The sequence below is a fragment of the Pelecanus crispus genome, chromosome 2 (genome assembly GCF_030463565.1).
Source record: "Pelecanus crispus isolate bPelCri1 chromosome 2, bPelCri1.pri, whole genome shotgun sequence".
In the NCBI taxonomy this organism is placed as follows: domain Eukaryota; kingdom Metazoa; phylum Chordata; class Aves; order Pelecaniformes; family Pelecanidae; genus Pelecanus; species Pelecanus crispus.
Genome location: NC_134644.1, coordinates 110202835 through 110274923, shown reverse-complemented (window position 1 = coordinate 110274923; position 72089 = coordinate 110202835). Strand labels below are relative to the sequence as shown.

The window sequence follows — 72089 nt, the reverse complement described above, 5'->3', positions numbered from 1 at the left end:
AAGACAACGGAATTAATACTTAGCTTTTCTATCTCATGGTCTGCATGAGCTCTATATTCCTACCCTACCTCCTCCCTTTAAAGAGAGAAAAAAAAGTACTGACTTTTACCCCTCCAACAAGATGATCTCTCCTGTGCTGTGCAGTAATATTAGTTACTGACAGCCACAGAAAATCTTTACAAAGTCTCAGCATGAAGTCTCAGGTATTTGTTATGACAATGACATTTTGAAAAGTATAAAAAGGTAGTCAGAACGTAGGAAGTATCCCATAAATTAAAAGTATTATTTAATTCTGTTCTTAAATCCTCAGTTCTGGCTGCTCTCCAAGAGCAGAAAACAAGCTAGCAGTTTGTGAGGGTGGGAACCAATCTGAATAATCATGGGTGAATGTCACATACAGTCCAAACAAATGCATTTACCACTCAACAAATGACAGAATAAAAATTGATTCTTCCTAGAAAGTGAAAATTTGGTATTTCCAGAAATCACACTGGATTTTTCCCGAGTCATAAATTCATATTTACACCTGATTCCACTGACAAACACTTATACAATCAAAGGAAAATATCAATCCATCTTATTAGGCATGAAAATCATTTGATTTTATGATGGACACAAGGGCAAAGGCACACATTTTGAAACACTGGGTTTTTAAATATTTACCCTGAATAAAGAATAGTAGCAAGCTGTGAATACATAATTAAATCAAAGTAACAGTATGTTGTCCTACTTATCTGGAAATAAATTTCACTCCCATCAAACATCATCACTCTTTTAAAACACTTTCATTACATAGCATTTTCCTTGTACCTTTTTCCTTTGTGATCCCATTGCTTTCCTATTTTAAGTCAAATTGGGTTTTGTGTGACCTTAAAAAACCAAAATAATAAAAGACCAAGAACAAACAGAGAAAATCAAGAACAACATGAAAACATACAAACTGTTTAGTGAGGTACCTGAAGGCTTTGAATTGAAGGATCGACAGAGATGAGCGTCATTTTCTAGCTGCTAACAGGTTTTTAAAACTGTTATTAAGATTAGTCACACAGGATTTAAGAAGGCTGATACTTGGCGAAAAAAAGAGACTGCAAGAGTTAATGTATTTTAAAAAAGATGCTGAACAGAGAAAAACAATAAAATATTCTGATTTTTAAATTCATACACTCAAGTTTGGATTTGTAGCTGCAGAGAGTCATGTACCAATACAAATCAACTTTACCTATTTCACCTAAGTACTTGTGGAAAGGCAGTCAAAACAAGTAAGAAAATCACACACATATCTGGAGATACAGATTACATATAACAGAGTAAGGAAAATTTGATCTTACAGAAACCTGAATTCCTAAAGCATTTTCCCAATTTACTAGAAAAGAAAGTCTTTCCCACACATTCAAAATGGGGGGGGGGGACGACGGGGGGGGGACTAAAGCAAAAATATAGGTTTGTGTCAACAAGTTTTAAAACCACGTAAGATAAGAACACTAATTTGATCTTGGCATGATACAGTCAAAGAAAACAACCTCAATCTGAAGGCAATAAAAAAAGTCAGAGCTAGATTTTCAGCTCATTTGTGCCAACTGAGAATCTCAGTCACATACTTGTGCAACCACTGTGTACAGGTGTTGCTTTACTGCCATGGTGCTGTGTAAGAGTAATAAACATCTCTACTTGGAACTCTTAATTATAGATGACAAACTATAAATCACTAGCTTGTTGCAGCATCAGAAGCCTCAAGATGTGATCCATCATGTCTACATCCCAAGAAATAAATTAATCCCTCTGTTTTGTTTAGCAGAAGGCATAGATTTATTACATTTATTTATGGGCATGATACTATTGCAAGAAAGAATTAGGGCCATGCTTCTCCTGCATATTGCTTTCGTCCATTCTTCTGCCATTGCCTATACCATTTTGCACTGATACCTTTTGATACACATCCTATGCAAGCATAAAACATCAATGTATGGTGCAAGGCAGTGGAGAAGCAAGTACTGTATCTTAATACAGACTGAATCCTATGGGATACTTGCTCACATGAAGAACAGTCCTGTTCATGAACTTCCATGAACTAAAAAAATTTCACAGTATAATCCAGGCACAGATGATTATTAAATCTTCACCAAAAAGCATGAACTACTTCTATATATGTGTGCGGTGTGTGTCTGCATATATGCACAAATGTATTTTGTCCAAATCACTAGCTATTGTAATCTAGGCAGAAGTGGTTCTTTAGATGCTCACTCTTAGATGTTACAAACAAGCCTGAAAAACATTTGGAAATTTAACAGCCTCAAATGAACAGCGCCAATCACTCTTCAGTGACTATAAGACGACAATCAGAATTTGACAGGTGAAAAAAAATTGACAGTTGAAACCAGTTTAAATCCTGGGGTACTGAATAAGGGTTTCCTACAATTATCATATTTCACTGCTCTCTAGGCTCACCCATGTTGTTTTGTCCTGCTGGGGGACTTCAACCACCCCGACATTTGCTGGAAAAGCAACACGGCGAGCTGTAGGCAATCCAGGAGATTCCTGGAATGCACAGACAACTTCCTAAGCCAGGTAATAGACACCGGTACCCGAGGGGACGCGATACTGGACCTGATGGTCACCAATGCAACTGAGCTCATCGGTGATGTCAAGACTGGAGGCAGCTTGGGCTGCAGTGATCACGCATTGGTGGAGTTCACGCTCCTGAGGGACATGGGAAAAGCAAGGAATGCAGTCAGGACCCTAAATTTTAGGAAAGCAAACTTCCAGCTCTTCAAGGAATTAGTCAGAAGGATCCCCTGGGAGACGGTCCTCAGGGACAGGGGAACGGAACAGAGTTGGCAGATCTTTAAGGACACCTTCCATAGAGCACAAGAGCTATCAGTCCCCAAGTGTAAAAAATCAGGCAAGGAAGGGAAGAGACCAGCATGGCTGAGTCGAGACCTGCTGGTCAAACTAAAGAGTAAGAGGGAACTGCACAGGCAGTGGAAGCAGGGACAGGTGTCCTGGGGGGAATACAGGGAAACGGCCCGGTTGTGTAGGGAGGAGTTCAGGAAGGCCAAGACGAGGATGGAGCTGAATTTGGCAAGGGACATAAAGAATAACAAGAAGGTCTTCTAAAGGTATGTCAACCAGAAAAGGAAGGTTAAAGAAAGCGTACCCCCCTTGATGAACAAGAAAGGCAAATTTGTATCAACGGACGAGGAGAAGGCTGAGGTACTCAACAACTTCTTTGCCTCATTCTTCACCGGCAACCTCTCACCTCTCCCGAATCGATGGACCAAAAGATGGGGACCAGGGGGGTAAAGCCCCTCCCACTGTAAGGGAAGATCAGGTCCAAGACCACCTGAAGAACCTCAGCGTACACAAGTCTATGGGACCTGATGAGATGCACCCCAGAGTCCTGAGGGAATTGGCTGATGTAATTGCCAAGCCACTCTCCATGATATTTGAAAAGTCATGGCAGTCAGGTGAAGTCCCTGGGGACTGGAAAAAGGGGAATGTTGTGCCCATTTTTAAAAAGGGAAGAAAGGAGGACCCTGGGAACTACTGACCTGTCAGCCTCACCTCTGTGCCTGGGAAGATCATGGAACTGATCAAGATATGCTCAAGCACATGCAGGACAGTGAGGTGATTCGAGACAGCCAGCATGGATTCACCAAGGGCAAGTCCTGCCTGACCAACCTAGTGGCTTTCTATGAAGGAGTGACTGCATCAGTGGACAAGGGAAAAGCAATGGATGTCATCTATTTGGATTTCTGTAAAGCGTTCGACACAGTCCCCCACAACATCCTTCTCTCTAAATTGGAGAGATATGGGTTTGATGGGTGGACTGTTCGGTGGATAAGGAATTGGTTGGATGGTCGCATCCAGAGGGTCGTGGTCAATGGCTTGATGTCCACATGGAGACCGGTGACAAATGGAGTCCCTCAGGTGTCCGTACTGGGACCAGTGCTGTTTAACATCTTCATCAATGACATAGACAGTGGGATCGAGTGCACCCTCAGCAAGTTTGCAGATGACATCAAGCTGAGTGGTGCGGTTGACACACCAGGAGGACGAGATGTCATCCAAAGGGACCTGGACAAGCTGGAGAGGTGGGCCTCCTGATTTAAGTGAGTTTATAATCACATGCTAATTAAATTATAAGGTGTAAATTAAGCTTTGCTGCAAATATTTCCAATACAAGGCTCAGGTCACTGCTGTCTTAAATCCAAGGCTGACCAAAAAACCTGTGATGGGTTGACCCTGGCTGGATGCCAAGTGCCCACCAAAGCCGCTCTGTCACTCCCCTTCTCGACTGGACAGGGGAGAGAAAATATAACAAAAAGCTCATGGGTCAAGATAAGGACAGGGAGATCACTCAGCAATTATTGTCACGGGCAAAATAGACTCGACTTGGGGAAAATCAGTTTAAGTTATTACCAATCAAAACTGAGTAGGGTAATGAGAAATAAAACCATATCTTAAAAACACCTTCCCCCCATCCCTCCCTTCTTCCTGGGCTCAACTTCACTCCCCATTTTCTCAACCTCCTCCCCCCGAACGGTGCAGGGGGATGGGAATGGGGGTTGCGGTCAGTTCATCACACGTCATCTCTGCTGCTCCTTCCTCCTCAGGGGAGGACTCCTCACACTCTTTCCCTCCTCCAGCGTGGGGTCCCTCCCATGGCAGACAGTCCTCCATGAACTTCTCCAGCATGGGTCCCTCTCATGGGCTGCAGTTCTGCACGAACTGCTCCAGCGTGGGTCCCTTCCATGGGGTGCAGCCCTTCAGGAGCAGACTGCTCCAGCGTGGGTCCCCCATGGGGTCACAAGTCCTGCCAGCAAACCTGCTCCAGCGTGGGCTCCTCTCTCCATGGGTCCACAGGTCCTGCCAGGAGCCTGCTCCAGCATGGGCTTCCCATGGGGTCACAGCCTCCTTTGGGCACATCCACCTGCTCCGGCATGGATCCTCCCTGGGCTGCAGGTGGATATCTGCTCCTCCGTGGACCTCCATGGGCTGCAGAGGCACAGCCTGCCTCACCATGGTCTTCACCAGGGGCTGCAGGGGAATCTCTGCTCTGGGGCCTGGAGCACCTCCTGCCCTCCTTCTTCACTGACCTTGGTGTCTGCAGAGTCGTTCCTCTCACATATTCTCACCCCTCTCTCTGGCTGCAATTGCTGTTGCGCGGCAACCTTTCCTCCTTCTTAAATATGTTATCCCAGAGGCGCTGCCACCATCGCTGATGGGCTCGGCCTTGGCAAGCGGTGGGTCCATCTTGGAGCCAGCTGGCATTGGCTCTACTGGACATGGGGGAAGCTTCTAGCAGCTTCTCACAGAAGCCACCCCTGTAGCCCCCCTGTTACCAAAACCTTGCCACACAAACCCAATACAAAACAAAACCAGTTACAACAGTAGTAGCACTTACCTTCCTTCCTCATCTCTCAGTGAACCAGAAGCTACTAGGTAGCTCAAAGGACAACTATTCACAGTGCTGGTCTAGCTACATCCAGTTGCAAGACTTGCATTACCAGTTACAGCCTGCCCCATCCTATGTGAGGGCAGCAGCAGACCCACTCCATTCATCACACACACACTCTGCCCGTTTCAAGCTTAGTGTTACAGAAGACACAAACACCTTTTTGTTGATCCCTGCAGTAAGACAAAGACAACTTGGATGGATACAAGGCCTAATGCAATCTGCTAAAGTCATCAACATCTTATCCACTGCATTAAACTCTGTGTAAACAGCTAACGTACTAAAAGCTGTTTTAAGTTTCCTCAAATTCTCTGCACAATTGATCCATAATCATCTGAGTGGTCACTGAAGCTTAGTATCCTACTTTTCTCCATTGATTGCAAATTGCCTGTTCAGTTCCCTAACCTGTGTTTCAGCCAACATTGTGCTCAGTGGAAAAGGCTTTTTGCAGTGTCTGGCTATTCTAGAAACAGTAATGCAATCACACATGGTATGCTGGTTCTGTGTTTCATTCCTTTGAGAGGTATCTTTGTTGTTTTCTTTCAACCCTTGGGGGATATATAAATGGAGAATTTAAATTGAGCCCATGTCACAGATTCCCAAACATCTGTATGAGGTAGCAGGAGAGCTCAAAAACATGTTTGAAACAAGATTGTTGAACTCACTTCAATTAAATCCCCATGTACAAGTGCTAACATCACAAAAATCATCATCAAACTTGGAAATAATTGGCAAATCAGTTGGCAAACTTGCTAAAGAAGCCATGAATGGGAAGGTCAAAGAGAGAACTTCCTTCTCCTCCAAACAGTGGCAAGGCCAAAGACAGAAGTGGGTCACTGTGGAGAAATGCCACCACCACCAATGTCTGTGCTTCGTTAATTAGTTTCTAAGACTAATTAGTTAATTCAGTTTCTAGGACTGCCAAGTACTTTTTCTTTAGAAGGCAAGAAAAATAGTAGGTGCAAATTAGCAAGTCAAGTTCTGATAAAGAGCATATCCAGGTAGAAAAAAAATAGAAGTCTTTTTAATTCACATTTAATTGCAATTAATTTGGAAGGAAAAAGCATGGTTGTGTGATCCTGTTAGTGGTGATCTGAGAAAGAAGTAATTGAGGTAAATATCAGATCTGTCCAAACTAAAACACTCGTTTGAAACATTTAAACCAACTGTGTTCTAAAGAGAAAAAAATAGTTCCAAAAAATATTACTGTAAACAATAGCAACAGTTCCAAGAAATATTTTAATACCCTTTCCATTGCCATTTCTTCCCCCAAATCAGTAAGCAAGGTGGCAGCTGTGTAGCCTTTGGGGTAGGGTTTTTATTTGTTTTAAACAACAAAGATCTAGTAACCAATAATTCCTCTCAAATAAGAGGTTTCAGGACCCAGGGGTGTGTGCTATTTTCTTTGTAGATGGGCCTAAACAAAGACTGGCCAGAATTAACTATGACGAATGTTGTTCTTTGAACTATTTGAATTCAAACTACTTTAAGTAAAATTTGCGTGTTAATTTAAACAAATAAACACAGCACACTAGCATGCCACTGATAATGAGAAAATCAACAAAGCCTAGTCTAAAAAATTAATTGATTCAGAGTTTTCTTTGGTCAGTTAGAAAGTGCATTGCTGCCTTTTATCTTCCCTGCCAATTGGCAGTGATCTGCAGGACAATGAATCCAAGTGAAAGAGGTCTCATTTATTTCTTGACTAGCAAATGCACGGTTGCCTTGAACTCACCCAAAACAGTTTTCAAAGGAAACCCCATTAAACTGGAACATATGTTAGTTGTTCTTATATTGCTTGTAGCAGAACAGCGACATAAAATTCTGAGTTTAATTAAGCTTAAAAATACAATGCTGTCTTCAAAACAATGTACCTATATTTCTCATGCTTCCTTCCTCCATCTCTCACAGCTTGTTTTTTAAGGCTCAGAAAATCCTATGATCAAAGAAGACAGGAAACTTGTAAATTATTGCTAACTTGTAAGTGAGGTTATCCACAACTGCTTTCGAAAGATGCTAAGTAATTTAAAAGTTCTCTCATTACTTTAAACTTTTTGCAAGGAAGATTTCCATTTCATTGTTTAACCCTAATGATACATAGGGCCCACGTCTGGCGCTGCACAGATGCCAGATTGCGGCTGTCCCTCTTACCCCACAACACTTCCCTGGTTCCACAGGGAAGATTTAGGCTACTATCCAACCATCCAGCAAAGAGAACACATGTAGCTTCAGAAAATGAGTAGCGCCATTAACTTTAACGGACAGCCTGTGTGCTTAGACATGGGCATGTATATGTTGTAAAATCAGATCACTAGTTTACCACTGTAATTTAAAAGTTTATAGGCAACCTCACAGGGCAAAGAGAAAAAACCAAAAAACAACAAAAACCCTCCACTGCAATAATGAACATATTAATGGCACTTATTACTTAGAAAAAATGGTAGACTTCAGTACCAAAGACATCAATGTACCTGTTCACGTTCCTAAAGTAAAGCATTCTTGTCACTCTTTTTCCTCCAGAAACAGAATTAAGTTCAGTAACTTAACACAGGGTTCATTCTCCTTGAAAATGCCCACATACGGTACACCCAGTATTTCAACCTTGCTCTAATTGCAAATGCACACAATTATCTACTACAATAAAGAATGACAGAACATGAGCAGGATACTCTTACTGTGCTGCACACACAGCATAATTTATTGTTTCACTGTTCATTCAGTGGAAAAATGGTTTTGAGCATGTTTATTGTTATCTCTTTCTTTTCATCCATTCATGTATGCACTGGTATCAGAGGACTTACAAGAGAGGCTTTAAATATCAGAGGAAATCAGTTCAGTGTCTTCTTCCTCTGAGAAGCCTTGAAAGCAGAGGTGATGCGAAGTGCAGCTTGATCAATTACTCCCAGGTTGCACGGCAGCAAGAGACTCAAAGAAATCTGCAACAGAAAGCACAATGCCAGTAGATCCTCCACGGACACTTCTCTGACAATGAGATGCTCTATTCAATGAACAGAAACCAAATTCAGCATTAGAAGTCCTAGAGTGAAAATGGTTAGCAGGTGGGATAATATTCTGTCAAGTAATTATTACAGGCTTGCTCTAGCTTTCTGCTCTCCCCAAAGCTTTCTTTTAGCCACTGTTGAGGAAGAAAAAAAGAAAAAAAGACTTCTCAAAGACAGCCTGCTGAAAAAGACTTAGCCTGTAGCAAACAATTTCCCCCATGATCACCACCCTAATGTCTTTAAATTCACATCTAATTGTTTTCATTTTCTTATTACCAGAAATTATGATTTTTTTCTGGAATAAATGCTGTACAGAAATGCAAATTCTGCCTTTTGCTGATACCTTCTAAGACATTAGACTTGTGCCTTAAATATCATGGCACAAGTGTATTAAAAGAGAGAGGGGTAAATTAGCTCAGAGTTTGCTACTACAATTTAACAGGTATTATAGTAAATTCTGAACAAACAAGTTACACTAGCACAGGGTACATAGGTACTGCATAATACAACACTGTGATGCATGAACAAGACATTAATTATAAGATCAGAAATTCTAGATACTGGATAAGGGATTGTTGCCTTAAACTATTTAAAAAATACAGAACTTACACTAGACTCTTTAGTTCAAGTTTACGCAAGCTGATGGAAAAAACCAAACTGACCAGGAAAGGAGAAAAATCAAGAAGCAGCAATGCAATTTATGCAGGTCTGACAGAAACCAGCAGAAAATAAGTATTTACAGGCTCTAAGTATTACAGGCTCTAAAATAAGTATTTATGGGCTCTACAATAAGTATTTACAGGCTCTAAGATCAGGTCAGACTCAGACTAAAATTCAGCCCAAAGCAAGGTGTTGCAGCCAAGTTCTGCACTTCCAAAGTCAGGTTTTATTGGTGAAAGCAGCTGACTGAGCCTCACCTACAGCTTTACAAATGGCATTTCTGCAATCCTCCTCCACCTCTGAAGGAAGTCCTACCATACTGCCAAACAAACTTCAGAGCTATCTGTCTGTCTGCTTCCATATGCCTTTCACTCACATGGTTCTCTTACACTTGAGCAGTGCTCAAGGACTCTAAACCCAGCAGAAATGCTGCCATCACAGTGTGTACTTTGCAAGGGCTGCAGGAGGTAATGATTCAGGACACGCAAGTCCATTAATTGATCATTTTACATTTAGCTCTCATAGGCAACCTTAGTTATACACTGAGCCATGTAAGGCAGTTACTTTCTCAGCAAACACTTTCTCAAGCGAATGCTCCTGTACTTTCAAAACAGCCTTGCCTTTTTGTAATAATCTTTTAAAAGAAAAAAAACATATCCTGCAGAAAATTCCTTCTTCTTTCAAAAACTACTTCCATCTGTGAGGATTTGACAGGAATTGTAACTTCGCTGGTACAGCTACAGCACACAAACCATCCCATATACATTCCTTCCACTCATGTTTTAAAATCGCTATTACCAGCTCCTCTGTATGTGACTTCCAATTTACTGCCTGCTCTCCTATTTTCTAATATTAAGCAGATTCACAAGACAAATATTTTGTGCTATGAAAAAACTTCATCTTGCTTCTAAGACTAAGTCCAGCCTTCTCTTCACAGTTCAGTAAGGGCATGCTGCAGCAGACCAGGATTTGTCTAAGTTCTTTTAACTTACAAAAAGTGTTATACTACATTCCTACAAGAAAAGCCTTAGTGGATCAATACAGAACAAAGTTTTCATCAAAAAACCCACATCCTGTAGGCTATTATTTTGGCTTTCATTTTTTAAATCCAGCTTTGATAATTTTGAAAATATCTCCCCAAGAAATTCCATGACTGACCTCTCATGAGAGCTTGTGACAAATTTGCATTTTGATACTTTGGAATTAACAAAGGATATGATCAGTACATTTCCATCACCTCTACATCTCCAGCATCCTGGCAAGCCCAAGTTAATCGTCACTCAGAATGCATTTCCTTTTAATTCACTTTACTCTGAAAAAAGCAAGCCAGGCCAACAGAAACTTGACTGGTCAAGTTCACAGAAGAAAAACATACACACGTTTAAGCAACCAGCATATTGCTGGGCATGTAGAATATTTCTAAGTTTTAGAAGTTTCAAATAAACTCTTGTAACACAGGCTTTCACCTGATGCAGAAAATAACAGAATAAAGACATTTCACAGAATTACTGTACCAATCAAATTTTTCAAACAGATCTGGAAAGTTTTGCCATTTCCTAATGCTTAAAAATGTGGATCTTCCCAGTCACCAGGGGAAAAAAAAAAAATAATAAAATTTTGCCATGCTCTCATTAAAAAGTATGAGAGATACAAGCGAAGTAATAAATATTTAAAAGGCAACTGCAGTATATTGTTTTGAACAAAACCTTATATAAACCAGAAAGTCTGTAAGAAAACCTAGGTCTGATTTTTCCCGTTTAAAAATCAAAGTTCTTTCCATTTTTCTATTAGTAAAGCTTAGTATTTTCTTGAGGGAGTATGGTGTTTGTTTCCCAGCCCCACTTTGTTAATTAACCTTACCTAGTAAGGCCAAAGAAAGCAACTGTAGCTTCTATAATATCAGCTGTGACTGGACCATGTTGTTTACAGAACCTAATTCAGTAGGAAAGTTGCAAGTACCATGGCATTGTACAGCCTGGTTTCAGTACAGTTGTTTTTTTAAACCCCACGTAAGCGTTATTTGTGAGATTACATATCAGCTCTTCTGTAAACTACAAAATATCTTCCACATGAGATCAAATTTGTTGTATTAGCAACCAAGAATGAAAGCAAACACATGAACAAGCAGCTCTCCACACAGGATAAAGTTTGAAATGTGCTATAACCACAGATTAGAAGTAGTAATGAACAGCAAATTAGGAAGGGCGGCAATCTTCTTTCTTATTCCAGTGTTTTAATGAGGCAAGGAGGTGAGGGAAGGAGGGGATATTGGGAAAGAGGAATGGTTTTAACATTCAAAGTTTTAATTGAGTCTGTAGTTGAGAAATACCAGAAGTAGGCATAGTCCAGAAGCGGGCTTATACCTAAAAAGTTTACCTGAAATTTCAGGAGGTATTTTTGTGTTGCCTCTGTGAGTCACTGAGTCAAGACCATGAATTAATCAGATCAAAAAAACCAAATTTTCTATTTGTTCATAAGAATGGGAAATTTTCTTATCTTTTGCTAGGCAAGCAGGGAAATACAAGCACTAAGTCCCTTGTTTCACTCATAGTGTACCACCCACCCCTTTGCTACCCAACAACATAAACGACACATGAGAATTAATAATTGTAGTGTATAGTCTTCAAACTCTCAATCCTTGTCAAACTGCTTCTGTACCAGAAGAAAAAAAAATATGTTTGAATAGTTTGATTGAAATCATGTTCCAAATTCTAAAGAGTCTTCCAAGCAAGACTGAGACAAAAAAAACTCACATCCGCAGTTCTTCAGAACAGCATTAGTGGACGCATGAATCAGCATGACCCACCAAAGAAGAACCAGCATAGCTTTTGTCAAGGGAAGTCACACTTCCCAGATTTCTACATTTGAGGAAAGAATCAGGAAGCAGGTGGACAAAGAAGATCCAGTTGATACAGTCTACTCAGATTGCTGAAGGCCCTTCAGAAGAATTTGTAAAGAAAATAAACAGTCATGGGAAGAACTTCACATGGTTTAAAAAGTTAATAATAAATAATCATTAAAAGACAGAAAAGTAGCCAGTTGTCTGCCCGCTCTAATACCTCAGTTCAGGGAAAATACCTGCAGTTCCATATATTCACAAGCAATCTAAGAAAAAAAGAAAAGGCACAAGAAGTGGTACAGTAAAGTTTGCTAGCAATATTATCTTAAATCAGGAGAGTAAAGGGAAGTGCCAATAGGAAGTAGTTCCAAAAGAAACTCATGTTATTATGTGAACAAGAAGTAAAACAGCTGATATGAACTAATACAATGACACAATTATTTATGTTGGAAGAAATCTCTGGAGATCATCCAAGCCAACTCCATGCTCACAGCAAGGTCAACTATATCAGGATGGTCAGGGACTTGCCCAGTTCAGTTTGGAGTATCCTGAAGAACTGCAATTTCACAACTACTCTGGGCAACCTGTTCCACTGTTTGACAATCCTCATTGTGGGGAGGAAAAAAAAAAAAAAAAAAAAGTCTTACATTGAATTGAGAATTCCTGTGTTTCAGTTTGTGGCTGTTGTTTCCACTCACAAGCACTGCACCTCAAGAAATGGTTCTGGTTCCATCTTCTCTCCATCTTCCTATTAGATAGGTGAAGACAGCAAAAAAGGTATCCCCTCTGAGCCTTCTCTTTTTCCAGATGAACTAGTCCAGTTCTCTTAGCACCCTTCCTTGTAACATCATGTGCTCCAGCCTCCGACCATATTCATGGTCTTTGCTGGGCTTGCTTTAATATGTCAATGTCTGCTTCATATCAGGGAACTCATACCTGGAACACAGTACTGCAGATGCAGTCTCACAAGTGCTAAATAGAGGGGGTTAATCACACATTGTGTGATTCAGCTGTGGAGCTTCTTGCCCCAAGCCATTACGAAAACTAAAAATTTGCAGTCAAAAACAGAGTAGACAAACTCATGAAGGAGGGGACAAAGCATATCCAGGTTGGACTACTAAATACCAACACATACACATTTGTCTCAAGATATCCATAAGACAAATCACTGGAACTTGGAAGACTGCTTGGCAAAAAGTATCCTCGTGTATTTGCCTTAGACATAAAAATCTTATGTAAGCATCTGCTATAAAGAGTCTTAGGCAGAGAAAAGGACAGATGAAATTCTGGTCTCATCTACAACACTGTTCCACTTACAAGTAGATGTATTAGAGGTATCTTATGTAAGATATTAAATACAGGTCTTAACCTGACAGTTCACAAGCACAGATAGGCCTTTAAACACACAAAAAAAGGGAAGTAGCTCTAAACCACAAAGGGCTGTGGAAGAGCAAAATACATGATTTCTTAACCTAGAGCGAGCCTAGGACAATCACACACAACTGGGATATGTTCCAGTTTTCCAAATTCTGTGCAGTTATTTACAAACATCTGAATTCTGCATAAGAAAGAGCATGGAAAAATTTGAGGAAGAGAGAACATTGTGGAGGGAGGACACATAAGAGGAAAAAAATTACTCAAAATGTTCAGTGAAAGAAAGGTCTGAAGCCAGAAAAAAGCAGTTCTTTGATGAAGTAATGGGAAAGAGAGACCTTTTCAGTGCTGGAATAGCAACAGAGAAGGAAACCAGGAAAGAAGGATGGGACAACCACCAAACAAGGACAGAAAACTTGACATCAAACTAAAAGGAACAAAAATATGATAAAGCTTTCCTTTAGCTCTCCCATTTCTTAACTGAAATTGCAACAGTACTGATGCAAATCCCTATTTGCATCCAAGAAAGCAACCAAGAAGGATAGGACAAGCTGTTATACCTGAGAGATGAGACTGTGGGAAACACTACTACCAGGAGAGAGATGTACAGAAAGCTGAGGAAAGAAGGAAATCAAGCATGGAGAAGAGCAGCATAGTACAAGAATCATCACAGCACTTTTCTTCATTCTGTAGGTTCATGATAAACACATTGTAATTTTTCACAGACTAGGGCTCCAGTGAACTTTGAGTCCAGCTAAAAGCCTTCAAATACTTCCAGAAGTGGCTGCAAAGAGAAGAATACAACATAGACAAGCAGCTGTTTGAAGCACTCATTCTATGAACGGTGCAGGTCATAGCTGTAACTTGAATGTGAAGGACAAGTTAGTACGCACAACATCAGTACCTTTGTGCAGTATATAAACTCAAGAATTCAGTGATCTAGCACTTCATTTTCCTGACGCACTGAGACACAAAACTTTTTTGCACGCTTCATCAGTATAATCTACATTGCACTAAGTAATGTTGAGGTTTAACAAGGCCAAGTGTTGGGTCCTGCACTTCAGGCACAAGAACCCCATGCAGCACTACAGGCTTGGGGAAGAGTGGCTGGAAAGCTGCCTGGCCGAAAAGGATCTGGGGGTGTTGGTAGACAGCCAGCTGAACATGAGCCAGCAGTGTGCCCAGGCGGCCAAGAAGGCCACCTGCATCCTGGCTTGTATCAGGAATGGTGTGGCCAGCAGGAGCAGGGAGGTGACTGTCCCCCTGTACTCAGCACTGGTGAGGCTGCACCCGGAATACTGTGTCCAGTTTTGGGCCCCTCAGTACAAGACATTGAGGTGCTGGAGAGTGTTCAGAGAAGGGCAACGAAGCTGGTGAAGGGTCTGGAGCACAGGCCTTATGAGGAGCAGCTGAGGGAACCGGGATTGTTTAGCCTGGAGAAGAGGAGGCTGAGGGGAGACCTTATCGCTCTCCACAGCTACCTGAAAGGAGGTTGTAGTGAGGTGGGTGTTGGGCTCTTCTCCCAAGTAACAAGAGATAGGACGAGAGGAAATGGGCTTAAGCTGTGCCAGGGGAGGTTTAGGTTGGAAATTAGGAAAAATTTCTTTACGGAAAGGGTGGTCAAGCATTGGAACAGGCTGCCCAGAGAGGTGGTGGAGTCACCATCCCTGGAAGTGTTCAAAAAACGGGTAGATGTGGCACTTTGAGACATGGTTTAGTCTAGTCTACCCTTGATTGGCTTAGAGTAGACTTGGTAGTGTAGGTTAATGGATGGACTGGATGATCTTAAAGGTCTTTTCCAACCTAAACGATTCTATGAGTCTATATCAGTGCCACCTTACATCTTTGTTGTGGTTTAGCCCCAGCCAGCAACCAAGCACCACGCAGCCGCTCGCTCACTCCCCCTACCCCAATGGCATGGGGGAGAGAATCGGAGGAGTAAGAGAGAGAAACACTCCTGGGTTGAGATAAGAACAGTTTAATAATTGAAATAAAGTAAAATAGAAATGATAATAGTAACAATATAATAATGATAATAATAATATACAAGGCAAGTGATGCACAATGCAATTGCTCACCACCCGCCGACCGATACCCAGACAGTTCCCGAGCAGCAATCGCTGCTCCCCGGCCAACCCCCCCCCAGTTTATATACCGAGCATGACGTCATATGGTATGGAATAGCCCTTTGGGCAGTTTGGATCAACTATTCTGGCTGTGCCCCCTCCCAGATTCTTGTGCACCTGGCAGAGCATGGGAAGCTGAAAAGTCCTTGACTAGCATAAGCAGTACTCAGCAACAACTAAACCATCAGTGTGTTATCAACATTATTCTCATACTAAATCCAAAACACAGCACTATGCCTGCTACTAGGAAGAAAATTAACTCTATCCCAGCCAAAACCAGGACAATCTTTTATATGCAAATTATTCTATTCTGTTAATTAGCATAAACCCAGAATTACTGATGGAAAAAGTCATGTTGCATAAATAATGAACCTGCTCAGAAATTGTAACTTCTAGAATTAGAACTGCAGATTTTGAGACTAAAATTCTGCTTTGCACTGGAAGAATTTGAGTCCTAAACTATCACAATTTTATTTTAATTTGTTCACCTTGTTAAAGAGGTAACTTCAAGCAGACTTTCACTTCTTGCTGATACATAGCAAGAAGTTTCGTTTGTTAAATAGCAAAGCTTCTGTAGGTCTCGGTGGTATAAGTGAGCAGGGTAATATTATCAGAAATTGAAACAACTGTAAAAAAAAAAAACCCAGTCCCTACTAAAAATACTGAAGGAAACGTCATTTGCATATAATAACATAATGCAGGGACACATTTCAATATTGAGAACAAACTTCTAATTCTGCAGGAAGATTCTGCTGAAACAATAACATCTGACAGAAAAGGTCAGACAGTTAATAATAAGAAGAGAGTTAATAATAATAAGAGAGTTAATAAGCCCTCACGATGGAAATAATAAATAATACACAGTTTTATACCTTATTATGCAGTTTTGTAGTGTCATAATCAATCCTCCTACATGAGAAAGTCATAAGCCATCAATCTGGCATCAAAATGACAGATTGTGATTTATTTTGAGAATATTCAGATGTCAGCTACATAAGTGTTCTGGGAACTGTAGTATAAAACATCCCTCAGCTAAAGTATTAATGCTGCGGTGAAAGTAATGGAAGTCATTCTGAAAAGGTAATTGCCATAAAGAGGAAGAGGATTTGCACAACAATCTTTAATCACTGCAGTTACTACTAATATACTTGCATTCTAAAAGGCTTCACACAAAAAACTGGACTGAAACATGTAACTGTATCAATAAGCATTCCCACAAGTTCACTCTCTCTCCTCAACTATTATGACATGAGAATGACAAACAGGAGATACATCTGCTGCCTGCCTCTCTCAGTGTACCACTCCTGTGGTTAGTCTAACCCCACAAGGTATTCATCACTAAGAGAATCTATCTCTATGCAAAGACTTCACCCCCTGCCTCTGCTAAAATACTCATTTTAATTGGAGAGAAATATTGGCAATGCAAATAGAGGGTAACAAATACAAGCAGTAAGAAAAGAATAGTTGCATTGATGTCATCTACATTGTACTAGACATAGACGAGGTCATAGATTTTTTTTTTTTTCCTCTCCAGGTCAGACATCTTAGAATCAATTCATCTTACTGGGGCAGTTTTTAACAGCTGAACTATTTGAAAGCCTTAATTAAGTTGCTGTACTTGATATCTCAAGTAACATAATATCAAGGTCAGCTAGTAGAGAATGAAATTTACCCAAGGACAAGATGTTAGATAAAGCAGAAATTTATCACTCACAAAGAAATACTTGGGCAGCAGAGCATGGAATTTGATGCAAACGAAAAGACTATATGAACTTTAAATGAACTACACTCATTTGCATGGTAAAAACACACCTCTTTGCCAAAATATTCCCGCCTCCACGTGAAGACCCTTACCCACTGGGCCTGTGCAGTGAAATTATGGAACACTTTATCTTTAAATCAAGGCAAAGGGACTAAGAACCAACGATGGTATAATAAGCTAATATAAAGGAGTGATATATAGCAACATAAGTATAAATATGTTAAAATATTACTATAAGGGTGCACTAGCTTTGTGGAATTACCACCTAGCACCCATCTCTGTGCAGAAATGAAATAAAATCAATACCTTGTCTCAGTGTGTGAATTGGATTATTGCACACCAAGTAACGAACTCCCTCTGTGAGACAACAGTTTTGGCGACCCAGATGGGACCCTAATTGCCTTGCCTGGTTTGACTTGCCTCTCTGGCCAAGGAGCAGGGGAGCTGTGAGGATTCCAGCGTGCACTGACCATTTGTTCGGGGGCGCCGATGGTTGTGGATCTACAGCTGGGAGGTGAGCGACATAATGGTGCAACACTGCAGAGATACGATGTAACAAGAGCAGGGGTGATCAGTGAGTAGGAAATTTGTTTCTGCTTCTGGAATTGCTCTGCATAAGTTGGTCCCGTGCGAGGACTGCAGCAGGAGCTTAAGCCTCCACATGTGGAAGCAGAGGAAAGAAAAAGGGTAAAATATTCTTGTCCTAAAGCTGCGAGTGTGAGGTTCTGGTTAAAGGATTTTCTGTCACAGTTTTCTGTAATTTAAATACGGGTTCAGTATCCTCTACTGATACACACCTTTGCTCTACTTTAGGATGCATCCTGAAAATTTGGAAAAATTTGGAGGGGATCCCCTAACTAAAGGAAGAATGCAAAAGTATTGTAAACAGTGGTAGCCAATGTATAAATTAGAGGACGGTGAAAAATGGCCTGAAAATGGAACTTTGAGTTATAATACTATCTTACAATTAATGTTGTTCTGTAGAAGAATGGATAAAGGGGATGAAGTACTATGTGTTGATCTATTTTTTGCTTTTCAAAGTGATTTTGAAACCAGAAGGAAATGTAAACTGGTAGATAATAACCCTAATGGTATATATGTGTTAGCTGAGGAAAAGGACAAGCAGAAAAGGAGGTGCTGTTCTGCCTGTAATACTGGGAAAAGGTGTCTCAAAGGGTCAGAGGAACTGGAAGATGTGCAGGATTTAAAGGACACCTTTTTCTGTATACCGCTTGAGGAAGAAAGCCAGAAGGTGTTTGCCTTTGAGTGGGAAAGCCCAGCTACTGGCAGGAAAGTGCAACTTTGTTGGACTGTGCTTCCTCAAGGCTTTAAGAACAGCCCAACCCTTTTTGGTAATGTACTTGCAAAGGAATTAGAAGATTGGCAAGGTAAGAATTCTTCTACTACTTTACTGCAACATGTGGATGACATCTTATTAGGAGCTGAGACTAGAGAAGAATGAGGGCTACTCTGAGCCTGCTTAACTTCTTGGGACTGGCTGGATACCGGCTATCTCAAAAAAAGCCTGAGTAGTGCGAACCACTGTAACCTACCTAGGTTTTGAAATATCCTGAGGGGAGAGGAAGTTGGGAGCGGAACGGAAAGAGGCTATTTGTCAAACAGCTCCCCCCGATCTAAGAAAGAACTGCAAGGATTTTGGGGGATGGCTGGATGGCGCTGACTCTGGATACCAAATTTTAAGTCTGATTGCCAAGCTGTTATATGAAGCTATCAAGGGACCCAGAGAAATTTTAGAATGGACACCAGAGTGCCAAAAAGGATTTGACTCCATCAAAACTCAATTGATGAGGGTTCCTGCTTTGCGTTTGCCAGATTTAACCAAACCTTTTACCTTATTATGTGCATGAAAGGCAACATGTGGCACTAGGAGTCCTGACCCAGACTTTAGGGGACGGAGAGACCAGTGGCTTACTTCTCCAAACAGCTAGATGAAGTAAGCAAAGGATGGCTTGCATGCCTGAGGGCTGTGGCAGCAGTGGTGTTGCTGATTAAGCAAGCTTGGAAATTAACCTTGGGGCAACTTATCACAGTTTTGGTACCACATGCTGCGATAGCTGTACTTGAACGAAAAGGACATCATTGGATTTCCCCCAGTAGGTTAGCTCAATATCAAGTGGTATTGATCAGATAAGGTGGTGTCACTTTAAAGATGTCTTCGACCTTGAATCCTGCCACCTTAATGCCAATAGAAGAAAAAGGGGAACTGGAGCATGACTGCCTGCAGGTTATGGAACAGGTATACTCCAGTCGACCCAATTTAAGGGATCTGCCTATAATCAAGCCAGAAATTGAACTTATTACAGAGGGAAGTAGTTTTGTGGTGAACAAAGAACAGAAAGCTGGATATGCTGTAGTAACCCTGCAGGAAGAGATTGAAGCACAAGCCCTGCCACCCAATACCGCTGCTCAGAAAGCAGACATTATAGCTCTAACTCAAGCTTTAGAGCTATCTAAAGATAAAAGAGTAAATATTTACACAGACTCCAAATATGCGTTTGGAGTGGTCCATGCACATGGGGCTATTTGGAAAGCATGTGGGTTGCTACCTTCTCAAGGAACCCCTATTAAATATGGCCTGGAAATTTAAAAATTGTTGCAAATTGTTCTGGGACCAAGAGAAGTTGCAATTGTATATTGCAAAGCTCATCAGAAAGGACAAACAGAAATAAATAAAGGAAATCGAAAAGCAGATGAAATAGCCAAAAAAGCTGAGGAAAGAAGAGGGATCAGTTTGCCAAATATTTAGAGTGTACCAAGTCAAAGGAAGGATGGTGGATAACCAAAGATGCGCAAGTATTGATTACTACCCCAATGGTAAGAGAAATATTGAAGAAGACCTATAGTGAATCCCATATGGGAGCAGATGCTCTGGTCGCAAGTATCAAAAGACATGATGTAGGACCAAAGACGCAAACTTTTGCAAACTTTATCGTGAAACAGTGCCCAATATGTTGTAAGAATAATCAAAAAATACAGAAATTACCTCCTCCGGGAGAAGTCAGGAAGGGTCAAACCCCTGGGGAATACTGGCAAATTGATTTTTCTGAACTGCCAAAATGCAATCAGTATAGATATCTGTTGGTGTTATTAGACACCTTTTCAGGATGGCCTGAAGCTTTCCCGTGTCGTACCAATAAGGCTAAAGAAGTAGTAAGGATATTGTTAAAGGAGATAATTCCTAGATTTGGGGTACCTGAAGGAATGCCCTCCGACAATGGGCCACATTTTATAGCTCAAATAGTTCAGGAAGTTGCAAAGTTGTTACAAATGACATGGGAACTACATGCTCCTTGGAGACCACAATCAAGTTGCAATGTCAAACGAATGAATCAGACTCTGAAAAGACAGATTTCAAAACTTTGTCCGGAAACTCAAATGAAATGGATAAATGTGTTACCAATAGCATTGATGAGAATTCAAGTCACTCCTAGACTTAGAGAAGGAGTTAGTCCTTCTGAGATTCTGTATGGGAAACCATACATATCCCATAAACAGTTTAACTAGGGAAGGTCAGCTAGTAGAGGATGAAATTTACCCAAGGACAAGATGTTAGATAAAGCAGAAATTTATCACTCACAAAGAAATACTTGGGCAGCAGAGCATGGAATTTGATGCAAACGAAAAGACTATATGAACTTTAAATGAACTACGCTCATCTGCATAGAAAAAACACACCTCTTTGCCAAAATATTCCTGCCTCCACGTGAAGACCCTTACCCACTGGGCCTGTGCAGTGAAATTATGGAACACTGTATCTTTAAATCAAGGCAAAGGGACTAAGAACCAATGATGGTATAATAAGCTAATATAAAGGAGTGATATATAGCAACATAAGTATAAATATGTTAAAATATTACTATAAGGGTGCACTAGCTTTGTGGAATTACCACCTAGCACCCATCTCTGCACAGAAACGAAATAAAATCAGAATATTGACTCAGTGTGTGAACTGGATTATTGCACACCGGGTAATGAACGCCCTTTGTGAGACAACATACTTATATTGAAGTATTTTTCTATTCTGGCCACCCACATATGGCTTTATATGCTACAGATTTTCAAAATGTCAGGAAGTACCTGCTTGTCGGTGTGTGTTCCTGCCCCTCTCCCTGCCGCGTTAAGCCATAACCACCAGTGGGGGTTGTGATGGCTGCATCCAGCTTATGCTGGACTTGGGGGACGGATGGCAACACAGTAGCCAAGGGCTGTCTGGAGCAGTGACCCAAAGGTCTTGCTGGCACGCAAATATGGCTGTAAGTCAACGGCTATAAGTCACCTTACTCCTTCAAGAGTGAGCAGCCCAAGAGCCCTTTGATTTCTCCAGCACGGCAGCGGGCTACACGCCAGGATCTTCCCTTGAGTAGGGATGCCTCTCAAGGTTATTCCTCGAAGTTCAGAGATTCCTTGCTGCAACAGATCCTTGATAAGTGACTAATAGCATGCTAAACTTTGAAATCTTAGCTAAGTGATATAAAGGATTTATTGCACAAATACAATCCTTTAGACATAAACCGTTGACCAAGCCTGGGACTAGGATTGGATCCAGCTGCACCTAGATTCCTCTCTGAGAAGCAGTTTAGAAAGCAAGGGGGTCCTTTCTGAACCTCATGACTCAACAGGAGGATCTCCCTGACAGTTTTGTCTGACCCTGTCCTCTATGCAGTAAATAATCAAGTGTACTTTGTCATCGAATCTTGGTAAACCAGTCTCATTTACCATTTGTTAACTCACTGTTTTATACTAATATATTTTTTTTTGCTTCTCCCTTAACGAGTGAAGTGTACTCTCACTCAATCCGCAACACAGCTTGACAATGGCTTTCTTTTTTTGGATGTGTGAGGGAGCAATTATTTTAGTTATTTTATTGTAAAGCACCTTGCAAAAACAAAAAGGCAGGGTTGAAAAATGTTAAATGAAACTCTGCAATATAAACTTCTGTCTTGCCATTTCAGAAAATGGTAAATTTTAAAAAGTGGCAACCAACAACAACAACTACTCTTTACAAAACTACCCATTTGAAAGATTTACAGTAACTCAGCGTTCTATGTGAAGTCACCAGAACATCTTGAAGGCGTCAGCATCAGAAGCACTCCAACACAGGAAGAGTGAGCCTACACCAGAGCCTGGGCACTTGATACAGTGATTGGCTCTAAGCACTGCAGTTATCGGAGCACTGACCCAGTCGCTTTCCATAAACATGCATTACTACCTTCTTAGGAGTTTACTTCAGATCAGCTTTTATAAAATCATTTCCAGTCATCTCCAGTTTCACCATTCCTCTCAAAGGGATCCTTTCCTCCCATGGGCCCCAGAACAGAGAAGGATCCCAGGCAAGGGGCAAAATGAGACACTGCCTGTATTCAGTGTGTGAGATAACAGGACATCCACTATTCTCCTAATGGTAAACATTACTAAACAAAGCTACTTACAGAAATAAAGGCTTCAAAAAAGTGGAAATGCTGTATTATTAGTCTAAAATAAGAAGGCAGTTCCTCTTCCCCTCTTGGGTTTTTGCCAGGTGGGGAAAAGCCTACAAAGGACACTGAGGAAGATACACTATGCATTCACATACTGAAGAGACACAAAGACTGCATAAGCGACTCACATTACATTATTACCCCCTTTATAGCAGTCATTTTGATTGACAGATGATTATATTTCAATTGAGTCATCCCCCTATCTCCAATGCTATCTTTTGTTCTCCCAAAACTGCAAATACACCTTTTCCCTGTTGTTCAAAGACAGGCTGCTTTGTGCTGCAGTTTTATCTTTATTCCCATGTGCTACAAAGCCTGACAATGGGGTTCTGAGACACTAATATTAACATTTCATGTAGTGCAGATAATTACAAGTTTGCGTGAGTCTGCATTGTCCGTTTCTATCCATTTATTCAAATACATACCAAAACCAGTACGGTGCACTAAAGAAATCCAACTGAGTCTACAACGAGAATGTTGTTCTACCTTCCCTAAAAGAAACATCTACTGCTGTGAACAATTCCAAGCCTTTAAATGCCATCAGCATGTAAGAAAATGGAAAATTACATGTCGATGTACACCACAGACTCAAGTGCATTTTCCAGCTGCTAAAATAAATTACTCTCCCATGCATGACAGAGAACATTTGAAACAAACCATGTCATACAAATGCCAGATTAAAACCATCTCCATTGAGTGTAGTATACAGCACGCAACAAGTCCCTAACATTAAAACATCAAATGTCCCATTTTTGGGGAAGCATTGCAATCAAAGAATTGCCATAATTCAATAATAATAACAATAATAATGTTTATAAGCTCTTCAGCAACCACAGCATTTTCCACAGCACCATAATGAATTATCCCCAGTTTCCATGTTATTAGAAGTTTGCTGTTACAATGTACATCTTGTTTCTTGTCTCAGAAAAGTACGTATTTCTTGCTACCTGCTAGAATCATCAGCTGTCACTGTCGCATTACATACTACTTAAGGTCAATCTACTTACTGCAAACAACATCTACTTGCCAAATTATTGGGCTTCAACACAAACTGAACTATTCTTGTCCATCAGGTATAAGAAATATGGTACAGTTGTCTCTCATTTAACCTCATCTCATATGTAATAGACTGGGTCTTGGCTACCTTCAGGTGCTGCACATCAGTTCTAGAAGCAGTGTAGCCTGTAGATTTGATCTAGGAAGGAGGACTGTCTAATGACCAAGAACACTTAACAGCTTTTCAGCCTTGGGGCTGCTTTTTAAAAAAAAAAAAAAAAAAATCAAATAATTTAACATTTTGTTATGTGTTGTCCAGAAGAATTCAGAAAAATACCCAAGCTAACACTATGCTTCCAGTTCTGTATCAACACAGTCCTGTATGAACACATTAACCCTGTGTTGCCATAGCTATGCTATTCTTTGAACCTGCACATGGATCTACAAATGTCTTTGAACAGTGGAGTTTCATTATCTATCTCAGAGTCATCTTGTGCATCCTGAAAGCAGTAGTGCATCACACAGTGCTAACACATCTTAAATCAGGTGTCTTTCTCTGCTGCACTGTTACAACACAGAAATGGCGAATAAAGAATACACCTATGAGAAAGATGTAGAACAGAGTTATTCATATTAAACATCTAAATACTACTTTCCCAATATTTTTACATTTTTGCACAAGCAGGAAACTGAACAACTGCATCAGTAAAAGCACTTACCTTGGACTCTGGCATTCCTTAGAATACTGTTCCATCTTGCAAAGACCTTTCTGAGGTATTTTGGTTTCTTTACTGCCAGTTAAATAAATGCAGTCAAGTCAAAGCTTGGCACTTCAGAAGCTTCTAGCCATTACTTCATCATATGTAATAAGAAATGGTGGTAGATTTTTCTAAGATGCTGCCATTTGTACTAGCAGCCTTCTGACTCTCAATAGGTAACAGAAATTCCAGGTCAACATTTAGGTATAAAAGAAACAGTGCCATCACCTCCACACAAAATGACTCTTCAACAGGGGTGGTATAGCATCTCAGTAAGGTGCAACAGGGTTTTAGAAATTAACTGGGAAAAATGCAAAACAGAACAAAAATTTAACAGCCACTTTCACACGGGATCATACATCTGTTTTAACAGCATCGGCAGTAGTGTGATTTATGACTTAGTTATGTTCTTCACACTTAACAAAAGATAAACAGTCCAAAGACTCCTCAAATACACACTGTCACTTCTCCTGTCCATGTGAGAGCTTAGGATTTGTGGGGGAATGCTGCTTGTCTGGTGCATGCTAGCTGGTGACCCATTTCCTGATTTAGCTCCAAATAAATTTTTACCACCCAGGAATGAGCAATTCAGCATAAACCACCAGCTCAGTATAACAGGTCTTAAATAATGTATTTCAGACACTTTTTAATTTTCCTGTGATTTGTAAGTCTTCAAGATTCATACTCTCCTGCCTGCTTTCACCACCATGCAGTCAGACACCTGGGCAGGGAGGGGTGGGGGAACAGTAAGGAATCACATTGCTAAAGGTTGCACTGCCAAAGGCATAATACAAATTATCAGATCTTCCAAATGCTACAAAATAAATAATACTTGGGATTACTCCCTAAAAACTTTGCTTTTTGAAGTTTTTAGGTAAAACAGAACTTTTTCTCAATCTATCCAACTTCACACTGTGCGGAAAACTGAGCAGTTCTAAGGGAGCACTAGACAAAAACATTGTTATGATATCAAAGACAAATATCTAAGTAGTTTGCAGAGCATGGGCAGTGAAGAGTTTTAAAATCTATACAAGCTGTTGATTCTTGGTTCATCGATCAAAGATCTGCTGGCATAAGAAACATTTCAAAGTAATCGCTTGCTTCAGCTGAGGTGAACAATTGTTTTAACCATACAAATTAACGAAGAGGAAGTGAAATACTACCCATTTTTTATGCAAACCTTAGCAGCAAAGTCCAACTCTGACCCCACTTGCACATTTTGCAGTGGAATCATCTTCCACCCAAGGAAAGTGACTTCACATATGCTACAGAAATTAATGCAGCAGGATATAGAAACCCTGGTATTGACACAGGCATAATGAAAAGGAGGACTCTGGAACAGAATTCACCAAGGAGACAGGAACTGTAGATGGTAGCTAGAATGCTACTGAAAATACACTATTCCAGACAAAATGAGCAGAAGCCCAAAGGTCACAATGACTACAAACTAGAACTGTACACTCAGTAACTAGCTCTTCAATGAGTGACTCCAGGGCAGTGATAAACAAGCACATATAATCAAATGAATCCTGACCTACAAACTAAAGATTGCTAATCAGTGTAACCACATGGGGAGAGCAGTCACTAGGAAAGGGTATTTGCGTGACTACCCTTAGATTTACTGCCGCAGTTTTAAGATACATTGGCTGGAAGGAGGGAAAGGGAAAGGACATGAACTTCATTTTTCTCAGCCCAGCAAAATTGGCCCAGCTACTTTTAGAATTCTTTTCAACCATTCATTTCCAATTGTCAACCTTAATTTCTCAGAAAAAAATAGGGGGTTTTGACAGAGACCTTACAAAACTATCTTTCTCACAGTAACCTGATCAGGAACCATTACAAGGAAATGCATTTTACCATTACATTACACGACTGCCAGTGCTTCAACACAAGAACAGTGCTTCCTATGTAGTGCTGGAAAGACAGACAAAGAAATTTTCCAATGAGCTCAGGAATAAACCTCTTTATACGGGTAATAAGGGAAATGTGAATACAAAAAGCAAATCATGTATTGACAGAACTGTAGACTTTTCAAATGTATGCTCACATGTTTAACTATACTTATCACGTAAATCCTGCTGGGAATAAACCCTTTCCCACACAGATATACTTCTATCAATATTCTCACTGAAAAAAATCTGGGACTATGGGAGAAACAGGTGGTGATTTTATTCCCAAAAAGCCAAACCAGATATATGCGTAGGTACTCAAAGTGAGATTTTGTAGTAGATGGTACCCCGGTTAAAATCCAGTTGAAGAAATTCAACATAGCCTTCTTTCATTTTCAAATAAGATATGCTACCTTACAGATATTTCAAGGCAGCAGCACGAGATCAACCACATAACTGAAAAGCAGGTAACACAGATATAAACTGCTTGCATATCAAAACCTGTTTCTCCCCCCAGTTAACTGAAGATTGTAATCAAACTGCAGGTTTATGCTACTGCAAGATGGTATTTCTATATGATGATGATACTAACTTGCTACATCACCTTTAGTATCTCTAGAGGTAGCAAAGCTGAAAGGACATTACTGCTGAGCTACTTGCACATGTCCGGAGGTGACATTCCCAGGGTGAAGTTGCTGACGAACCTTAGTGCCATCCATGCTGCACCATTCTTGATCTACTTAGAACATCTCTGCCTGAAGGAAGCACTCTCCACAGCCTTAAATTCACTTAAAATGCAAACTAGGAAAAGCATCGCCTATAACAGGGGTTTTTTTTAAACCCAATGAATAAGATTAACCAATTTCAGTGCAAATTACAAAATTCCTTTCAGTTTAAACTAACTCATTAAACTCCCTTACATGTTAACATTCTTAAGGCTAAATGATTAGTATGCCATTTCTTCTACTGAATCTGTATGCTGCAACAGAAGTCAAACTAAACATTTTCACAAAAGGACTCTCCCTTTCCCCCACTCCCTATTTTACAGCCCGAAAATTCTACTAGCTGAGCTAAATCTCACATGCCTGTGTGGCCTGTCTCACTGTCTGTCACAAAGTTATGGGAGTGTAATTTGAAAATAAGCATTAGTGAAAGTGGCAGGGAAAAGCGCTGGTTTATGATTTATGTCCTTTACCGACTAGATGGCTAGAAAGTTCACTAAGTCCCTGTTGCCAGATTGCAGCTACCATATATATTAAATTAATGCTTCAATTCACATTTTCCTTACAAATGGCTGAAACCTGTTCTATAAACTGTCCAATTCTGCCAGTAGTAAACAGATGCTACCAGTATGATATATTCTGTATAAACTTCGTGGGTTTACAAGTTTGTATTATACTATAATCTTCTGTCTCTCAGTTGCTTTAATCTACTGGGCAGCTACTGTTATTTTCATCAAGGACATCAGGAATCGCCCCACACCTTTATAAGATACTCAGTTCCATACTTGTGGGAAGAGATCAAACAAGATTCATTGTAGTCACTATGTGGCCAGACCATTTGCTTGACACTGATGAAGCTAAAAAAGGTCCTGGCAGCTCCCAGTAGCAAACCTGCCAAATATTCAGCAGATAAATGAACAAGGGATATCCCCCTGATCTCCTCTATGGATACCACTTGAATTAAGATAAGATAGAGGCAGTATCTGATATAAAAAAAGTGTGGGTGGAAAGAAAAAGGCAGAGAAGCAAAAGCAATAGGAAAAAGAAAAGAAAAAGAAGTAGAGGTTGAAGCCTGAAGTACAGAATTTTTTTCCACCTCCAGCTACAACCTTTGTACATGCCATTACATACAGTGACTTTTTTCTTGCAGTCTCCTGCTGCACTTTACAAGGCAGAGCTGCAAAAATTACCATCTGCTGGCTACATTTGTTGTACTAGCCTTACATTGCATTTACTGAACCCTCAACATGGTCCGTAACACAGGAGACTGGTATCCCCAGTAACACAAATCACAAAAGGGCTAGTCAAAACTCCAGTAAATTACTGCTCAGTAAATTGGCCAGCTCATGGGTAAACTTTGTATTCTGAGATACATCCGGGAAATAAAAGAAGTTCACCTCTCCATGAGGATTACAACAAACCAATGGCTTCCATGGGCCATCCACGTTGACTTTCTGCTCCCACCCAAACTCCATCTCTCTTTTGGGACTCGTCTCACGACAAGCTCTTTGACAAGCTCTTTGTTCTACCTTGGTGCAAGAAAGTTCATGGACTCAAAGGCCTTAGATTTATCTCACCTGCCTCTATGCACCTGTCCTGGTTTCGGCTGGGATAGAGTTAATTTTCTTCCTAGTAGCAGGCATAGTGCTGTGTTTTGGATTTAATAGGAGAAGAATGTTGATAACACGCTGATGTTTTTAGTTGTTGCTGAGTACTGCTTATGCTAGTCAAGGACTTTTCAGCTTCCCATGCTCTGCCAGGTACACAAGAAACTGGGAGGGGGCACAGCCAGGATAGTTGATCCAAACTGACCAAAGGGCTATTCCATACCACATGACGTCATGCTCAGTACAGAAACTGGGGGGGGTTGGCCGGGGAGCAGCAATCGCTGCTCGGGAACTGTCTGGGTATCGGTCAGCGGGGGGTGAGCAATTGCATTGTGCATCACTTGCTTTGTATATTATTATTACTATTATTATTATATTGTTGTTATTATTATTTTACTTTATTTCAAATATGAAACTGTTCTTACCTCAACCCAGGAGTGTTTCTCTCTCTTACTCCTCCGATTCTCTCCCCCATCCCATCGGGGTAGGGGGAGTGAACGAGCGGCTGCGTGGTGCTTAGTTGCTGGCTGGGGCTAAACCACGACAGCACCTTAGTGAGTTACCTGGCGTAGGAATCCTGTTACTACAGTCTTTCACTACCTCCACAGGAAAGAAAGAGGTACATGGGGGAAGCCGAGGAGTGGAAGCATTAATTTTCCTCTAAGACAGCAGAACTCATTGCTGGTCTCCAGTTCAAGTCTTAGCCTGCTACATGGGAAACATTGGTAGTGACCAGCGCCTAAAAGTTACCAGTTGTTGCCTATCCTATATCCCCTTAATAGTAAAGAAGTTCTTTGCTTCCTCATACAAACATTTTTACAAGAAATACATACAGCAGGAGAGGGAAGGAGAGAGCAGGTAAGCATATGCAAGACAGAATCATTCAATGAAAATAGATTACAAGGACAGCCAGACTACCACCTATTTTTATGCCTTGCGAAGCACCCCCCTAATGGTAGAAAAAATGAATGCTTAACTGCAGGTGACCTTGCACAGATGCCAGCTGCTGCCCATGTGAAGAAGAGTGAACTGTCATAGGCCATTCTCTATGAACAAGACTTTGTGTGCAAGTTAGTGTGTGTTATTTTATATATCACACTGAAATGAGAAAAGGAAATGAAAGGAATGAGATTGCTCTACACAGGAGCTGCCTGGAATGCCAAATGCACAACAAGGTTAGTAAAAGGTGGTGGGTGCTTCCATAGGGCTAGGAAAAAAGTCAGCAAAAGGAGTGAACTGAGAAAGTACCCTGTCTGAAATTAGCTGCAATGATGGCTGCAGGGGGGGAGGGCAGGAAGGGAGGAAGAGAGAAGGGAAAAAGGGGCAGGGGGAGACATCCAGTGTCTTTAAAATAGTTTCTGGGTCTTGAAAAACAACTTTCCAAAAACTCAGTGCTTAGAAAAAGATTCAAACTGCTGATTTAAAGGAAGCAGCAAATTATTCACAGCTAGAAAATGTATTATGATCACCTGGAGTTATAAGTAAGTTTTCACACACAGATACACACATACTCTCTACCTAGGTAAGTATGTCTACACTATGAGAACATAAATGTAATGAAAGCTCGGCAAAAACTATTAATGAAGGACAAAAGGGGTAAATCAACTTCCATTATTCTTATCTCTAAACAAGAAGAAATTACTTTTTCAGAGAAGAATCTCAGAGGAACAAGTAGGTACTACAACAGTCAAAACTATGCATTATTTTCAGTTGGATCAAGCAGTCATAGATTTGGGGCAGTCTGCTAACGTCTGAGAATTAGTTTCTATATAAATTCTGGCAAAAAAAGCAAGGATCAAGACTGTTTTTATGTTAATACCCAAGTATTAGTTGGAAACAGATCATTTGCTTAAATCAGATTTTTGCTAGTCAAGACAAAACTATCAGCACAAATCAGAAAACTTCAATCTTCCTCCTCTTACTGAACATAATTCTGGTCAGTTTCACTGCTAGATAATTTATTTCAGCTCTCATAGAGACATGAGATTATAAAGGACATCTACACTGGAAATCCTTACTGCTAAATTAGTAGGAATAAACATAAAGAGCTGAGCTAAAGCACTGACCAAAACGCCGATTTTAATAAATCCTGGAATAAATGTCCCATGTAACACAAATATGGATGTGCAGTCTGACTTGCAGATGGGCCTCTCTTTGGACTTGAAAATTTGCAGACATCTTCCTCTTTGCACTGAAATATTACTGTACATAATTTGCACAAAATTGCAGGTGCAAAATGAGGGACCAAGGCACAGCAGAAGAGTCTCAGAGAGTGCTGTGACAGTAAATTAAAATTCCACATATAAGTGTATTTAGTAACTTAAATGGAAAGCCCCCAGTACATTAGAGATTATACTGTACTTACAAACAGTCATTGCGGGGAGATGCCAGGAAAAAAGCCTCTGTCTCTCGAAAGCAATTAACTTTGCGGCACTGGGTTTTTTCCAGTTTTGTTTGCTGGCTAATGAGAATGAGGCAATGTATAAATGTACCCATCAGTAACGGATAAATTTTTCAATCATGTTTTTGAGAAAGAACCCACTGTTGCAGGCTGGCTTTTAATGGAATAGAGCTGCATAAAACAATGCAAACTTTTTTATATACAGTTCAACAACAGACAGGTTAACTAGCACTTCAATTCTGAAGAGTATCCTAAACCAACCCACATGTAGAGGCCTCCAGCTGCATAAAACTGGAGTTCAATACCTGAGCTTTGATCCTTCAGGAATACTGAGTAAATTGGGAAAGAATCCTTATGCTCCTCCACAAAGTACCACACAGATACAAAACTTAGTGAAAACTGAAGGCCAAAATAACTGCCTTCTGTTCATGCTTTGTACATATCAAAGTCTGTTTATGTAAATTTAGCTGTGGGAAACTAACTACTACTATGTCACTCCCCCTGAGTCCCACACCTTGCTACAGTTGTTACACTATCCTAACCTCAAGCTTCACTTCCAGCAGTCTTAGACTGGTCACATGCCTAATTTCCAATTAGCTGAACCAATCATTTCACATCCAATGAATCTTTATTCTGCAAAGTGTTGCAAATCTTTAATTGGGCTTGGGACTTTGAAAATACGTATATAATTGATTTCTTCAGGATACCATGGAGGGAGAAGTGAAGCAGAAAATGGACTGTTAACACTAGAATATCACCTGCTTAAGACACAACAGGAGGTAGGGTTCAGACATCAATCTGCTGGTCCCAGAGCAAAACATAGGTCATGTTCAGTAACTTAATGGCTTGTCCATGCAAGCACATTTGTGCCATCAGGTTTTTTTAAGAAGGTATATAAGCTGTAAAACTGAAATGCTGAGATTAAAAAAAGGACCAGGATGTCAATTACTTCTACTACTTGCTAAAGACAGTGTATTTCCAATTCAGTCTTCACCGTATGTCCTACAATATGTGAAAGCAGATGCAAAACTTGAAATAAAAATTACTAATTGTATTTTTCATTACTTATTCATTAAATGTCTTTTCAGGACAGCATAACATTAGCATTACAAAGTTCTGTCCTTCCTCATGCACAAATATTCCACTCTCACAAATCTACTCTTCAGTAGAATTAAAACTGAAATTTTAAGATCCTTATATAAATGTGTAAAAATTAGAAGAAACATGCTGGACGTGGTATAATTCCTATGATTTTTTTTTTTTTTTTACTCAAAACCATTCTTTTACTTACCACATCATACAGGTAGCAAACTTGGAATAGAATTATTTAGTTTTAGAGTACCTTACCTCTCTTTTAATGTTTTTGTTAAACGTTTTCACTAGGTACAGACGCCTCTCTTTGCACATTTCTAACAGAAAAAAAATACGGCAAAGTTGTAAATCAAGGTGCTATAAAACAAATGAGATAACAATGAACAAAGAAACACCGATAATCATGAGTAAGAATACTAACTTTATTCATTATTTCCAGATTTTTCTGAACACTGAGAGTTTTCAGTATATTTCTAAATATGTATTTTTTATCTTTACTCATTATTTCCAGATTTATCTGAAAATCAAGACTTCTTTTCAGCATATTTGTAAAAAATTATTTTTTATCTCCGGTATGGAAGAAATATTGATGATACTGAATGATAAGCTAAGCATTTGCCTTAGCTTCTAGGTTTGGTGGTGGTGTTTTTTTGTTTAGTAGTTAAATACTTTCCAGTCCCTGCAGACTGAACTGATTTATGGTATTTCAGTGAACAAACAGGACATTATCTAGCTATTACATATTATTCCCTACATTGCATTTTTGTGGATAAGATTTCATCAAGACAACTTTCTGCATGACTGATTCAGGAGAGAAAAAATTATTAACATGCATTCCAAGCGGTCTGTATGCACAACAAAAGTAATCCTACCTACTAATACACAATTAGTATCTGACTCGTAAGTGCATTTCCCTTCAAAACATTCATCTCCCTTCAAAAGGAGATAAACAACTTAAACCTAGAAAGAAGAACTCCCATTTCAGTTTTCTTTTGTGTGTTTAAAAGCCTTACCGTTTTCAACTTTATTATAAATACTTCTGCTACCGAAGTAGCATTAATACAAAGTAACGTTGCTCCTTTGTCACAGACATTTCAAAAGAGGCACAGCATGAGAAAGACTCCCAAATGGTTTAAAATTTGAAGTAAGAACAGAGTAAGCAATGCTTTGACATTCAGTACAATAAATCGTTCCTCACCACATATAACTCACTAGTTACCCTTGTCGCCACCATTTCCCATTCTGATTTATGGTGGAAGCAAGAGACAGAAAACAATGATGGAATTTATCTTTCCATATTAATGTCCTTCCAACCCACTACACAGACGCAGACATTAAAACCCATCACTTGTTCTCATTTTAATTTCTTAAAACACTATTTTATCCGTGCAGTTTCTAATGCAGTTATATTTGAGCTCAGATTTGGTTATCACAACTTAGTGAGTCACTGCATATCAGCTGAGCTGTAGTAATATGCTAGACAGGCAGAAGAGCAAATCCTTTTACCTAGATCTCCTTTGAATTGGTTGAATTTGTTGAAGATGTTGGAACACCCAGTAAATACAAGGTAGGGTACTATATGGCTGTTGCTGGACGGTAACTCATGAAGATGTACCTAAGATACACAACTTGGTCACTTGTCTAGGTTCTTAATCTGAAACAGTATTAATCCATTTCAGCTCATGTAGCTGAATATAAAAAAAAAACCCAAACCAAACCAGACAGTGCTTGTCTCAAAAAGCAAGCATATGACAATGAGAACAGTTTCAACAAAATCAAGACCACACTTAAATATCTAGTGGATGAATGCAAATCAAAACATGCCTGCTAAACAGGGGAAGAGAGACCACTCAGGGAAAAAAATATCTGTGATGAGGCTATCCACCATACAACTGCTTTCTGCATTCAATCACATGTATCAAAAGTGCATTGGAACAGAAATGCATTATGAAAGCAGAGCTTGTGCCATAATAGCAATTGCAAAAAGATGGGAAAAAAACCCCAAATAACTGAAAGGCCAGTTTGATTACTAGCCTACACTACAAAGACTTAGAAATACATAGCTGCTATTAGTTCCCCACTAAAGGAAGTCAACTGCAGTGAAGAGCAATGACTCCGGAGTGGCAGTGTTAAAATTAAGGACAATTCTTCAGATGATATAAACCAACACGGTTCCAGCTTGTATCAATGGAAGATCACATTAAGTGCCCAAGAATATTAATGAATTGTTCATTTTGTTCACTGAAGACATTTTCCATTTATAAGTACCTCTTTCAAAAAAAAAGAAAAAAAACCAAACCACAGAACATGGAAGCATTTAGGTGCACAGCAGACATCTGGCAAAACAATGACAAATGGCAGAATTAACATTTAGATGTAGTTCTATTAAAAAGACAACTCCTCCACTGTTGGAATAATCTCATAGAAGCCCTTTCATTAAATCACTCTTTCATACTAACTGATTCCTTTTAAATGCAATTTAAACTCATTATGTTAAATGAGCACTATTATATTTGCAATAAAATAAACATAAGTACTGTTTTTATGCTTGCCTACCAGGTAAATCACCCTTTTAAAAATACTACAGTTCTATCTGTTGCAGAGTGCTTAAACATACACATTTAAAAGTTGGTGGTGGTTACTCTCTTTTTACTTGGATGAGTTGGTCCCTGAAGTGCACACAAACACAAGTAAAATCTTTAACTTTTTAATTTTTTTTCCACTTACAAGTGCTTATACTTTCTCTCACAGAAATTCTCCTACTACTTGGATAAATGACACAATTACAAAAAAGACATTGTGCTGTCTTCAGCATGGAACACTAACAAAATTATTAAAAGCTGTTGCAAGAAATCCTGAGGCATTAAGAGAAAAATGTGATGTAAGGCTTAGTGTCACAACCAGTTGTGTATTTTGATGATCAGATTTCAACTGCTGCTTCCATTTTTCCTGTTTGTTCTAACAATAGCCTTTTATACAGCAAGAATCTTTTATCGCAGAGTGGGACATGCAACTCATCCTACCATCTTTTACACCAGATATATAAAAAGGGACTTAGCAGAAGATTAGCTGAAGATTTTATCAAAACATGTAGTTTTTTGGAACAGATGATACTTTCTTTCATGAAAAGGGCTAATGCAGTTACCTAACATCATCCTTTTTCTTTGCGGAGATCCAGTGTATGTCCTCACTTACACAAAGAAAGGAAGATGGGAATTGAAGAAATGGAAGTTTAAGTGAAGCCACATGTAACTTTCCAGGTTTAATTATACAGGCAGTAACTACTGAATTTGCTTCTGCTGTGCAAGTTAAAAGGAACTGTCAGCTAAAATTAAACCAATGTACAAATGGCATAATACTACAGCAGGTTTAGGTCAATCTCAGGCCTATGTGAAGAGGTAAAAATGGATTCTTAGCTTCATACCTTCAGAAAGGACAAGATTATGGTCCTGTTACTTCAGTGAAGATGCACAAGAACAGCCCTGCAACAGTTATGTTCATTTTTTAAAATCTCAGAACCACCATTTGCTTGGGTCTGCTGCATATACACATTCTTGTTTGTGAACAGCAGAAATAAGTTAGCAACAGCCTGGGGAAACTCTGCTATGCCTTGTACCACATTTTAGGTTGACAGTGCTGCTAAAGACTTACCCTCTTCTTCATTAATTCTGTTAGTAAACTTTCAGGCCACTAAATTGAAGTATTGGGGGTAGCGACAGCACACTCTTGTTTCATTTGAATAGTGACACCAGAATTTGCTATAAAACATTCAGTTGTATAAAACAGCCAAATGCTTTAGAAATTGAAATTGCTTTTTCAAGAAAAGGAAGTACATTACTTTAAAAAAAAAAAAAACCAACCACAACACACTGGAAATGCAACAAAAATTCAGCTAGAATGAGCAGTGACAGAACTCTTACCATTTTATGGCTGCTGAGCACCCATTGACTTTGGCAGCTTCACAGCAGGTCAGAGAACATACTTGCACACCTCAAAGGATCAAAGCAGCCAGAATAACTCTACATCTTTGTTTACAGGCTTAGCAGTGAGGCCAACAACTGAGAGGGCTTTGGGACTGAGCTACCATTTCTCTGCGAAAAGTGGTGCCTCAAAGTCTAACTTCAGGCAAAAGAAGTTATCTTGACTGGCCACTTGTCTGTGCAGCATGAATTTCAGTGTCTGTTGTTCTGGCATTCATCACACCCAGTCCACTTGTTTAAAACATTTATATTACTTCAAGGGATCCCAGTCACCATCAGCAGTCAATAAGAAAGGAGAGAGAATGCATCTGATCATGCTTGTTACACTGGCCAACCACCAAACACAGAAACGTTTCCATTTCTTCATTAGGCAAGGTTATAGAAGTCAAACTTGAACTGAATCAGCCTTAACTTTATTATCTTTGAAAGTTAAATTAAGAAACAACCCTACTGCTGTAGTATAGATCTCCTACTGTCTCTGTAGTATAGAGCACAAGTGCTTACACATAAACATTGCTTACATGAACCAATTAATGTACTTAAACAAATAAAGAGAGAAATTATGTTTAAGGAAATCACTACCATAATAAAGTCACAGAAGTCAACAATATAGCTGTGGTTTTTTCTTAACAGAGTACTGTGAAACTACACAAATTTGCTGAGGTTTCTAACGCACTATGTAGTGACACTGGAGCTCCAATATCATGTAATTTTATATTTTTTTATACAGGGAGTAGAAGATTTGGTCCCACAGTTACTTCAAGGAACCTGAAAGATCAGGCACATACATTCAATTTTTGTATGAATACTTATTGTTAGATAAGTGGTATCAGATATACATTGTTTCCAAAACAAGTGAATGTTACGTATATTCAGTAAGAGCTGACATCAGTTCAGCTGTGTTGATAACTGGAACACTTATTCATAGGTCAATAAAAGGCAATATCTAGGCTTAAATCAGACAGAAGGTTAGAACATGGGAAAACAGAACAAACAGAAATTTAAAGAAATTTCATAACAGATATACGTGATTTTCTTAACAAATGCTTTAACTGCCATATTGTTCAGATCTGTGACTTCCTGTCTACCTTTTAATCCTCTACTACAGTACACTTAAGTGAAGTATTCTCTGGAAAAAAGTATTTCTGCATTTAACAAAACCTGTTAAAACCTGTTATTTACCAATAACACTCTAATGAATCTGAAGGGAACAGCACACATGCTGTTTTACTATCAGGCATAAAAGTCAATGTTCTCAAAAACAGCATAGCTTACATAAGGTAAGGCATTTTCACAGTATGGCTCTCACAAGAAGCAATTCATTAACCATAGTAACAATTATCTATAAAGAAAAATATTCCTAAAAATAATTTCAACATACCCAGTACCAGAAACAGACTAACCATGTGATGTTCAACAGAGAAGAAAAACATTCATTTACATCAACATGTCTCTTCAATCCCTCCAATGCCAATTAAAAAATTTATGCAATTGCACTTGTTACTGAAAAACTAAAAGGCATAAAACTTGTAGGAACAGCCTTGCTCACTGGTATCAATTTTAAGTATCAAAAGTTTAGTATGTCTTTTGGTTTTGGTTTTTTTTTTTTTTTTTTAAAGCAAGGAAATTAGTGACCCAATTAAGTCAGTAATTTGTTCCATACCAGTTATTTACCTTTTCGGTGCTTATATAAAGCACCAAATTAACTATAAAATACTCCTTGGTTTCTTCCAACCATACCAACTCAACACAGACTTTACCCTCTGAATCTGCATAGTCTGTGGTATAGACATGACCCATGTAGTCATAAAGGCTGGATGCCTTGGAAGACAGTTCCATGTAGACAGGGGCACTGAAACACCAGAAGGGCTTTCCAGTTTCATCCAAGAGGGTAACATCCATCACGTAGCAATCCTACAAACACAAGCAGAAGAGATTAATTCCCTATACCATGGCACAGTAAGTAGATCTGTCCCTGATTTTAGGAAAAATATCAAGGGTTCAAAGATCAATTTTTGGTATGAAGGCTAAAAACTCAAAATACAAATGAAAGTGCACCACTCACTACTGCAAAGCAGCAAATAGTTCTTTAGAGGTTTCCTACAGAAATCAAAATTGCAACCTACAGACATCAAAAACTGTGCTACAGAAGGTAGCACTACCAACCTAAATCAGACATTATTTCTTGAACATTTTTTAAAGCCTTTAACATCTGTGTTTCTCAATTGTTAGTTACCTTACCATTCAAATAATGGCAGTCCTTTTGATATGAGAAAGAAACATAAGTTTAAACTCAGGTGCTAAACTTGTGTGAATTCAGCAATGTTTGCAAAGATACTCAGAGACCACCCACCCCCAAGGCGGTGTACACACACAACAATTACCCCTATAGGCCAGCTAGAAATGAAAGGTATACAGCAATTTTTGAATGGCTGCATGCTTCAGTTCCCAAAAAGGTAATAGATCTTTCTACCCTCCAAATAATTATTCCTTTTAAAAATTCTTGAAAATATTTCTTTAAAACTACACAATTACATAATTTTATAATGCTGAAGTCAGGATGCCAGTTCTTGGGCACTTGCAAACTAATGGTTTTACACGTGCCTTAAAAGCATATGGGTTGTGTATTGTTGTTAATATCATCAGCTGTTACCTATTCTCATGAGTTCTGAATCACTAAATGAATCAGATTATCTTAATTATGCTGCATATACGCATTACTTCCAGGAGTATCATATGTCCCAAAAGCATGAACAAACCAACATCACATATTCCATGCCAAAAAGTTAATTTGGAACGCTTTACTTTACTGTAATACATAGTTGTGCTTCCGTTGCTTTAACACTTCTTTCACTATTACTGTACTTCAATCAAACAATACGGAGCAGATGGCACAAACATAAGAGGTAATGCCATACATACAGTTTTCCTAAGTTCGTTACTGTAGACTATGCTGAAAATACAAAATTCAAACCAAATCTGATGATCATTTAATAACTTATACGAGCTATAAAGTTACTTGAAACAAGAAAGAATTACTATTTTCTGGTCTGACATCTTGCATATCAAACGCCAATTACAAAAAGTAAAGCAGGGTGGCCTTGAGTGTTGAGGGTTTTTTCTTCCCGTGTATTTCCAACTATCTGTACTTCAGCAATGATTTTTTTTAAAAAAAACAACCCAGAAGTGCCAAAAAAAGCTTTTTCTTTTTCCTTAGAGTATTGGACAAAATTCAAACATATTCAAAGTAGTAGCATGTTCTGCTGCTGTGGCTGATTTTATTTGGCCTTCACATGTTTTAAGAGTTTTAGAGATTTATGTTAGAAGTCAAATTGAATTCTACCCACAGCTATGTGTTGACATGTGCAATCTCTCACCACAAAATGAGGGGTTTAAAAAAAAAAAAAAGATATTATTTATTTTTTCCTAGAACCAAATGTTCAGTATAACCTATGCTGTAAGCACACAGGACAGAGCTAAACTAAAGGCTACAGCCATAGCTCTCTGTTTCCTCTGACAGTTAATTTCCCAGATTTTTATGTGGTACTCATGATTATTTTCATGGAAGAAAAAATTCTGCCAAGCAGCTGTAAATTGTATAGAATCATAGAATGGTTTGGGTTGGAAGGGACCTTTAAAGATCACCTAGTCCAACCCCCCTGCCATGGGCAAGGACATCTTCCACTAGATCAGGTTGCTCAAAGCCCCATCCAACCAGACCTTGAACATTTCCAGTGATGGGGCATCCACAACTTCTCTGGACAACCTGTTCTAGTGCCTCACCAACCTCGTCGTAAAAAAAATTCTTCCTAATGTCCAATTTAAATCTACCCTCTTTCAGTTTTAAACTATTGTCCCTTGTCCTGTCACTACAGGCCTTGGTAAAAACCCTCCCTCAGACCTTCTCACAAGCCCCCCCTTATATATTGAAAGGCCACAATAAGGTATCCCCAGAGCCTTAATTTTCTCATATCTGCCCAACACAGCAGCAAGATTTCTTAACTCTTATCATATGCTTTTCAAGCAAATGAAGCATATTCTGTAATTATGTGCCAAGATCCCACTAACTTTAAGCATGCAAACAGTTCTAACGAAACTAATGGGATACACAATAAAAATAAACTAAACTAATTCAAGTCTGAAATTTTTCAGAAGCCTCAAAAAAACACCTATTCTGCATTATGGTTCTCAATGAACATTCATGGCAATTAAAGAAAGATGGCAAAAAATTGCCTTAAAAGCGTCATCTTGGTAGCTTGAATTCCTTCTAATTACCACCATGCGATATTTTTATTAACACACAAAGGGGAAGGATTTGTTTTTCTTCTGAAAACAAACACACAACTCAAAAAAGTCTAGTACAAACTGAGAACAAATGCACATGAACAAACCTGTCACTATGCAAACACAGAATTTCAAGAAAATTCAAAAAAATTGCTATGAGCAATTAGAGAGGGATGACTGAATGGAAACTGCAATTCAAGCTCAACTGTAGTTGATGTTCCCAACAAATACTAGAAGGTTACTAAGTGTTAAGATAAATTTAGTATTCCTCATTGCATAGGAAAGCTGGCTGACACTGTAAGCCATAAAGCAAGTAAGCTAATGTCTATGAGCAAAATATGTTATCAAACAGTATTCCATTCTCCACTTAGGCAGGATTAGCAGAAAGGACAGGTTTTTTAATTTTTACTTTTTTTTCCAAAGTAAGTGCCAAAATTGAAATCAACTGTTGAACAAAATAATTTTTCAATAGTGCTTAAGTTACGTTTATCAGAAGTTTTGGCACTTCTGAAATACCCATGCAGCTGAAGTACATTTAAAAATATGTGCCTTCACCGCAACTGCAAAATCTATAGAACTACTCTCAATCTTACTTTAAAATAATTCTTTTAGGAATTTTATACAAGAGAATGAGTGAGAAGTCCTCTAGAATATAAACAGTTAAACCAGCTGACCCATGTGCATGACTCAAGAGCTAGGTGCTGACTGCATGAATGTGGCGTGTAGTTTCTGCCTGTGTCCCTCAGCATTTTAATATTCTCCAATAGTTCCTAACTTTCATTGCACATAATATGCTAGAACAGATCTGCAGAGTATTTCCCTGGGGTTCAAGATTTCTTGTTGGAAAAAAAAAACAACCAAAAACCCCACAAAAAGCACATCTGCAGTGCATTTTTTGTCTAACATTTCCAAGCAGTGCTGGTCAGTCACAACATCTTTGCTAAGTAGAAAGCACTGGAGTCATCACACATGCATAATGGGTCTATCATGCAATCTAGACTCTAAGGCAGAAATGATAAAACTATTTTTCCTCAAAATTCACATAATTTTTGCAATATTTGAATTGAGTTCTTCTTCTAGTTACACACACCTTCCACAAATAAAAACCTTTTTTTTAAACTAGCATATTTAGGATGCATAAACATAATTCTATTTTGAGATAAGCATTTCCAGAAACAAATAATATTTCTGACTGACCTTTACATTGCCTTTAAACACGTCTGTTTCCCAGGATAAGCCAACTGTCCCAATAAGAGGCAAGTGCTTTGTATTATCCTTTAAGCTTACAACTGCAAGCCTCAAATATCCATTTTCAATGTCACCTGAAAATATTAACAATATATAACATTATACTACTGCAAATCAAACTAAGCCCGAGCACACTGTAAATGTTCTCTTTGCCTCTCTCCATGTCTTCAATTTCCTCCCACTCACCCATAAGGAACCCTGACACCAACAGCTAGATATCCAGCACATTATGGAGAATTTAAGTCACAGTTCAGGGCTTTGATTCTGTGATCCACAGCAGAAGCAGCAGCTAAACAAAAAATTTGGTATATTTGAGCATAAAAATCTGAATGCTATGTAAAGGACTTACACAAGGATGCAAGAACTAAATTCTGTGTTCAATATTTCAAATCGCATGCCACCAGTGCCTCCCATCACTTCCCACTCCCCAAAAGTCAAGATCAACACCTAACACATGAAATAAATGAGATACCCACCCCACTTTTTTCTTTTTTTTTTTTTCTTTTTTTTTAAAAGTCTCTCTACTCTGTATGGTAACTCAACCCTATACAAGAGGGTATAAGGATAACTATCAGTCCTCCCTGGAAAGGATATTGCATCATTTAAACTGCCAAGCAGTATGCCTTGATTTGAATCAAATTTTTAAAGTATAGATTTGTTCATTTTTTAAATAGCTTCCCAAAGACTCACTTTCATTTTTTGACAGAATTATTGAAATTCCTTTGTGATTTTTTTTTTCCTAAATGTAACCGTATTTCTTTGGTATATCTTCCTCTCCTCCCAGAAGAGACTGACTTTTTTTAATTATTCTTTTTTCCCTTGCTATTGGAGGAGGAAAGGTAACCAGGGAGTCCAAGAGCCTAATTATAATTTGGGATACATCATAACAAACAAGACCTCTGACTACAAAAAAAAAATATGCATCACATCATGATGCGAGCAGATTTCTTAGCAGGACATCCTGTGCAAGCAGATTTCTTAGCAGGACATCCTGTAAACAAATTTCCTTGAACAAGAGATACTCTCTTAAAAGAGCAAACGAAAGCACTAGAGTCCTCAAAGAAAAAAAGAAAAAAAAAAAAAAGGGAACAGAACTAAGTATCTAACACTTGCAGAAGACAGATAGGAAGGAAGAGAAGGAATTCCCAGAAAAATACAGCTCATTAGGATCTAGTAGCAGGCCCTGGATGATAACTGAAGGGGCTTGTAGAGGTTTAAGACTCAAGTGGCAAAAGTGAAAAAAAGAAGTGTTTTGCCTGTGGTTCTCCTTCAATCAGGCCCAAGTAGCAGCACGAGGCTGAAGACAGAAGCAGCAACATCATAAAGTCTGGCTTTGAGTTAAAAAGCTAAAGCCTGCATGAAGGAGCAGCAAAAGTCTTTGTCTGGTGGCTGCTGAAGCAAAGTGACAGAGAAAGAGAGCCCATAGTTTACCACAGAAGCCGGAAGCTTCTCTGAATTGGTACTGTGGGGCCAAGCAACTCCCCAGAGACGCCTGGCCACAAACCAATGCTGGAAAGGCATCACTCACAAGCAGGGAGTCCAAAGAATACTTGCCGTGTGGAGGAAGCAGCCCAACACATGACAGGGGAAAGAAGCAGCAGGTTTGTCAATACAGACACTGTCTGGAATAGGAGTGTGAATACAGTGGAACCAACTTGACTATGCCCAGGAAATATTTTGTATGGTTGAAGGAAAATGCATCACTCCAGACAAGGATACCCAGTGTCCTTGCAGTAAAGTCCCAGAGAACTCAATGAGGAAAATGTAAGCAGAATTCACTTTCAGGATCCACCTCAAAGTGCAAAAAAGGCTATTAAGTTGAGGTCTGGCCAAATGGTCCAGTTCCAAACCTCAGTAAATCAAATGCAATGACAAGATTTCATTCAAGATAAAAATAGTCAAGCTTTACTGAGTGAACATTGAAAGTCCGCATCTAAAGTTGAGCTTTTATACAAAAGACTTTAAACAACATTAGTCAATAAGCAGTTTTTCGACAGGACTATTCAGTTACCTGCAATTCAGATTTGAATGGAAGCAGCTATTCCTCTCACTCATTCAAAACAAATGAAAATTTTAATGGAATAAAGACAGATTGAAAAAAAGCATACCGCTAATAATTTAATGAAGACCCGGACATCACTACTATTGCATGGCATTAACAACATGAACTGTTGCGTTGCTAGATGGGTCACATGGCTAAGGTGTAAGTTATAAATCCCCTGTTGCAGTTACTTCTTAACTTTAAGCCAGAATGCAAAGAGGTGACACAGATCAGGAATCTGAAGGCTAATTATTCATGAGTTAGTTAATCCATGCTTTGTAACTTTTTTTTAAAAAATATAAAAGCTCCACTGCAGTGCTCGTATCTAGAAGAAAAATTAGCAAGAAGCTGAAGTGCTAAGTACTGAAATCTCCCCTTCCTCATCCCAGTCAGATAAGAAAAGGAAATTAAAGGGCAGAGCAAGCTATGTTAAACATACAAAGGGAAACAGACAAAGCAAATTGGACAGGGCTTTCTTCAGCCTAATCTAGAATTTGTTTCATTGTCCCCTTATAGTACCTACATTCCAGAGTTTATGCAAGACACATAGAGCAGCAAAGCAGCACTTTAATCAGTGCAGGTTATAGGGAACAAATGTTCCCAAATAAAGGGAATACCAACATAGAGAACATATATCATGTAGACGAACCTCAGGGGAAAGAAACAAATAGTCCAGGAGTTCCAAGGCACTTATTTTAGCTAAAACCCAAGCAAGTTTGTTTTGCTAACCAAGCCTTTGTTGCAATGTGTAATTTGATTGTTATTGTCACAGGGGAAGGCTGTGCTTAACACTAATTCCGGTGGCAACAACCAGCCTTACCATGCTGAAATGATGATTTAAACTTGCAAATCAATCTTCAAGGTCAAGCAAAAACATTTCAAATACATGATGTGATATTTACAAAAAAATCTTAAAAGCTCTCTAAACACACACAAAAATCACCCCATTACATTTTGCACACACAACACATAAACTTACATAAACAAGGAATAACACTGAAAAGCCAAAGCTTAAGACTACCGTATGGCTACAAAGCTATGCTTAAAAAGTTGAAAAACTACATAAATACATTTCAAGAATGTTTACTAAGAAGCTAGATGTCATATTCATGGCTTCTATGAGTCATATGAAAAGCCAGTCACAGCTTCCTGAAAAGAAGAAAAGTCTTCTAGTACATTCGATTCAATTTGAAAGTATTTAGCATATTCACCCTACAGTATCTGTCAACAAGACCATATTACCGATTCTGTTAAAATGGAAGGAAACATAAAATAAAATGCTAAAAAACAGCCAAAACAGAGTGGCAAAACAGCTAGTTACTGCAGTGCAAGTATTAATAACAGAAAAAAAAAGATCTGAAGCCATATATACTCCATCTACTTGGTTCAATGAAGTGTGATATAACTTTTTTTAATTTAATGATAAGAATTTTGCAGAAAGAATTGAAAATAGAGCAGCAAAATGAAGCACAACATTAATGAACACTACCAAAAAGCAGACAAAAATAAAACTAAACGTGAATAAATAAATCAGTTATCCCGCAGAATAACAAATAGGCATTCCCTGGTAACCTAGGAGTGTCTACAGCTTCCTAATGGAAACAAATCAGTGAAATCGCAGTATAATAGCTGACAACTGATCTGTGTCTCAGGTTGTGGAAACTGCCATTAGCATGTCACATCCATAATTTAAAATAAATGTGGGTTGAGTAGGGAATTTTAAGAAATAGCAAGACTTCTCACTATGTTGGAGACCTCCATGCTTCAGAGCCCTCCCAGAGAATGGGACAAAGAGTGTCATTAGAATGGAGACTAAAAACAAAGTGCAAAGCATCAGATACAACCAGCTTGGACAAACCTACACTGTTGACCACATTCAGAAACACCATGTTTACCAGACAGAGCAAAGTGAACAACAAATTACTGTGAAGATATGGGACAGCAGACAGCCATAAGCTGCCTCACTACATCATTTCTGAACACAAATTATAGAGGAAATCAAGCATTTTCCAACAGAAATTATTGTGCAAGTACATGGAAGGGGCTAGATGACAAATGAGCTTATTGCCTGCACAACCATGGCTTCAGCTGGCTGCTGTCCTGTGATAGCAGACTCTAGCGGCTGTCACACAGCTAAAGGACACAAAACCAAAACAGTTCAGAAATCACTCATGATCATAAAACAGATTCTCTAACTAGCAAAGTGAGATGGCATCACAACTGTAGCTGCTGGACATTTGCTACAATTTGCATAAACATCAGCTTAATCTTTAACAGAAGTAGCTTCTAAGCAGCAAAAAAGGGATACTAATGAAGAAAAGGGCCGCCACATACTGCTTTCTTTTGTACAGCTGTTTTGCTAGGAGCATAAAATTTTCATTTTAGAAAACAAAACATAACATTCACCTAAAAAAAAAAAAAACAAACCCAAAACCAAAAACCCAACCCTCTGGTCAATTTACAGAAAAAAAACGGGGTTTTTTGAGGGTATAAAAAGGACTCCTGTATTGAACAACACCTTAGGAGAGATTTCTATTGCTACATGGATAGAGTTTCACTGAAATTTTACCCTTACAAGTATTCCTTTATTTCAAGCTTGGAGCTTTTTGGGAATCTGAAAACATGTATGTTTCAAATTCAAAGAACTACAACACTCCACACTGTGCACAAGGCTACAGTCTAAATGACAGTTCTTGAAGTCATGAAATACAAATTAAAAAAAAAGTAATGGGAAAATTTGTTCTAACACTGTAAAAGCACTCAAGCCTTATAACAGTGCCCTCTACCGTCTTCATCAAAAACAGTCTTTTCTGAAATCAACAGAAGACTCAGAACTGTTATGAGAAAAATACTGGGGAGCAATAATTAATTTACCGTGCTTAATTTTAATTGTTTAATTTTAAGTTTAATATTTTAATCTCTCTCTGCTGACAGAAAGACACCTATGTAGCTGTAGACAGGGTTGTGTTGAAGTTAGGTCAAGAGAGATCACCCATGTATTTTGCAAAACCCTCGTAGAATTATTAAGTTGGACTATACATGAACAACAAGGATAGCCAATCATGTCTTACTAAATGAAATGCTAAGAACTGAAAAAAAGCAGCACAGTTAAAAAACAATCACTGAAATTGTTTATTACACAATGAAAGGGTGTCAGAATAGGCAACCTTAAGTTGACCTAAATAAAAGCTATAAATCTTAAAGTTCACAGTATCTTCTACAAATATATTTAAATACTTAATCTGTCAATGCACCTAAAGTACACTTGAGAAGAATTCTACAGAAATAGGTCTCCAAAATGTATGAGGACAAACTCACTCTCCCTTACAGTATACAAGTGGAAGGAACATCAACCTGCATCAAAAGCTGTGCTGCTGTATTATTAACTCAGCACTGAACCAAACGAAAATATCCTGACATTCTGCAGAACTTATATCTCAGGCCTGACACTATGTCAGTGTAATAGCAGGTAGACTTCATATAGAGCAAGCTTATGATACCACACAATGCACCATGCAGATATAAAGAAATCACCCAACAAACAAAAAGATAGCTTACTTTTAAAAATCCATTTCAGTTTCTCCCCTTAAAACAGAGATATTGGATAGAAGAGGGAAAACATAACAGCACGGATCGTTCTAAAAACAGACATTAGTGTTCTGTCAACTCTACCTTTTCTGCAGAAGAGGTTCTTGAATGTTCCACACAGGTAGGTGCAGCTTCCACCATGCATATCAAGATGTAGACTGTAGTCATGCAGTCCATATTCTGGGTCAACATCATCCAATACAGGTTTATTAGGTGGAAGGGCATATTGACTTTAAAATAATAATAATAGAATTAAGCAAGGAGGAATGACTTAATAGAAAGATATATAGTAAATAGCCCTACCCTGAGACTATCATCTTAGGAGAGGTTGTAAGAGCGGAAAAAAATTATTAGAAGATACAACTTTTCTTCATTATTAACGTTTTTGAAAACCAAACATCTCCAGTTCATCATACTTCTTTTAAGCTAATACAGTGTCTAATACTTCTAATCAGCTGTCCAGCCTAGCCAAAGGCAGAAAATATGGCAGTCAACTTTAAAAGGTCCATCTGTTAAGCTCCAAAATATGGCCTTGTTTATGCAAAAAAAAAAAAAAAAAAAAAAAAAAAAGCATCAGCCTAACTACAAATCTAAAAGCCAACTAGCTACAGATTTCTCTGGAATTGCAATTACTGAACAATTTTGTCTGTGCCTAACCTAAAAGAGAAACGACTGCACACAAATGACCAGAGGAGCCCAAATCCCAGAGGCAACTGGGCAGCTCCTACACAGGATCCTATCTGGTAGTAAGGGAGATGGTGTTAAGTCTTACCTTCTGTATGAAAAGAGCCATATTAAGTTACAGCAGGCACATGAGACTACCAGTAGATACAAGAGTATCTGAGCAGAAAGCTTAGGGGGTGGGCTGAGGGGAAAATGAAATCCCAAAATCATCCTCTAAAGCTAAAAAACTCCATCTTTTTAAACAGTTCACAGCATATAAACAGGTATTATATTATACACTGCAATATACACATATACAAAAATACTTCATAAGAAATCCAGCTAGTTTTTCAATAGGACTGAAAGATAAATGCAGGCACCTTACCAGCTTACTAGAATTTTTTTCTCCCCTGTTACACAGCTAAAGATTATTTTCCTACTTCCTAAAATGTCTCCTTCTTTTCTAGGTCTTTCAGATAGGAAGAGGGAATAATGCTTGTGAAAAGGGAGAAAGATGGGGAGTGTATTTCTAACTTTCTCAATACAGCAAGTACTAGTACACTTGTATGACTAAATTATCTCTTTAATAGCACAACAACGGCAACATTTTAGTATGAAAATACTTCTACAGCTTTGTATATCGTTACCGTTAACTGTTGTTTATATTAAACAAGAATAGTTAATTACTGGCTAAATATAAACCTCTTACCAGCAGCCAATTTTAACTGTAAGACTCAAAGCTTTATTCAAAAGGTTATCTTTATTACCCACAAAGGAGAAACCAAAACTTACACAGTAGCAGAACCCAAAGTGCTTCTCTCAAGAAGTTGATGATAATGAAGACTCACCATAACAAAAGCAATTTCATTTTTCTCCTGAAAAGTTAATTAAAGTAGATGTATTTTCATCTGGAAATACTTTTTTTCACAAGGTCTTCCTAAGCATTAAAATTCATAGATAAATGCTGTTGCTTATTTCTCTGCCAGTTACTATAATAATGTTAATAATGGCTTGCTTTAACACTTGGACTCTTGCAACTGCGACTGTCTTTTCAAAAGAGTACAGAATATATGTAAAAGATCACAGCATTTCTATATTATGAGGAAAGGGAGGGAAACTAGCTATGGCAGGGTAAAAGTTATCAGCAGCAATCCATGAATTGTACTTTTCTAGCTTCTACTTACTGCTTTAAACTGGATACCTAAAATGAGTCAAACAGGCCTTACTGCCAGCTACTAAATACCTAAGCATCAAGCTTATTTTCATATGTAAGGAACTATTTGCAAAAAGAGCCAACAACAGTGAGAAATACAGAGCTATTCAATAGAAATACTGAATTTCAAAGTAAAACCCCAGATGTCTTCACCAGATCACACACTCTTAGGAAAATAATAAGACATACCTCCTATGGGCCTATATAGCTCAAACAAACTTCAGAGCTCAATGTGAGAATTAAACAAGGCCAAAGATACCTATTTACTTCAAGAACACAGAATGCTAGGATTTCAGCTCTTTTTTCTTTTCCAAAGAAAAATGCATTTTAAAGTCCTGTATTTGCAAACATGTAAGTCAATAGCAAAATTATTCACTGCCAGCAGCCTATTAATGTCCTGAAAAGAGGGCAACTATTGTTTTCATCTCTCTGGGTTAGCAAACAGAAGATGACATCCTTACTCTAACTTTTTTTTTAACCACTCCTGTACTTTTGTAGTGCAAAATTACAGCTATAAAAGATATAATGACAGAGATTCATCAATCACGTAGACTCTCTTAGTCTTTCTCTATCCAAATACCAGAAAGCCCACATAACGTGTTCTTGGTTGTCAAAACTACTAGCATCAACAATTTCTGTTACGCAGCTAAGCTATGTGTAAAAAAACAAGATGTGTGGCATTTGCGATTACTACACCCATCTACAGTTAACTGCCTAACATTACTCTGCCCACACAGAAAATAAGAACAGCTGTTCAGAAACGCAAGCAGGAAAAATATACTTGGGCGAGGCACTCAATGCTTAACAACTTTGTGGAACTTAGTTATGACTGAACCATTTCTAGGTGCTGAAAGAGTTCTCTTTCCAAGCACAGGAAGGGGTAATGTGCTAGCAAGACCATAGAGACAACAACACAGGGACACCAACCTACTAAACTTCTTTGAAGATACAAAAGAAATGGCTGTTCACTTATGGGAGATTGAGAGAACCCATAACAGGCTCAATGCAGGTCAGCCTGTCTCAAGTTTTCTAGGAAATGGACACCTTTAAGTAAGAATGAAACAAATATTCCTTCTGTGGTTTTAAACAATTCCACTGGTGATTGTGCACATTTGAGGTAGCAAGAGTTTCCAGCTGGAAATGAGACACAGCTTAGAGCAACTGTTCACAGGCTCCCTGAGGGAAGTCCCTTGTCAGTGCCAAATAATACAAGTCTATGTGATTAACATGGCTGAGGGAGGAAGAAAGGGCTGCCACCTCTGAATTCAGTCCAGGATAAAATTGAACATAGAAATAAGATCAGTACAGTATCTAATATACCATGATACGTAACTGTTCTTTTAATTAGAGGTGGATTTTTTTGAAAAGTGCAGATACTCCTGCGACAGCTCTTTAGAATACAACAAATCATCAACTAGCTGTTCTACCTGTATTTTCTTGTTGTTAGTTTAGACAAGATCTTTCAAAATCCAAAGAAAAAAAAGGAAGATATGAAAAAAACCCCAAAAACCCAAACTCCAAAAACTCCCAAAATCCCAAACTACAAGGCAAAAGAATCTGTTTCTTCAAGTCATAATAAAGTATTGAAACAAAATGTTATCTTACCTTCCAAAGTCCTACTAAGAGTCCTGGATTCAGACTGAAGAGCTGGACAAGCTTATCAGCGCCAACTGCCGCACTGCTTTCAGTCAGGTTAGCAAGATGGTATTCAGCAATTAAGGAACGTCGACGGGGTCTTTGAAAAGAATATAGAGAATGTAGCAACAAGACTATGTCTGCTTATTTATGTGAAAGTTCAGCCTAATTTCATTTTTACCTCTGAATCTGACCAACAGCACATGATGAAAATGGCTTTGAAAGCATTCAGTATGCACAGCCATAAACTTTACTTCTGAACAACTACGACATACTAGCAGGATCTCAACACCTAACAAGAAAAGAAACAAAAGCCACCATAGGATGGCCTAAGATACTAATTAAAAAAGAAGAAAAACTTACATGCTTGCCCAATATTTCAAAATACCCACAGAACTACTTTATAATTTGTTTCTAATACTATGTTGGTACTAAATGGAATCACTGAACATTTGTCAGTGTGAAGCAAGCTACTAAGAAGGTAAATTCTTCCTCCACAGAAGCAGAATTCCAAGGAAAGGATCAAACTGTACATACAGTAAATTAAAAGCTTATGTTAGAGGAAGCTTTCCTTTTTTAGAACATTATTTCTAGATTTTGCCTGTAATTAAAGCAATTTAGCTCCATAACACCCTTTAACTAAATTTCATACTTCACAGGACTTCTTGTTGGCTAATGATGCATAAAAAAGAGCAGAAAATGGAGTCTGTGTTACCTATTCAGAATGGAGAAATAACTCTTTCTAAAACCCTTCGCAGACTTAGGCTCTTATATTCAAAACTGTTCCTAGATTTCCCAATAGCATCACAGTCGCATCACCTACCACTACACACTGCTAGGAAGACAGCAACCGACACCAACTTCATCACATTATCTTGAGCTGTAAGATTTGGGGCATGAATGGAACACCAACCCTTTCCATCTTTAAGTCAATCAGGCTCGTATAAATACAGGGACTTTTCCAAAGTCCCTGCACTAGCTCCTTATAGTCTTAACATTCTGATATTTGTGAAATCATTACCTTCATGTATATTCATAAGCTCTAACAACTTATGATTCTGTGAAATAAATACACTAACCGCCTGCAAGTTTTCTTTTACTATTTTCTACATATGAATCATCATCTTGGTAAAACAACTACACTTCCCACATAATTTGACTGCAAGACTTGTTTAGCTGACTTTACACAAAAGGTCTCTCGATTTTATTTTTAGGCAAGCCATTTGCTTCTGCTTGAGGAACCATGTTTTTTGTAGGTGAACAACAATTCTCTTTTCAGAGCTCTACTGCTAGGGGTTTTGTGTAAGAAGAATGTAGCTGATACTGCATATACTAAAATGACACATAACACACAGACGTGGAAAACTTGACAGCAACCAAATACATACATATCTCAAATACACATTTTTAATTTAAACATCTTTTCTCAGAACATTATGCCAGAAAAATATTGTACATACTTAAGTTACAAAACAACAGCTATCCCACATTGTGCTGTGGACTACTTTCTTTTTTATGCGTGTACTTACATTATACATGCAGCCAAACACCAAGTTCCCTAAATTCATATACACACGTATCAGAAAAAAAAAAATGTTAGTAACATAGATTACCTGATTGTAGAACATTGATGAACAGTTCCAATCCAAATGTCTCACATTAAATTCTCCTAGATCTACATGTTTGTTTCATGCTCATTTGTACCTATGCCTTAGATTCAGCTTCCCAAAGCAGGACCTATCAGTCTGTGTCTTGTATGCCAGTAGCTACATTAACCTATGAATTAATGTCATAGCTTGCTGGATTATATCTATTTCTTGCTAAAAAGCTCTACGAACGAAGAGAAGGACATAGGCTTTGGAAGAAATACTACAGAGAGGCTTTCTAAGAAAGAATTAACTTGTTAAGTCAAACCAAGGTCAGATAGCTCCTACAGACACTTTATCAACCAGTTACACCAAATCCCCCTCAAAAATCCTATGTTAAAACTCACCCATTCTTGCTGGGAGCTCTGCGTTGTTCAGGAAGCAATGGCATAACTCCGAATAGTTGTAGGGTTGACAGGATGTCTAAGCATGGCCAATTTGTACTATACCAAAGTACAGTAACAGATGTGTCCTTAAATGATAGGTTTGCCTTCTCCATTATATGTTCCTTTCCATTTTTGTCCTTTAGAACAATTATCCAACTCAAGCCAGAGGCTCTGTCATTTAGAAATTGAGAGGAGAGAGGGGTGTTTTAAAAAAAAAGATTCTCAAAGTGACAAAACTTAAACTATGCTTCCAACAGAATTTTTAAATTTCTACTAACTGCTACTTACGTTTCTTAGGCTATGTCACTCATAGGCTATCATTGTATCTTCCCATTATGATATACATTTTATAACTCTATTTCCATATCCCCCCAGCATTTCCAAAGCCATTAATATGCTGTACAGTATTTTCAAGTAAACATCATCTGTGACAAGGCATTGCTTACTTCATAGCTTCTTTGTTTTTACGTGGAAGACCCGTATAAGGATCTATGGGTTTAACAAGTTGCATTACTCTAGTTTTGACAGCAGCTATTTGTTTGAAGATGTATTCTTTCTTCCAGTACCCAGGCTTTCTATCACATAGAGCAGCACAACCCAAGGAAACAGTTTCTGTTTGTTCAGACTTCATTTTCCAAATTGTCCTTTTTGGTTGAAAACAACTGGAATAGATTTTCAGCCAGATTCCACTGAAAATAAAAATAGAATAAAGAGGAAAACCACATAAATTTCAAGAATGGTTACTTAGTTATTCTTATATGCATGTCTCAGCTACCACTGAGCATAATGTTAGCAGAAAAATATAAAGTCCTAGATTATCAGCAAACTGGGTTTGATCTAAATCGAAGTTTATAGAAGACCAGAAACTGTAGCCTCCTTTGTACTAGACAAGAAAATGCAAAGGCACAACTGTACACTTTTCCCCATTTTGACCTTCCAACAGCTCATATGAGGTCGGTTTCTCTGGTGCAAACATGAAGGCTCAGGAACCAAAAGATGCTAGATGTCAGCATTTCTTGTGGGCTTACTAGGTTATCTCAAAGAATATGGAATCTCTGAACACATTTCTTGTTCTGGTTTATACATACCAAATGAGATCCACTTACAACTCTCTGCTCTACCACAGGAAAAAAAAAAAAAAAAGTTATTTGGTTAATTCTTACAATATGCCAGAAAGGTTGATAAATATCTCAACTACATATACAGAAAACGTCTGACTTGTTCTCTAGCACTTTCTAGTGCTCTAGAAAGTAGGATCATCAGCTACTGGGAACTTCCCACTGTTTTATGCCTCTCAATAGCAGACTAGAGTATGTGGTTTTTAAAAAGCCTTCCTTCCCCTTATGCGGCTGCTTCCTTCACAGACACTCACTGCAGCAGATTTAAAAAACAAAACAAAACAGTACCTATCTGAGAGAAAGCTAACATGAGGAAACAAAGAAAAGGTAAGGCTTTTCTGTCTTCCTGAAAATATAGGATACAGGATGAAGCTCAGACAGGATAGCCATACTCAGCAACGTAAGTGAAAACTGGTAAGGCAGTTACTTTTGAAAATTCCACCCCAAAACAGCAATGCATCCTCTTCACATAAAATCAGCTAGTGGAAAAAGTGTTTTAATGCCTCTTACTCAACAAAGACAATCGGGACCCCTCAAGTTTCTCACACAGATCCAGCTGAAAGTGGTGTGGAAGAGGACAATAAGAATCACCTATGTTTGGCGATGGTACCACTGTCATGTCAATCCCTTCTGCACCCTCTTTTCAAAAGCTCAGAGAAGAGATGTCTTTTTGAAGAGATCAAATAAACATGCAACAGGAATGATGGGTTCACCTCTTTCCTGTTAGGAAAAATATGAGGTCACATTTCCGCCCCCCAGACCCCAGTATCTCTAGGACATTTCAGGGAATATTGACTACAAGAAGTTACAAGAATTCAAACAACAATCTGTGAATAAGGTTTCCAACAAGTTTTCTCATTTTAAAGTGCTAGCCACACAGTCTACATAACTGCACTAAAGAAAATTAGCAGCAACAGAAACAAATTCTCAGGAGAAATTCTCTACCATTTATCAGCAAGATTACCTTTACCAGTCCTCACTTATCCCCAGGCAAACTTGCACTAATGTGTTTTGTAATGCGTTTTTCCCCTCCTTAAAGCATTAAAGCATTCAAGGACTGAATCCATCCCACACTGCCTCCTACCCATGAAAACCACTCTCACTTCATCAGCTGCTGAGAATAAGTCCCCACATGCAGAGAGCCAGGCGCTTTGTTATTGATGCAAACGTACTCAGGAATTTTGCAAAAACCTTCTAGCCTGCTGCTCTGCAGATATATGTACAGTCTCCCACTGTCACTTTTTGAGTCAAAACTGTTTAAAACACACAGCCCGTAAGCTTCTATGACTGGTAAAGGAGGGTTCACAGTCAACGTGAGCTTCCAACTTTCCCTTCACCAAAATCTGGCAGGGGGAGGGAACATGAAGAACAATCCCATAAGTAAAGTAAAGATTTAAAATACTTCAATTTTGAGACCTGAAAAGACAACCCAGTAATCAGATAGTGTAAAACATTTCTGATGGAGGGAGGAAATTCTTATTAACTCCAAAGTAGCTAGGAGTTGTGGGATGATGAAAATAGAGATGTCCTTGACACATCATCAGTGAAAATTGTGCTGCGTATCATCCAACTGGTCTTATTCAGCCTAAAAAGTCCAGTAAAATGTCCTCCTATAACCTTCTCCAGTTAACTAGAAACCCCTTCCCAAGACAGACGTCCTTTCTTTCATGGGGAGAGATACTCAGCATCTGGCTGCATGATGCTGGAAAGACAAGGGTTAGTAGTAGGCATTTCCTGCACTTTGAAGGTATAGTCTCAGGCAACGTAAGCTGAACGAAGAGAGACTTGCTACCAATACCAACCACCCTTCTCCTCACTCTCAGTTACATACTGCTTCTTCCTTCCCAAAACAGCATTGTGCAAGCAGATGAGAAATCAGTTCAAGAAGCTCAAAAATTCAGTCAGGGCACGGAGGCAGAGGAGAAAAAAAGGGGGACTTGGAATCGCAAGTGTTTAGGGAGCTATCACTGCCCCTTCATCCTCAACTTCTGAAGAATTCAGGGCAGACAAAAAGGCATCAAACAGGGAAGCATGAATTTGCCTCTTTCACAGAACACATGCCACTTTTGCCTCAAAGTGTTAAATATAATATTCATCTCAAGGCCTCTTACTGGACATCGTTACAAGCAGCCAACCCAACCTCTTACTGTTAACTCAAATGCCAGAATCAGACATACACCACTGTCAGTCCTCACTTGACCACAATGGCAAAAAGATCTGGGCAAGACAAAAAGATCTTCCTCTGTGCTCCGGCTTCTCACTTCCTCTTATACAAGCACTGCTGGTGATCAAAGCCCTCAGGCTTTCAGACCACCTGTGTGAGCTTCCCACACTGCATGACAGGAAGGCTGGAATAACACCACATGCTGGGGCAAGGAGGATGGAGAAAGGGGGGGTGAGAAACATTTCCTTGCCTTCAACTGTGTCATGGTTTAGCCCCAGCCAGAAACTCAGCACCACGCAGCCGCTCGCTCACTCCCCCTACCCTGATGGAATGGGGGAGAGAATCAGAGAAGTAAGAGTGAGAAACACTCCTGGGTTGAGATAAGAACAGTTTACTAATTGAAATAAAGTAAAATAGTAATGATAATAATAACAATAGTATAATGATAATAACAATAATAATATACAAAGCAAGTGATGCACAACGCAATTGCTCACCACCCGCCGACCGATACCCAGACAGTTCCCGAGCAGCGATCGCTGCTCCCCGGCCAACCCCCCCCAGTTTCTATACTGAGCATGACGTCATATGGTATGGAATAGCCCTTTGGGCAGTTTGGATCAACTATTCTGGCTATGCCCCCTCCCAGTTTCTTGTGTACCTGGCAGAGCATGGGGAGCTGAAAAATCCTTGACTAGCATAAGCAGTACTCAGCAACAACTAAAAACATCAGTGTGGTATCAGCATTCTTCTCCTCCTAAATCCAAAACACAGCACTATGCCTGCTACTGGGAAGAAAATTAACTGTATTCCAGCCGAAACCAGGATAAACTGTTACATTGAAGACATCAGTGCCAAGGAACTGTTAAAGCACAGATGTTATTTGACGAGCCCAAAGACAAAGCACTGCATTAGGCAGCACAGACATATCACGATGAAAGACTGATGGTCCTGTTGCATCAAGGACAGCATCCTGTACATCCAGGACAGCAGAAACATCCTCAAAAAGATACTCTGCCTAAAAACCAAGATCAGATTTGTCACAGAGATATGCAGGGCCTTTGATTAAAACTTCTGTTAATTCACCACAAGACTCAGGGATTCACGAAGGTCCATGAAAATCCAGCAGGAAGAAGTGACCTGGTCCCACCGAACCAGTCAGTCTCCTAGATAAGGGAAAGTATCTCTTCCTCGAATCCCATTTGTGCACATACAGTAGTCTCTCTTGAGATTAGAAAATGAAAACAGACATTGTTGAGATGGAAACAGATGAATCAGCTTCCCTTGAATAGCCACAATGATTTTATCCTACCTTACTAACCTGAAGTGGAAAACACATATTAAGATATACAAAATTTGTGTCAACTACGCAATTTTTATCTACATGCACCTGCTGACAGCCTCAAAAAATAAATCTGGATTATGGCTTTCCCTTTAAATTCATCAGTTCTAAAGATGTCAATGCCAATGTTAACCAATTACTGTACAAGTTCTGGCAAATCAGTGAGAAATGGATGAATACCAGATGCAGCAACTTCCTATATAGGAAGACAGCCTCTCATTTAAACAACGCTAATGCAGCAGAATCCTAGGAAAAAAGGATACCCAGGTGTCCTAGTTATCGCATACCAATCAGGGTCTCTCCTCTTGATCCTTTCACAAAATTATGATGATACTGGTAGGAGCAATTTGTGAACTCTGTATAAGCAATCACTTAGAAAAAATTGTGTCAGTATTTATCTTTGCCCCTTTTGTTTTCATTTAGAAGTCACCAAAATTTGACAGAAAGAGCAACAGATAAAACCAACTAGTGAATCACTTGACTAAATCAAACCCTCTGCAAAAACCTGGTGAAAGAGCCAAATAAGTAGGACTTCAAAATTATGAAAGCTATAACAAGTCTACAGAGCTGCTGGCTACATACCACTAAGGATTGCCTGAACCAAAAAGCCTGTGCAGGTGGCATGTGAACACAAATAAATATATGCAAATTTTACAACAAAATAAATGCTAATAGCAACATTTCAAAACACTGTGTTTAGTTTTCGCCTCATAACTCCCATTAAACTTAACAGGGCTTGCACAGCTAGAATTCCATACAACACATTGTACTGTGAGCTATGCAGTACATTTTCAGCAAAGTAACTGCCGGTAGGTACATGCATCAGTGCTCTGGCATCAGTGAAACTAAGTTAGAAAGACTCATAACTCAGGTAAACTCAACTGCTGCATGATTAAGTCTAGCACTTATGTTTCCCTCTTCCTTACTTGTCATTGGCCAGATGATAGAAGTGCTTATTCACACAACCAACACACAGCAGGGACACAGCATCCAAATAGGAAAATATTTTCATCAGCATTTCTGATGGCATGCTGGAAAACAAGAGAAAGAGAAATACCATTAGACTTGCCTGCACACTCCAGAAATGACAATGGCAAAGAATTTTAATCCCAAACCAGAGCAAAACAAAGGAGATAGTTAGAAACTATCAGCTTGTAAATACACAAATCAAAACTCACCTGAAGAGTTAATTTGAAGAGTTTGGGTTCTGATTTGTCTCTCTGATCTCAAACATTTGCTTAAAACAATTCACCACAACCTATTCAAGTGGCACAGCACAATTACATGAAAAGTTATGGGTTTGCATTTTCATTAAACTTTGTATAACTTTAACCCGGTTTGACATGAAACTATCTCATTCAACTTCAGTTTCTCACTACTTGTACCATGATTTTAACGCTTAGTCTGTAACCACCAGCATTGCCAGAACTGCGTACACTCACTCTCCTCCTGGCTGTGGTGTCGGGTCTCAGGACGCACCAGAACAGAAATGTCCTAGTCAAACATTGAGATCATGCTCTACCTCATCAAAATCTTCAAACCACACATGCTCAGGGGTCTGACACAGTTTTTATCTATGTCAACTGAAAGATGTGAACTTCAAAATAAGAACAGAGTGCCATCTTGAGAACACTAATGTTTCTGTGCATCTGTAAGGCTGCCTGAAATGCAGGTGCAAGCCTAAGTACGAGAAGCACAACGTAACCTGGAGATGAGTCACCATGATTTTTCTATTAACAGACAGAAACCTCATACCCTTCCAGTAGTACCTGGTAACTGCACAGAGTCTAAAAAAAAAGATGTATTTTATACTCTAACTTTCTGGAGCATGAGAGTATGGTAACATCAAAATCACCACTAAAAATACAAGCTGCTGTGGAAGTCAATACCTCAGCTGTGTCTCTTGTCCATTCACCACTGTGTCATTTACAAAAGTTGCTGATTTATAATGCTTTATTCCAGAAGCATATAGCTTTCAAGCACAGAATGATAGTAACACCAATACTCCAAGGTTTGTATTAAAACTCAGAATCTTAGTTGCACTAATGTAGAGGCGACCATGCCAAAACTTACATGGTTATTATGTGAAATAACTCAAACACAGTAAGCCCAAAGCAGTTAGTGTACTTATTCCACAGAGACTTTAGAAATAATCCCTTAAAAAGCTGCAAATTAGCTAAAATAATATGCTTGATCTAGAATTCTCAACAGTAGTTTTTACAACCATATTATTTTTTCTTTGAAGGAAGCTGGTAGAAAGGACATCTTTTTCTTTTTTCTCTTGTCTTTCACACCAAACTAACAGTGTAAGGGACTGAACTGGCCATACAATGGAAAACAGAGAAATGAATACACAGGAAGCTACAAAATGTATAAAACAAAGAAAATAATTAATCTTTTGTGTAACACATTCTTAGATGTTTTTTGTAGAAATATAAATAATTTGCAAAAAGAAAACAACTTACAATTATATTGAAAGTGCCCTGCCACTGTCAAACAGGGAAGGAGACATTTACCTTGCAGCAAATATGCAGCAGCCACTTTATTCCTCCCCCCTCATTCCACTCCACCATCCTAATCCTCTCTATACAAAGCAACAAGCATCAAGAGAACATCAGAAGTTTAATTCCAAACTAGCTTTTATTGAAGTAATACAATAACAATTTTTATTCCCAAGGAACAACACAGCCCATGATTTGCAAAGGAGTTGCTGAAGGCTTCATATGACTTGGAAAACCTACATACTTCATATGAACTTACAAAAGGAAGTGAGGGAGAACCATGCCAGAAAACATTAGAAGGTTAACAAACACAAAGTAGGCTAGGAAACCAAATCTTTTCTTTTTGACTCAGAACATCTGACCTAGAAACCTCCAAGGTATGAACATAATAACTATAAGCAGTCAAAATATGGCTTGTAGTCTGCAAGGAGTCTTCCACTCTTACTCTTAAACTAAAGACATACTCACCTCTCAATGCACAGATTAGCTTTCAGTTTTGAGGAAGGCATCAAATACTGACTTTTAATTCCAGCATTTACAGTTTCAGAACATTCCCCAGGCCTGGCAGCAAAGCTCCTTGACCTATTTCTGAAAAAGAAAAGCTGTTAGGAGTCACATCATCAAAAAATGAAGAAATATGCATATCATGCACACCTAGACACCACATCTCAACTGAGACAGGATTCAGGGAATACCTCACATGGTAATTCATTATTACCAGTTCACAAATTTGAACAATTATCACCAACTTAAAATACTGGAGATCAGGTATTAAAATTTATTATTTAAACTCATAGGTGTCTCTCCTGTGATAAATCTCTCACAGTAGTCAGAAGGGAATAGTGCCGCACCACCAAATCAGTTTGAATCTGGTAGAGATCTATTAACGTTAGACAGCTGCACCGCTGTGGGCACCACAATCAAGCTCCAGATAGGCCCCTGCAGTAAGTCAAACTCACCAATTAATCTTCTGTTTTGCAGCATTACTCCAGAGATGTTTTTGAGCTATCCAAGTTTGCTAAGCTATTAAAAGATACCAAATAAAACAACACCTTGAAACTTTCTCAAAAAAGTGACAAGGCTCAAAAAGAATTCCCTTGACTACGCAACAGAATTATATTCGAAACAAAGGTATAGTCTCATTTCAGATCTTCTCCTACTAAAATACAACTCTGTGAGATAAGTGTTAGTTCAACAGGCAGGCTTGTGTGTCAATGTTTTTATTGCTCATTAACACATAACAATTTGGACAGAAATTACTTTCTCTTACTAAAGAGACCAACTTTGCATATTTCTAACACAAATATATTCTTACAGTCTAACTGATCACACATTTTTTCCAAGGTTTCTGATAGTAAGAACTTTGTAAGCAAATACTATCATTCAACCACACAAATATTCAGATGGAGTTTCAGTCTTAATCAAATCCTTACACTTCATACCCAATGATGCCACAGAGCAGGCAGAACTCCCCATATACTCTATTAGTGGTGGTTTGTATTGACAGCTGACTTTCCAACACCTGGTCAATCCAGCTCTGGGTTTCTAAGCAACCAATTGATGTTGGGAGGAAAAAAAAAAAAATCCAATTTTGAAGTACATGTGTACCAGGTACATTTAATGCACACTGTTCTTGATTTAAGATTGGTTTACACTCAAAGAAAAATAAAAATCATAAGAAAAGAACAACTCTGCCCTACATAGTCAACTGTGCTATGTGAAAAAAAAATCCCTGAAGTTTTACTGGGAATTGTTACAAGCATAACAAAAAAAAAGACATGAACTTTTCAGCTTGGGTGCCTATCTCTAACAAAATAATAAAATTAGCAACTGCAAAAAAGTAACTGTATGTCAAATATGCCCTGAAGGTCAAGCAAATGTTTTACTCGTGTTATTATTATCAAGAAGTACACTCAGGTGATGAGATGAGGCTGTAACACACTGCATTTTTCAAAAGTCATTAAAGGGATTTAGAGACACAAGTCCTGTTCAACAGCAGCAGAGCTACCGCTTCTGTATCCTTGTGGGCAGCACGGCCCAAGCTATTTTGCCCTGTGCCTGTGCTGAAGGCACAAAGATACCTAGTTTGGGCATACCCTACAGTGACATACCTACAACAGACTCCAGGTACAGCAGTAATTCAGATCACGAACTGGATTTTGCAACATACTTTACCTGGTACAAGCATAACCTGCATTGCCTGGATTCAGTCCTTCTTGCTCTCTTTTTAACCACTCCTTACATTCCCCTCTCCTTTCACCCCAGGAAGGAATTTCTGAAGTAAGAGAAATGTTGCCTACACACGCCTTGAAAACTTTGACATACTATCTACCACTTTGGTAAGCTTCATTTCAAAAGAAGTACCGAATTTTTGCATCTTCCAAAACAAAAATATTCTCAACGTATGAAGAAACAACAGCAAATCCATTGCATAAGCTATTTTTCAAGTACTGTGTGTGCTAAGAATTTAAATTAGTGTTAACAAAATGCTTTTACCCCGCATTGACAAAGTTTGCCTGCCCAAGTTAAAAATCGATGACAGCTGTTACTCCCCCTCTTTAGAGACTTCTGGTAACAACTGAGATGCTCTTGCTTAGAGGCACAACAACCTCAAGTGCTGTTTCATTAGCTTTCAATTTGTGGGACTGTTTTGTACTAGTGTTTTCACTTTCATATCCTGTAGCACTTGCAACGTGACTATTGTTTTTTTGCTGGTCAGGAAACAAATCTATTTCAAAGAATGTATAAAGTTGTAAGTTGTGACAAAACCTGTCTCCTTCTCCAAATGTTAAAGCATACCTGGGGATAAACAGAAACAACGGTAATGTTTTGGCATCTGTTTTTTTTTTTTTTCTCAGCTAACAATTCCAAAGTCTTTTAAAAAGGTGGGTATTATCCATCCCATTTACAGGTTTAAAAAAAAAGGGGGGGGGGGAGAATGAAACAGCTATGAAACCCAAGGTTGTACAAATAGGTTAGCAGAAAAACCTGCTTTCTCAACTTTGCTTCCAAGATTGGTGCTTTGGATTTTTGGAAGCTGAACCCGTACTCTAAGAATTAAGCTAATCACACCTTCCACAGTGAAATCCTCCCATTTATTCTAAAGGCCTAACCACCCGGAAGATACCTACATTAGCTAGCTAGTACTTTGTAGACAGGCTACTGCTTATTGCACTACCTCCTCTAAGCTCAAGCTCATACCCAAGTTTAAGCTCCACTACCCAGACAGAAAACAGCACGTTAAACCTAGGCTTTCCGCACCTGGAAATGCCCGTGTTCCCTACCACAAGGCACACCACCTGTACAGAGGCAGGCCCCTCCACTGGGCCAGGGAGAGGAGAGCACCATGGCCGTGAGGGCGCAGGCCCGAGCTGCGGGCAAGGTTGGAGCTGGACCCCAGAGCCGTGAAGCGGCTGGAAGGGGCTCCGCAAGGCAGCAGTGGGAGTTAAAACAGCCGACCAACCCCCACGGACAAGGCCACAAGGGACGAGCAGGCAGCTCCGGGGCGGCAGAGCCCCGCTCGACGCTCCCCGGCGGCCTCTCCTCAGGCCGGGCAGGGAGACTGTTACCTGGCGCCGGCGGCCCGGCCCGGCGGATGGGCGGCAGCGGCACCAGCCGGGCTAAAAGGCGGCGGCGGCCCCACCTCGGCGGCGCCGGGGGGAGCCGCCATGTCGCGGCCGTACTGTCGCAGGGCCCTGCCGCGGCCCGTCGCCATGGCCAGCGCCGCCGTGGCCAGCCCCGCCGCCAGACAGCGGCTTCGCGCCGGGGGGGCTGGGGGTGCTGCCGCCTCCTAGGTGAGGCGGCGGCCGGGAGCGCTGCCCCGGGGAGGCAGGACCCGGAGCGGCGGCCGCCCGCGCCTCCGCGCTGCCCGAGGGAAAGGCAGCGGAGTTCGTGCTCGCACCTAATGAGTTTATTTTTAACTGGGGAGAAGGGACACCGCCTCCCCCGAGAGCCTCCGGCGTGCGCCGCAGCCGGCGCCGAACCCCCCAGCGGGGTGGGCCCGCGTTAGGGCGGCGGCGGGGCTGGACGAGCTGGCTGTGGGGGATGAGCGCCGCACCTTGCCGCGGCGGCGGGTTCCCAAGCAGCCCGGTGCGGGAGCACACGGAAAGCGCGGATACCCCGGGGAACCGCAGCGGCTCCGGCCCTGGGCCCCTGCCCGGGCACCTCCCGCGGGCGCCCCCCGCCTCCCCCCGCGCCCCACGGCGAGCTCCGCGCCGGCGTCTCGGGTGTTGTGGTCTCCGTTGGCGGAAACGTCAACTGCATGGCTTTTATGCGCCTATGTGGACAAGGTCGAAAAGCGACTTGGGGGGGGGGGGAGAAGAAAGGAAAAAAAAAAAAAACCCACAAAAGCAGTTAACAAGGGTGACCGGGGCCGCAGGCAAGCCGCACCGTGGCGGGCCCCCGCCCGTGAGGGTGGGCTGCGGCGGCGCTCGGCATGGCGGTCGCTGTGGTGACCTTGCCGGGAGCCGTTCCTAGCGGCGGGCGCAAGGGGGAGCCCGTTCAAGCTACCGCTGCCGGGGCCCGCTGCTGCCGGCTTCCCCTTCGCCCCCCAGATTTCCGCCGGGGCAATGGCGGGGGGCGGCGGCCGGCGATAGAGGGTAATGGGGGTTCCTGAGCCGAGGCCCCGGCCGCAGAGCCGCGCTCGGGGCGGGAGGCTGCCCTGAGGCTTCCCCGCGGGTTCCCCCGGGAGGGCGGCGGCGAGCGGCAGACACTCTCCCCCTTCGCTCGGCCGCCTGCGCCGCGCTTGCCCGAGGGCGCTTGGAGCCGCGGCCCGGCATGCTGCCCGCCGGCCTTGCGCGGGCGGGCCAGCGCGGCGAGCGGCTGCGGGCCTGGGCCTCCCTCGGGGGGTGGCTGCTCGCCCCCTGGGCCTGCGCTCGGCCGGGGTCGGGGCCCGGGCCCTGCCTCTGCCTGAGGTGGCGGCCCCAGCCCCCCCGCAGGGCGCCGGCCGCGCTGCTCCGGGCCTCCCGACGGAGTATCGGGACGCAGGCCGGGGGGCTGAGGGCTGGAAAAGCTGGCGATGACAGCAAAGATGTGACCGTGCAGAGGGGTGGGAGAGAGGAAACGCTGCTGTCGGCGGCTCGGAAAGGTAAGGCGGGCGGTAGGCACTCGTGAGTGCGGGCGCTGAGCGCTGCTCGGAGGGGCTGCCACGGAGAAAATGACTGCTGCGGCTGAGCTGGTAGAGCCCCAAAACTCAGGAATTAAAAAAAAAAAAAAAAACAACCAAAACCCCAACCTGCAATTCTCAAAAAACCAACAAGCCCTTTCCTTTTCGCATCCTGTTGTTTGCAGCAGTTGATACATTTCAGTGTGTGTGTTGCACAAGCAGAGCAGAAACGTGGCTTCTTCCAAACAAGTTGTTGATTTCGTGTTTAGGTCGCATCAGGGGTAAGATGTAGTAGCCTCTCATTTCCCTATGCACAAGGAAAACCTGTCACACGCAACCTGTCTCGATGCTGTTAAAACAAGTTTACTTCCAGCAAAATTGTCAAAGCTCTACATGGGGTACTAGTCTCTTCATAGGATGGCTGTCGCTTTGGTTGGTCTCATTCGCTTCAGTGGAAAGTGGTTACCGCGTCATTAGCCTCAGAAATTCCAAGTGCTTTGAAAAGTTTATGGAAAACATCCTCAACTCATTAGAAGGCTGCAGGAAAAATGGTTATTAAGTTTCCTGGGTGACTTGTACTTCACTGAAAGGCACACCTTATCGCTTAAACAAATTGGTAGTCTCCAAGTTCTCAAAAATACTTTGTAACAGAGAATCTCACATGACTTTTTTTGGAGTGTATACTGATAGTTTTACTGGTACATTAGATCAAAGCTAATAGATAAAAACTAACCAGATAAAGCGCAGTTAACTGTCTCAATAAATAAAATACATGTTTTGCTCTTATATCCTTCCTTTCTATTGTTCACTTGAGAATTCGTAAAATCAGTTATTTTCAGTCAGTGTGTGCAATTTATAAGCTTATGCTTGTTTATTTTTCCTTCTCCCTTTCTCTGTGTAAGGATAGCAATGATTGTGGGTTTATATGTTAGCTTGAATACTGCAGTGCTAAATACCTCATTATTTCTTAAAAAAACCTAGCTCTCGAGTACACAGAAAGTAGCAATAAGTGCTCTTCTGAGTCCTGAAAACATCTAGTAGGAAAACAGAAAATAAGAAGGCTTGATACAGAGATATAACTATGCCCTGCACAACAGAAGAGGTGTTCCATGGTCTCTTTCTTTTAGTGATGAGGCATTAGGGAAGCTGTTGTTGGAATTTTTTCTTCTGCCAAAGTGTTATTTGAGGTGCAGACTAACAGAAGAGCATTTATATAAGAAAGCTATGCCAGTCTTACTATCCAAGATTGTAACTCCTGCATTGTTTTCTGTCTATTTCAGTGAAAGAAGCTGGAAGAGACTTTACCTATTTTATTGTGGTGCTTGTTGGAATTGGTGTTACAGGTTATTTTTAAATATTCTTTATCAGAAGATGCTTTTCATTCATTCCATCCGGTTTGGTTAGTTTTCATTCCGTTTGCTGTTGTTTCTGTTACAGGTGGTTTGTTCTATGTGATTTTTAAAGAGCTATTCTCTTCTTCTAGTCCAAGTAAGATCTATGGAGATGCCTTGGAGAAATGCAGATCTCACCCTGAGGTTGGTTTTTGAACCTTAGTCGTAAGTTTATGTTTCTCGGTAGTTGCTGTCTCTCTTTGAGTCAAAAGTTTGCACAGGGAGTCTCACAAGCAAAGCTACAGGAAGACCCAGATGGTGCTTCGCAGGCAAACACCACAAGATCTGCCTGTGCTTTTAGCTGGCCAGGCGTGGGTCGGGTCCAAATGGGAGCCTGTATTAGGATGAGTTAATGCAAGCACTGAGTCTGAGCCAATTAGCCTGCTAAAAGCCAAGTTAAGTGAGTGTACCACAGCACAACAACTGATGTGACAACAGTGTCTGCCCTTTCAGGGGATGTGCTTGTGCCTCCGTACAGAAAGTCTTACAGACATACCTGAGTGCCTGCTAAATGTAGTACTTAAGGAATTCTGCCGGTCAGGAAGGCAACTGGTCCCACTCAGGTTTTGTAGATCTAATCTGCTGCCTTTCCTCAGCACAGTTTTTCTGTTGTGACACTCCACTAGGATTCTGTCATTCTGCAAAGCACTGCCGAAGTATCCAGGAATTTAAACTCTTCATTTGAAACACGGTTAGCATTCCTGTGGCTAACAGGAAAAGAGAAAGAGAACAGTCATGTGATCACACAGTCAGATAAGATAGCTAGATGTAAACAAAAATCAATCTAAAACTAGATTTTAAAAAGCAGTACTTCAGGCAAAACAAGAAATGCATGGAATAGCTTTCAAACAAGGTTGCCACAGATGCCACTGAGGATAACCTAGAAATGAAGTGACAGTTGTCACTAGAATAAAAATGTAGACTGCTTTGGAAAAAGTTTGTAGAACTAAAACTTCTCTCCAGTACTTACTTATACAGTAAAAATCACCCTCCCTTTTTAACCAACTTTAAGTTTAGAACTAGGTTAATTTAGTCTAGCTTTATAGATCTAGGGGGAAAAAATGAAAAATCATTGAATTTCTTAAACAGTAGTGTTTTTTAGATAACATGAAGGGGAGTGCAATTGCATTTTAAACTTTGAAACATACTCTCCTGGAGGAGACATGAGCAAATTTTTTTTTTTCCTCCCTTTTTACACAAAATGTCAGTAAAGTAGAAAATACACAGTAAGAGAAGAGATTAAAATGTCATAATCTCAGAGGACGGTACAAATGGAATATATTAGTAGGATTTATTTTAGACATTTAATATGTGACTTTAAAGAAAAGCACTGAAATACAGAGGAGTTTTCCTTACACTTTTTTCTTTCATATACTCTTCTATTCTTGGCACATCAGACTTGCAAGGGGCATTTTGCTGAAAGAAAATGCATTCACAACAGGGGTGTGAGCTGATACTGTTTGAATGTGATACCTTCTGACAACTCAAACCTCTTTTTTCTTGTAGATAATTGGTGTTTTTGGTGAACCTATTAAAGGTTATGGGGAGGCAACAAGAAGAGGAAGACGACAGCTTGTCAGGTGCCCTTTGGTGTTTGCCCCATACAGACACTATGTTTGGCAAAGCAAAGACATTTTGGGTCACATCATAGCAAGTTAGACTAGATTGATGAACTGTATGTGATGTAGCCTGTCACTTGTGAGTGAAAATGAAAGCAGTTTTTTGCAGTACCTTGTGTGGCACATACCGCTAAATACAGTGCACATACAATATCAAATGGCAATTTTGAGTGCCTCAAAACAAAAAATGGTCAGCACAGTAAACATAGAGCTGGTCTGTCCGAAAGATAGGACAAGTCTGCAGAGAGTAGTACAGAGGCTGAGGCGTGCATCTGGGGAGCAGGGATCTGGCTGAAGTTTACAGTCTGAAATCCTCAAATAGAGGAAAATTGTTCATTGAAAAATTATTCTTTGAGAGTTTTTCTCCTTTTGAAGCAGTAGTTCTTATCAGGCCAGAAAGAGCAGGTGGTACTAACTTTCAGACTTCAAGAATCCAGCTTGCTCTGTTTAAAGCTAGGCTGGGTCTGCCTGCACAGGTTGTAGTCACTGCAGTGCCTATTGCCCCGAGCTGATATGCTGTATTGACTGCCCATTTCTTATATTGCTTTTTGGTACTAGAGACCACATCTCTACTGTGTATTTAACAGAACATCTCTCACCTAAACCTTTCATGAGTGTGTCTATTTATTAATCTCCTTTTGAGGGAAACAACAGAACTAATTCTTACAAAATGTAAATCCGCCCTGCACTATAACCCAATAGGGTCTTTGTCTTTATTGGGTTCTTTGACTTGAATTTATTCAAGGTTTCATATAGGATGGGACACATAAGCCCAGATACACAACTTGAACCATGAAATTGAGAAATTTTTTTCCAGAGGAAGGTGATTTTTACTGGTGGAAGTTTATCTTTTCACCAGTGAAAAAGTGTTTAAAGTGGAGCTGCTAAACAAAAAGGTTATGCACAAACATTGTAAGCATGTGTCTGTAAAACAAACTATGTAAGTAAGTAAATGTACTGTCAGCTTTCCTAATATTTAATTTCCACCATTTTGAAAGTCTAGTATTTTAAATACATTTTTGAGCTGAGGCCTTTGTAAGATTGTAGCACTTGTGTCTGCAGTGTAAGGATGACCTTAAATGTCTCAAAAATGTACAGGGTTCTTTTGTGTATGAATACCTTGAATGTGAATTTACCGCAGTAAGGCTCTTCATTCATCTTTGTTCTCTGTAACCCATCATGTCACCTTAAACTGTATTGGAAGTTTAATTCACAGTGTGTATCTGGGCATGACTGATGGAAATAAGAGCTTGGTAGCATGCAGCAGTTAGTAATTTCAGTAGGAAACATAAACTGGCACCAGAACTCTAGTTTGACCATGAGTTTCTGGAAGAGGTCGCCTTGAAAGTGACGCGACCTTTCTATTTATTTAATATTTGAGCATAACCTAACTCCAGTCTAAATATCAGCATTTAGGCTGGAGATCTGATATCAGTGCCAAAGTTACACAACTTCAATAGAACAAAATTATTGCCAAAGTAAGTAAAGCATATAGTAAACTGGTTTGATGCGATTTAACCAACCTGATAATTAAGTTGACAAAACATTCTTTGTGTGTTTTAGCTTGGTAACTCAGTTTAAGTGCTAAAAAACCCCTGGCAGTCTTGGTGATGTGGGTGTTCCTTCCTAGATGTCAGACTCGGAATCTGGGGGTTCTTTAGAATAAATACAAGGAAATTCCAGAATCTTCAGCCATTGGATTGCTGTTGAGTTTTGAGAGGAGGACTGGGGTGAGGATATTTAAGCACTTCATCTGTTAATCCTCAACTGCTAATTAGTTCTTTCTTCTAACTCTGCTACCTCTGACACACTCACAGTAAAGCTTGAGAAGATCAGTAGAGAAGGAACCCATGGTAGCATAGGGACTGCCTTGGAATACACTTTCTCACAAAATAATTACGCAGCTCCTCTAAATAAGAAGTTTAAATTTGAAGTTTAACAGGCATATAATATGTATCCTTCCTGGGTGGGTTGGTTTTTTTGTTTTGTTTTGCTGTTTTTAGTCACATTGAATATGTAAAGGATGGACTGAAACATATGCGTTTGAAGTTCTATATTGAGGGCTCTGAACCAGGGAAGCGGGGAACAGTCCATGTGGAAGTCAAAGAGGTATGTACAATTGCTTGGTATAGCTGACAAGCTTAATCTTGAACTTAAACTACCAAACAGGAAAAAAAGAGCCTGCAATTGTTTTCCTTACAGAATCCCGAGAGTGGAAGATTTGAGGTCCGCTACATATTTGTGGATGTTGACACGTATCCTAGAAGAACCGTTGTCATAGAAGACAACAGATAGCCAGTGATGAAAGTTGCCACCTCATCTCATTGAGTATAGGATGATACTGGTGTAGCCAGCCGACACATGAATTGTTTGATGTTCTCGATTGTATCTTGTAGCTTTGGGGTTGTGTAACCTCTCAGAGCCTCCATTAAGGTCTTTCGTAATAACAGGTATGGGATTTGAAGTGAAGCCAACAAAGAATAGTAGATCCATGACTTACAGCAAATACTTTTGACATAGGAAAATAATGGCTTATAATAAACAGTTTGATGTTGGATAATACTTCTACACACCCAAAAACTGAGTCTTCCAAGATTTTAGGTTTGGATGGGGAGCTTTTTGTCTTCCTTTGCTTGGATTTCCCACTAGCACTGCAATAAAGAAAGTGGTATTTTAAGTGTAGACAAACTCACTGTTTTCATTCTGGATGCCTTTGTGTAGATAAGAAGGTAAAATAGGAATGTATTTTAGTGATGCAAAGGGGATCTAGCCCAAAGGCATGTATGAATATGGATTTTGGAGACACACATCCATGGCAAATGACTGAAGATAAAAGCTTCAATATTGGTATCTTCTAAATAGATTAACAGCACACAGAACAGCAGTAACTGTCTGCCCCTTCCAACGTTTGCCATGCTGCTCTGCTAACTAACAACAGCGTTGTAGCTGCTCAGTACTGCCCACAGTTTTTCTATTAGCTTAGCTAATCTAAATCTTCTGGGAATCAGATTGATATCGGTTTACCCAAACTCAAAAGCTCAACTCATGACCAAATTTCTCACCTGAGTTTCTTCCTTAGTGCAACATGGCAGATAGTAGGCATAACCCTGTGTATTAATAATCAGCTGTGAAGCCGCACCAACCAAAAAATTTCAAGCTTTAGCTTCTTACCTGTAACCGCTTTCTTAAACACCTACTGATGCATTTTTCTGTAGTTACCTATCATATGTTCTGAGCTTTTTAGTTCACTAGTTAATTATCCCTACATTAAGCACACACTGATGTTCAGTTATAAGCCCTTACTATGAGTTCAATTAATGGCATGTTTGGACTGTTCTAAAGTTCATACAATATTCCCTCATACAATGCCGCAAACATCATACACATATTTAGTAATACTTTATTGGACTTTAGCCATCCTGTTCATCTGTCGCCCAGTAATCTCATTTGCGTGACCGTAACAACTCAACATGATACTTTGTTAGACCTGGATAACTTTGCTTTATATTAAGCACTACAACCTTGACTGCATTCATCCCAGTTTGTGAGCAGAGCAAGTATCCATACATTATAGCAGAGCAGCCACCAATGTCAATCTGTGTTAAACTGCAAGGCATTTTGGAGTTTCTGTACTGTATACGATATAACTGACTTCTACTGTGCAGGCCAAAGGCATTTTTACAAAACGTCGAACATCAGTTGAGATTGGCTGAAGTGATTCCATTAGTTTCAGCAGAGTTATAAATTTGTCTGCTCTCTTTCATCCCTGAATGGATGCTTGTCAAGACTAACAAGCCCACAATTTTACACATAGTCAACAACAGAATTCACAGGCTAGATTTTTTTCCTGTAACTCGTGTCCCAGCTTTGCTTTTTTATTAATCCAGCTGTGGCTTGTTTTCAGTGGACTTCTCTGCTGGAGAAAGGAGTACTTCCTAAAGCAAGATGTGAAGAACATTTTTTTTGTAGTAAATGGTATAGGTAC

General features: G+C 39.7%; 2 protein-coding genes across 2 annotated transcripts; one reads left to right on the top strand and one right to left on the bottom strand.

Annotated features, from left to right (window-relative positions):
- Positions 1 to 37805: 37805 nt before the first annotated feature.
- FBXO15 (F-box protein 15) lies at positions 37806 to 58520 on the bottom strand. Its single transcript, XM_009483245.2, has 8 exons — positions 58416 to 58520; positions 53312 to 53554; positions 52827 to 53036; positions 50804 to 50933; positions 48778 to 48860; positions 47407 to 47552; positions 41643 to 41767; positions 37806 to 38075 (listed from the first exon to the last, which is right to left on the bottom strand). The coding sequence occupies exons 1-8, from the start codon at positions 58517 to 58519 to the stop codon at positions 37806 to 37808; spliced, it is 1311 nt and encodes a 436-aa protein (XP_009481520.2). The 5' UTR covers position 58520.
- A 6246-nt stretch (positions 58521 to 64766) lies between these two features.
- TIMM21 (translocase of inner mitochondrial membrane 21) lies at positions 64767 to 70763 on the top strand. The gene is made up of 6 exons (XM_075705981.1): positions 64767 to 65076; positions 66375 to 66437; positions 66532 to 66629; positions 67992 to 68065; positions 70108 to 70213; positions 70307 to 70763. The coding sequence occupies exons 1-6, from the start codon at positions 64767 to 64769 to the stop codon at positions 70397 to 70399; spliced, it is 744 nt and encodes a 247-aa protein (XP_075562096.1). The 3' UTR covers positions 70400 to 70763.
- The last annotated feature ends 1326 nt before the right edge of the window (positions 70764 to 72089 follow it).

Excerpts from the sequence above, each read along its gene's own strand:
- FBXO15 (XM_009483245.2), bottom strand. The coding sequence starts at position 58,519 with ATGCCATCAGAAATGCTGATGAAAATATTTTCCTATTTGGATGCTGTG. Across the intron at positions 53,037-53,311 it reads AAAAACAAAGAAGCTATGAA|AGCCTCTGGCTTGAGTTGGA; the intron begins GTAAGCAATGCC and ends TCTAAATGACAG. Across the intron at positions 38,076-41,642 it reads TGTTTAAAGGCAATGTAAAG|GATTGCTACGTGATGGATGT; the intron begins GTCAGTCAGAAA and ends TTGTGTTTGTAG.
- TIMM21 (XM_075705981.1), top strand. The coding sequence starts at position 64,767 with ATGCTGCCCGCCGGCCTTGCGCGGGCGGGCCAGCGCGGCGAGCGGCTG. Across the intron at positions 68,066-70,107 it reads GGAAGACGACAGCTTGTCAG|TCACATTGAATATGTAAAGG; the intron begins GTGCCCTTTGGT and ends TGCTGTTTTTAG. Across the intron at positions 70,214-70,306 it reads TCCATGTGGAAGTCAAAGAG|AATCCCGAGAGTGGAAGATT; the intron begins GTATGTACAATT and ends TTTTCCTTACAG.